The sequence below is a fragment of the Misgurnus anguillicaudatus genome, chromosome 21 (genome assembly GCF_027580225.2).
Source record: "Misgurnus anguillicaudatus chromosome 21, ASM2758022v2, whole genome shotgun sequence".
In the NCBI taxonomy this organism is placed as follows: domain Eukaryota; kingdom Metazoa; phylum Chordata; class Actinopteri; order Cypriniformes; family Cobitidae; genus Misgurnus; species Misgurnus anguillicaudatus.
In genome coordinates, this window is record NC_073357.2 from 18,711,310 (window position 1) to 18,783,398 (window position 72,089).

The 72,089-nt window shown below is 41.5% G+C and overlaps 2 protein-coding genes and 2 long non-coding RNA genes across 4 annotated transcripts; 3 read left to right on the forward strand and 1 right to left on the reverse strand.

Annotated features, from left to right (window-relative positions):
- Positions 1-13,335: 13,335 nt before the first annotated feature.
- On the reverse strand, positions 13,336-21,570 carry LOC141353288 (uncharacterized). The gene is made up of 2 exons (XR_012360310.1): positions 20,831-21,570; positions 13,336-13,912 (listed from the first exon to the last, which is right to left on the reverse strand). It is a non-coding gene; the product is annotated as an uncharacterized lncRNA (long non-coding RNA).
- LOC141353287 (uncharacterized) lies at positions 14,422-15,943 on the forward strand. The gene is made up of 2 exons (XM_073859750.1): positions 14,422-15,472; positions 15,554-15,943. Exons 1-2 carry the CDS (start codon positions 14,810-14,812, stop codon positions 15,830-15,832), a joined length of 942 nt encoding a protein of 313 aa, XP_073715851.1. The 5' UTR covers positions 14,422-14,809; the 3' UTR covers positions 15,833-15,943.
- Positions 21,571-22,023: 453 nt separating the features above from the next.
- LOC129443494 (uncharacterized) lies at positions 22,024-22,846 on the forward strand. Its single transcript, XR_012360309.1, has 3 exons — positions 22,024-22,124; positions 22,217-22,335; positions 22,419-22,846. It is a non-coding gene; the product is annotated as an uncharacterized lncRNA (long non-coding RNA).
- Positions 22,847-27,680: 4,834 nt separating this feature from the next.
- On the forward strand, positions 27,681-28,712 carry LOC141352812 (GTPase IMAP family member 7-like). Its single transcript, XM_073858821.1, has one exon. The coding sequence runs from the start codon at positions 27,756-27,758 to the stop codon at positions 28,710-28,712; it is 957 nt and encodes a 318-aa protein (XP_073714922.1). The 5' UTR covers positions 27,681-27,755.
- The last annotated feature ends 43,377 nt before the right edge of the window (positions 28,713-72,089 follow it).

A 72,089-nucleotide genomic window follows, 5' to 3' on the forward strand; every position in this document is an offset into this window, starting at 1 on the left:
CTTGGCTTGCGGCAGCATCAGCAGCAGCATCTTGGCGTTTCACAGAGGATTTGCTTGATTGCTCTGATGCAGTTTTCAAGATTGAGGAGACAGAACTAACCTCACTTTCTGTACAGCTCCAAAGAGAACCTGCTTCTGGCCAATCATGCTGTTCTTCTTCTGGAACATTTCCACTCAGACAACTTGAGGCTCTGGAAACAATGAAGTTTGAAATCTCTGCACACCGGTCCATTCTCCGGCGTGTGTCTTGATCTGGAGTTGAGACACGACGCAGTTCTTCATACACTCGCTGGATATCTGCAAAGAGGCGTCTGACATCACGAATAACATCATTAAGGAGAGTATCAGATAAAGGCTCTGATGATTGTGATAATGGCTGTTTAGAGCATTTAACTTGTGTTTTCCATTTGCTGTAAATATAATTGAACTTTCGTTGAAGTGCTTTGATTTTGTTGTCTTGCAGTTCTTTACCCTTCTCTGTTAGAGTACGTGTTCGTTCACCACGTCTTGGCTGCTCTACATCCTCTTGCTGGACTTCAGCATTACCCACTTGAGATTCTGAAGGGTCTTGACCTGTATCATCCCTAACACTGTCCCTTACCTGAGTTGTAGACTCACTAGACTCAGCCATACTTGAAAATGTTTCTTAAAGTAGCTGCATAAATGTCAATATAAATGTACTATAAATATAACTTAAACAGAAAATGTATCTAAGCTAATGTCAGCACTAACTGTTACCACCTACTAAATATAAATGATATAAATATAAATGTAAGTGTATATGTTTTGGAAATAAAATTGTTATGGTAAGATGTAACTATCAATGCAATTTTACTGAAGTGTTTTAAAAGAGGCACTTAGAAACTTGAACATCTATAAACAAAATATCAGTTCACTTAAAACACTTCTAGAGAATTCATATGAAAGGGCAAATAACATTCACTTAATATTACCAAAACACACCTTTAACTGGCATATAGCATTGAATGGGAACATAAACTACATGGCAAACATCAGTTAAGTTAAACTTTGGCTAAGCAGAAAAGTTGCAATTACAACACATATCACTATAATTAAATCAACTTTCACTCACATGAACTTTAACAGCAACCTATTATAAAGCACCTTTCTTAGCCCACTCTTATTAGTGTCCAAGGGCCAATCCCATTTCTCTGTCTTACCCCTTCCCCTTACCCCTACCCTTAGTTTTGCACGTTCACGTGAGAGTAAGGGCTATCCCAATTCTCGTTTTGATCAAGGGGTAGGGCTAAGGGCAAGTGGTAGATAACCCTTAAAACCAAGAATTTCCGCAAGCTTACTTGAAACCAAGGGGTACCCAGAATACACTGCACAACCGGCAAAAATGGCGTCCAGAGCGTCCCATAAATGTAAGTATTTTCGGATTAATAATTAATTTAAAAATTACTAACGTCTTGTTTTGTGCTCTACACAGTTGTTCATATATATTTGAATTATGTTCTTAATTTAAATGTTTTAAAATTTCGCTAGTTTGCTACGCTAACGTTACGTTGCTGATTTGCACAACATTCCTGTATTTGCTGATTTGCACAACATTCACGTATTTCTCTAACTAACGTTAGCCATGAATGGACTGCATGCTTGTCTACAGTTTTAACTAAATTCCATTAACGTTAGCAGCGAATTTCGTTTGATATCAGTGCATAACACTACTTGCTTTGGAGACATCGGTACGTGCTTTACGTATACCGTCCTGTATCACACAGGGACGCCAGAAGAAACTCGGCGGCTGATTCACTTTCGCTTACACTTGCACTCGGCATCTTGGAAGTTTGTGATCAACATTTGTCGCGTCTGGTGATGTTGCAGCCAGCAAACGACGATGTATGATGACGTAACCGTAACCAAGCGGTGTCTCATTTCATAGGGGTATGTTTTCACCCCTAGCGCTTAACACTTGGTTTTGAGGGACAAGGGCTAGGGGTAAGACGAAGTGGTAGGGGAAGGGGTAAGGCAGAGAAATGGGATTGGCCCCAAGTCTTTGTGGCTTTGAATTGAAACGTTGCTCTTTCAGTCAATGTGTGTTTAATTTACGTGTTACAAGTGTATGCTTTCTGCTCATCTGCTAGTTCCTTGACGACCATTCCATGCACCGTAGCCACCACGTTAAGCTTAGCTAGTCCTTCAGTTTGCTACATCATCCACTCATGTCGATGAACAGTCCGAGTTTTCACTATATTTCCCTCTCAAGCACAGGCAGACACAAGTGGTTTCCTTTTACTGGTTTTAATGAAATCTTCTCCAAGTCAAACCGTGAAAACTAATAAAACACATAATCCCATGTTAACTTAACATACACAACAGTGAAATAACACAGATAAACAATAAAATACAGACAGAAAAATTACCTCGTTGGCTGCATGCTATGAAAGGAAATTATCTTGATGCCTTCTTATCTTCAACATTTCTTTAACTGTTCACTTTAAATCACTTAAAGCGTGACCTTAAACTCATCAGCAATGCATGCCATGCTTGCATGCTTCTGGCTTGTTCTTTGTTTCACTGGCATTTAGCAGCTTAGCGGAGGTTTCAAAATAAAAGTCTCATCCGGCTTACCAAATATATATCAACATAAATTACAAACAAAAACACAAAAAATAATAAATAACAGTGACAGTTACAAGTAGTCTCTGAAGAGCAAAAACAAATTTGTGAAAAACACCACAGAACCATGCTTGACTATCTATAGCAAAACACAGTGAAGCAGATGATGGCATTTTAGGGAGCCACGGGGTGTTGTAGTTCATACCAGAGTTAATACCAGAATATGCCAGTAGGGTAAAGTAATTTAGGGAATTTAAATGTGAGGACATGGGAAAAAAATCAGACAGATGTTGCTATATTGCCTAGTAAAGGCATACCACACGTTTGTATAATAGAAGGCATTAAAGAGATGAAACTGAGAGCAGACTTGGTTTAAGAAGAGATCACACAACTATTTGAGGAAATACAAAAAACAACTAAAGTAAATGTAATTAAGTGTGCAGCATACAAAAGGAGATTCATTTATTGAAAAAGGAAATGAAAAAGCAGATGAGGAAGCAAAATTAGGTGTGGCAAAACCAGAGTTAGCTGAAAACTATGGCTATGGTGGTGACAAGATCAGGTAAAAAGACTGACAGTGAACAGGTGAGCATTTCCGCAGACGTAAATGTAGATGAAATCAGAGACATGCAAAATACAGTGTAACAAATTGAAAAGATGGAGTGGCAAAGCAGAGGTGTTGTCAATGTAAAAGGTTTGTGGAGAACAGAGCAACAACAATTAGTAATACCATGCAGAATGGAGAAAATGGTAATGATGAATGCGCATGGTAGTGAACATTGCGCGAGGGGGGAGATGATAGATAAGATTTTGCGAAAACAGGGTTTTTGGTTTGTCAATATGCAAAACTTAATTAGCGATTTTTTGTCAAATTGTGACATTTATAGAAATGTCAAACCAGCAGTACACCCAATGCGTCTGTTTCCAAGTGTGGAAGGACCATTTGTGCATCTAGTGATGGATTTTGTAGATATGATCCACCCAATTAAGGAGAAAATGTTTTACATTTTTGAGATGGACAGAAGCTTATCCAAAGTGAACGCAGATTGCGCAAGCAGTGGCTGGAGCACTTAAGAGGGAAGTGGTCGTAAGATTTGTGCTTCCCAAGGTATTACAGTCAGATAATGGACCAGGATTTCAGGCCAACCTGTTGAGAAAAGCACTTGCTAGGGTAGGAATAACCCAAAAATTTGGATCAGTGTATCATCCACAGTCTCAAGGGGCGGTTGAGAGGTGTAACGGTATACTTAAATCAAAAATAGGCAAAATCTGTGCACAGACTAAACTAAATTGGGTTTAGGCCTTACCAATAGCGCTCATGGCCATAAGATCTAGTGCTAACAGGGAAACACGTTTATCTCCTCATCAAATGGTAACCGGGAGACCAATTTTTAAAGCTAACCAAAATTTTATGAATTTGGAGCATGAGGAGGATCTAAAAAATTAATTGAATATATTAATGAATATATTGCTGAACTAATGAGAAAACATAAAGCTATTTTACAGATTGAAAGCAGGCACAAGAGACACCTGGTGACGAGACTACAACACCTTTTCCTGTAGAAACCGGGGTGTACATTAAAGTTTACTAGCGAAAGTAGGATGAACCCAGACGAGAAGGACCATATGAGCCCAATTGCTGTTAAGATAGTGATGTGATGAACCATAGAAACTGGATTTGGAGATCACAATGAATTGGTAATGTATGATTATAGTATTTAAGGATATGGAGGATGAAGATTGCATGAATGTTGTTTATTTGTTTCTAATAATGAAAATGTTTTTCCCACCAAGTACAGGCTTATAAGAGTAATTATACATGTTTTAAGAGAACCTTTGGAAATGAATATGTTAAACATTTTACAGATGGGTGGTGCCAAAGAGAAATTGATGTTACAAAAGATAAAGAGGGATACAAGGCAAACTGGTTTATAGGCCAGACCACAGAAAGGGCAGACGTATGGTGAATGTGTGTTGACATTAAATTAAGGCCAAATTTGAGAGTAAATTAGAAGGGAACCTGTACCCTTGTCAATTAATAATGCATTTTCAAATGTTTTCATTACCTGATTTTGGGAGCATATATGATAAAATAAGTGTTAAGAGTATTAACAGACATAAAAGATATCTGCCTGGTGGATCTTATTATAATAGAGTGTATATAGATGCCATAGGGGTTCCAAGGGGGGTGCCAGATGAATAAAAAGCGAGAAATCAAATTGTTGCAAGTTTTGAGTAAATCATTTTCTGGTGGTCAACCCTCAATAAAAATGTGGATTGGATAAATGAATTGTATTACGTTAAGGGATAACTGCACAATTGGGACTAACGTAACTGATGGCACAACAAAACAGGCTGGCATTAGATATGTGGTTGGCTGAAAAGGGGGGTGTTTTAAAAAATTATAGATGATGGATGCTGAAAATTTATTTTTGATAATACTGCCCCTGATGGGAGCATTACCAGGGCATTAGAAGGTTTGACTGACTTGTCAAATGAATTGGCTGAGAACGCTGGAATAGATGATCCATTTACAAAAATGATGGAAAAGTTGTTTGGGAAGTGGAGTACACTGATAACTTTACTGATGTCAGCTGCTGTAGCTGTTGCTATCATTGCATTGTGTGGTTGTTGTTGCATACCATGTATCAGGGGTTTGATTGAGAAAACTATTGATAAAGGAATGGGTAAGATAATGTACCAACGGGTACAAATTAAAGAGGACGACGAGGGAGATAAATTTGAGGACAATATCCATGTGTGATGGGGATCCAACGAGGCTCTAGTACCCTCCTCCCTCACACGGCCCTCTACGCGTGCAAAGCGCATGGGTTGAAGACCGTCGAAAGCTGGAAGATGCACCCTACACATATACATATAGAATTCATGTTTCTTAGAAAGACTCTGTGTGGACTGCCCACCAGAGCAAAACACTCTCATGTGAGAATCATTATGTTACTGGTGATGTTAAACTGGACATAGGGTGTAACCTATACTAATGCATTTATTATTTTTTATTAACATTTATAATTTTTTGTATTTGTTATCATTTATTAATAAGGTATTATCTTTTGCATTTATTATTTTTATTACAAGTTATAATCTTTTATTAGTAATGCAAGTTGCAAACCTGAAGTGTGTGTAAAATAGGGAAAGGGATGGTTTTAAGCATGTGATGACTGTGACAAGCCTGGTAAGTGACTGATGGTCCAGGAATCTCCTGGGGGTGGAGGTAAAACATCCACCTAGCACGGCTTACCAGAAAGTGAAAATAATTTTTTGAAAAGATAATATGCTTGCTTTTGATCTAAAATTAAATGTTATGTTATATTTTTCATGTTGTTTATCATTACTCTTTTTTACAGGTTGTTAATTATCATTTAAAGGGTAACCCGTGTGAAATGACTGTTGAGACTAGAAAAGTGACTGAGGGTCTGGGCCCGGTTGCATAAAGCACCTTAAGTTTTTCCCTTAACTATGACACTTAAGGGGTAAATTCCCCTTAACTACTGTAAGATAATAATTAAAGAGTTTTGCATATAATCCCTTAAACGGTTCTCTTAGGTAAGGGTAATCGTTAAGTGTTTCATGACAGCAACCCCGGTTTGTTGTTATAAAATACTATCGTTGCCATGGAGACGCAACAGAAAAACTTAAGGGTTTTTCTGCAACACCCTTAAGTTTAAAGGAAACAACTTAAGGGAAAATTACACTTAAGGTGCTTTATGCAACTGGGCCCTGGCCTTAATTGTCAGGGGTATTTTATTCTTTTATATGTTTTCTTCCTTTAAAGTACCTAGCCCGGCTTCTCTGGTATCATCAGTCGTATTTGCAGGGTGGTTATCGAAAACATTTAGTTTCCGAAGGGGGGAATATGGTAGAGAAATTTTGAGTGTTTTGTCTTACAGATTAGTATAAATGTTTTATATGGTATGCTTTTAATGTGTTTCATGGTTAAGGTCTACATGAATTAAGCTTTAAGTTGTCTCTCTGTTGCTTGCATAGGAATGTGTTGTTCCACAGCTGGGCCTGGAGGAGATAAGGGTGTCCATGGTAAGGATAGCAAATAGTTGTATGATGTGTTAGAGAACAAAGACACTGAGTTTTACCACCCATGGAAGGATTTATGTACCAGCTTGGAATGTTATAGAGATAAAGCCACAGCATCACCAAGTTGTCATGAGTTATGAGAAGGAGCTAAGGGGCCTGAAGGTTTTGAGTGCTGGGCATTGGGACAGTACAGAGTGAAAGGCAGGACTACTGGACCACTATATAATATACTGAAAAACTCAGAACGGGGTCATTGTCATCATCATTTTACTAATGCAGGTGTATACACCCTATGACCAGTATTGTGTTTCTAGCTGTCTGACACAATTCTTTAATAAAATACTTTGAAGAGAATTTTGCATCTCAACCGTCTCTGGTTCTCCTGAAAAAATCCACGACAGTCTCTCCACCCTTACTAGGCTGAGAACGTCTCGGTTACATATGTAGCCCTCGTTCCCTGAAAGAAGGGAACGGAGACGTCACGTCGTGACCGACGAATTGGGAACCGCTTCGCGGGTGACCTATCTGCTTCGAGAAACCATTAAAACGCCAATGAACTTGGCATGCAGATAATTGCATCTGCCGACGCCGCCCCGCCGCACAGGTATTTAATAAGCGGCAGGTGCAGTTATCAAATCAGCTATTTTTTTGCTGAGAAAGCTGGACAGAAAGAAAAGTGTCCGGCCGACATCAGCAGTGGAACAGCAAATTGTGGCGACGGGACGTGACGTCTCCGTTCCCTTACTTCAGGGAACGAGGGTTACATATGTAACCGAGACGTTCCCTTTCAGTCGGTCACTACGACGTCACGTCGTGACCGACGAATTGGGAATCCCTACCAAAGCGCCACTGAAGCTGACCCTTCCAGTGCCTGCGTAAACCCTCATTCTCTCCTCTTTAAGGGAACGGAAATGGGGTTGAAGCAGAGGCCGGTCACTACTTGTTCCTTAACCCACGACAGTGACTAGGCGAACTGGGAAGCAAACTCGTCAGGCAGAACTAAGATCGATGTGGAAAGAAAACCCTCTAAGGGTCTACCACTAAGGTGATGGATAAAAAGACACGAGGTCTATAAAAAATACACTCTCTTAGCAACACTAGAGAGGCGCGGAACGAACTCCGCTAAGGGAAACATGGTAAATCATAAACTTTCCACGGAAATACTCACAAAGAAACCACTAGGGGGCGCAATGTGGGCGCTAGCCTCACCCAAATAGTCAAGGATACATCTAGTGAGAGGCTGGCAGCCGATGCTCCACAACATCAGTCACCAAGCGGTGGAAAAGACAAAAAACATTTTTTGCCTTAATGGCCTTCCATAATGGTGCGGTTTCTGCGCAGCCAAAAAGAAAGGCTCCAAGCCGACACAGGAGCCGTTCCTCGATGCTCTCACTGATCTGACGAGAGAACTCGAGAGGATACCGGCTCAACACGAACACTGTAGAATTTAGTGAACGTATTAGGTGTCGCCCAGCCAGCAGCTCTACAAATATCTGAAAGAGAGGAACCACGAGCCAAAGCCCAAGATGAAGCCACGCTTCTGGTTGAATGGGCTCTCAAACCAAAAGGGCAGGGAATGCCCTGTTTCTCATAAGCCAGGGCGATTGTGTCTACAATCCAATGAGACATCCTCTGTTTAGTGACAGCTTTCCCTTTCTGCTGACCACCGTAACAGACAAAGAGCTGTTCTGAGGTCCGAAAGCTTTGAGTGCGATCCACATACACACGTAGTGCACGTACAGGACATAACAAAGCCATAGCTGGGTCTGCCTCTTCCAAAGGCAGCGCTTGTAAGTTCACCACCTGATCTCTAAAGGGAGTGGTGGGAACTTTAGGCACATAGCCCGGCCGGGGTCTCAGTGTAACGCTGGATTCAGCCAGCCCAAACTGAAGGCACGAATCGTTGACCGAAAATGCATGAAGATCCCCTATCCTTTTAATAGAAGCCAATGCGAGGAGCATCAAAGTTTTCATAGTGAGAAACTTGACACTCACCATCTGCAGAGGCTCGAACGGGCAGTCCCGGAGGGCATTCAGCACCATGGACAGGTCCCAAGGAGGAATAGAGGGAGGACGCGAAGGATTCAGCGTCCGCGCACCTCTTAAAAACCTAATGACCAGATCGTGCTGACCCACAGATCTACCGTCTATGGGTACGTGATGCGCGGATATTGCCGCGATATCTACTTTAATAGTAGATGGTGACAGCCTCTTCTCCAAGCGGTGCTGGAGATATGAAAGCACAATACTGATCGAGCATTCTCGGGGGTCCTCTCGTTGAGAAGTACACCAAACAACAAACAGGTTCCATTTCAGCGTATATGCTGCAGCGATGGTGTTAGATACTGCCTGGGGTAAATCACCTACAACCTCCGCGCCCCGTCCAGAGACCACACATGGAGGTTCCACAGATCGGGACGGGGGTGCCATAGGTGCCATAATGTGCCCCCTTCTTGAGACAGAAGGTCCCTCCTCAGGGGAATCCTCCAGGGAGGGGCTGTCGCGAGGAGAGTGAGCTCTGGAAACCAACTCCTGGTGGCCCAATATGGAGGAACTAAAAGAATTTTCTCCTCGTCCTCCCTGACTTTGCACAATGTCTGTGCAATGAGGCGCACTGGGGGAAATGCGTATTTGCGAAGACCTCTCGGCCAGCTGTGCGCCAATGCATCCACGCCGAGTGATCCCTCGTTCAGTGAATAAAATAGGCGACAGTGGGTTGTTTCTGGAGATGCAAACAGATCTATCTGCGCTCTGCCGAAACGTCTCCAAATCAGCTGGACCGACTGAGGGTGGAGTCGCCACTCGCCAGGGCGCACTGCTCGAGAAAGCGCGTCTGCCGCTGCGTTGAGCGACCCCGGGATGTGAATGGCATGAAGAGACCTCAGATAATAGACCTCAGATTCTTCTGACTCCAAAAAAAGGAGATGGCGGGCGAGATGCGACATGTGACGAGAGCGCACTCCACCTTGGCGATTGATATACGCAACAGTCGCAATGTTGTCTGTGGGAACTAATACATCTTTGCCTCTCAACTCGCTGCTGAAGCGGACGAGCGCAAGATATACAGCCCACAGTTCTCGGCAATTTATGTGCCAATGCAGCTGGGGTGATGTCCATACTCCTGAAGCTGCAAGCTCGCCGTACGTGGCTCCCCACCCCGTGTTGGAGGCATCTGTGCATACTATTGCATGTCTGGAGACCTGTCTCAGTGGCACCCCCGCCCTGAGAAACGCTGGGTCTGACCACGGGGTGAAAGTGAGACGGCATTTCGGTGTGATCGTGACACGGTGAAAGCCGGTTAGCCACGCTCTCCCCTGGACTCGGTCGTGAAGCCAATGCTGAACCGGTCTCATATGCAGCAAACCGAGCAGTGTTACAGCCGCGGCTGCAGCCATATGCCCCAGAAAATTTCTGAAATTGTTTCAGAGGGACCGCAGTCTTGCCCGAAAACGTATTCAAGCAAGCCAGAATCGACTAAACGCGCGCCTCCGTGAGACGTGCTGTAAGATTGACCGAATCCAATTCCATGCCGAGAAAAGAGATCTTCTGTGTCGGGCACAGTTAGCTCTTCTCTCGTTTGACCTAAAGACCGAGACGGGCGAGGTGTTTGAGCACCCGATCTAGATGAGTGCAAAGCATTTGACGCGACTGTGCTATAATGAGCCAATCGTCGAGATATGCCAAGATGCGAACACCGCTCTCTCTGAGAGGCTTTAAAGCGCCCTTTGCTACTTTCGTGAAGACGCGGGGAGAAAGAGAGAGCCCGAACGGTAAGACTTTGTACTGATATGCTTGCCCCTCGAACGCAAAGCGGAGAAACGGCCTGTGCCGGGGGAGTATTGAGACATGAAAGTACGCGTCCTTCAGGTCGATGGCTGCAAACCAATCCTGTGGGCGAATGCATTGAAATATGCTTTTCTGCGTAAGCATTTTGAACGGCATCTTGTGAAGTGCTCGATTCAGAACGCGCAGATCCAGGATCGGTCACAACCCGCCGCTTTTCTTGGGTACGATAAAGTAAGGGCTGTAAAACCCTGACCTCATCTCGGCTGGAGGAACCGGCTCGATCGCGTCTTTCGCAAACAAGACAGCAATCTCTGCACGTAGTATGTGCGCATCGGGGGGTTTCACTATAGTGAAACGAATGCTTGTAAATTTGGGAGGTCGCCGGGCAAATTGTATCGCATAGCCAAGACGGATCGTGCGTAAAAGCCAGCGCGATGGACTGGGAAGTTGCTGCCAAGCTTCCAGATACCGGGCGAGGGGAATTAACGGCACAATCATAGTACCCGCGGAGAGCGGAACGCCGATGCTCGATGACGCGCTCTCTTGGGCTGCGTTGACATGTGTATTGTGAGAATGAGCACTCACCTGACTCCGCTGATGGATGGCTGCGTGGGGAAGACTCTGATGAAGATGTCTCAGTGCACTCAACACATCCACTGGCGAGAGAGGAGAGGGAGGACGTAGGGTTATGAGCCCATCCGTCACACCCGACTGCCTCTGATGACCTGGAGGAGGAAGAGGAATTCGCTCTTTTTGTGGTTTTGTGGGTGCCGGCTGAAAGCCGGCGGAAAGGAAATTAACGAAAACCAAAGATTCCCCACCCAGTCCTCCTCCGGGGGGGGGGGGGGGAGTGGTGCGTTCACCATCTCCCGAAGAGCAATCCCCTCCACCTCCAGGTTGTCCATCTCAGGGCCGCTTAGATTTATGTTTTCCACCAGGCTTAGCAGGCTGAGCGGGCGGGGCGGGCTGCTGACGGCCGGTTCCTCGCTTCCTAGGACGGCCCCGATGAGAAACGGAGGCGGCCGCCGCTGCAGGACGCCCTTGGCGAGGGGCCGACGTCGACGGGGCAGGTGTTCGTCTCTTCTGACGCGGCATGATGTTGGCAAGAGCCTCAGTCTGCTTCTGGGTGGCAGAGACCTGTTGTGCGAAGTCTTCCACCGCCTCGCCGAACAGGCCGGCCTGGGACACCGGGGCGTTTAGAAGCCGGGATTTGTCGGCATCCCGCATGTCCGCAAGGCACAGCCAGAGATGGCGCTCCTGGACCACCAAGGTGGACATGGCACGACCGACGGCCAGTGCGGTAGTCTTGGTCGCACGTAGCGCCAGATCTGTAGCCGCACACAGGTCTTTAAAGACCGTCGAATTGTGACCTCCCTCGTGCAGGTCCTTCAGAGCCTTAGCCTGATGAACCTGCAACAAAGCCATGGCATGTAAAGCTGAGGCCGCCTCCCCACAAGCCCGGTATGCAGACTCCGTCAGAGCTGATGAATGTCTGCAGGCCTGTGAGGGAAGAGTAGGACGGTCCTTCTAGTAGGAAACGCTGGCAGGAAACAGCTGCATCGCTACCGAACGCTCCACTGTCGGGATACCGGCATACCCTTTAGTGGCCCCGCCATCGAGAGAGGTGAGGGGTGATGGCTGATGCGGACGGTTCCGGGAGGAAAACTGGGTTTTCCACGTCCGGGTCAGCTCATCATGCACCTCGGGAAAGAAAAGCACCGGTGGGGAAGACTGTGAAGCCCGTGCAGCCCCGAAGTACCCATCATTTAGGCGGGACGGTACTCCAAACCGACCGCCTCCGCAGCCTGAGCGAGCATGGCCGTCATCTCCGGGTCGAGATCGAGAACCGCCACCCTTCCCGAACACTGCATGAAAAGTGGAATTTTCGTCAGAATGTGGCACTGTAGATTTCTGTGAAACTCCAAGTATACGACTGCGCATGACAATTTGCAGCCAACACCGAAAACTGCCGTAAGTTGTCAGAATTGACGTGGGTCTTGCTCTGAAGTTGTCCCCCCTTCCCCTAATTCTAGGGGAGGCTTTAACATGTAAATGAACATGCTGTGAGCTATACAAATGCAAATGAGGGTAGCAGCTGGGGGAGTTTTACTCAGGTGAGATTCTGAGAGGTTTTAAACTTTGATTTTAATAAAATCTCTGGTATCAGTATAGCCAAATTACAAACTCTTAAATTGTAGCTTGAATTGATTTATTTTCAAAGTATGCTACACTGTTAAGCCAGATATTGTCTTAATGATGTAAAAATTACTTAATATTTTGAGTTTTGGACATATACTTAAAAATATATTATACCCATAATCCTTTGTCCCTGAATATTATGATTATTTAAGCTTTTTAACAGAATTAAGAACTAATAAGAACTTTACTTAAATATTTGTTAAAATGTCATAGAGGTTTATGCTCTAATATTATTCATGTTGTTTAGTTTTAAATGATAAATGACCATTTTTGTTAATGAAAGTCACTGTTCAGGTGATCAGTGTTTATTGACATAAACAGCACATTGTATTGTATTTTTCGCAGTTTTTTGTGTTTCAGTGGAGAATCAAGTTTATTCAATGACTGATTTAGTCATGAGTTTCGTGTTATAATACCATTTATAACAATTAGAGAATTATAATTATAAATGAATTAAAAATAGAAAATCTTTCAACTCCGTTAACTAAGTGGAGATGTTGGAAAGAGTAATTCAAAATCATCTTTAAGTTTAATGACAATCATTTATCAAAATATTTTCTTCATTATTTATCACAATACTTTCAAAATATTTTTTCCTAAATTTTTTTAAACTATCCCTTTAAGTAGATTCAGTTTGTCCAGGCTAACAGTATATATGAATATCTCTGTATGTCATTAGCAATAACCAATGTTAGGTAAAAAAGATACACAAAACAATTTATTTCAACAATTTTAATTGTTTTAACAGAGTTTTAATCAGGCTCAATTTGTGCATTCTATGCAAACAACATCAAACAACATGTCAAACAACAAAATGTCTGTCCGGATGGGAATGAAGCAAGGAAACTTGTGCAAAACCATCACAGCTCAAATACTGTGCATAGTGGCATGACTACAGTTTATTGAATTCACATACTGGTAATCCTGCCATACTTGTCCATCATATACATCTCCTAACACACCCTTTGGCATTTCCTTTGGCAGACCTCTGCTGTGGGTAATTGTAGAATGGGATGTGACCACAAGTCCTGCAAACCTTTGTACCATCCTGTCTGAGCTTATAGGTTTCAGTAAGCATGTACACTGTCATACATTTTGGACAAACCACATACTGTAAGAAGTCGTAACGGAGGATACCAGTCAATTTCATCATGGCCAAAAGGTTCATCAACAAGTGTTCTGGTTTTTCACTTCTGGCCTGATCACTTCCATGCTCCTCCCCATCTGGTATGTGAGGAAAGGCTTCACTCTGCTCCTCAGCAAGGATTTCCCCCTCTTCATCCACATAGTCATCCTATGGAAATTTAAAGGACATATTTAAAACACATGCAATGCACATACTCAGCACCACCATTAGACTATTAGAGATTGAAAAGCCCATCGATAAAATGGTCATTTGAGATTGAAAAGTCCATCATGAATATGGCCATTTGAGATTGAAAAGCCCATTGTTAATATGGTCATTTGAGATTTAAAAAGAACATAATTAATATGTTCATTTCTCATCAATGTGGCCATTTGAGTATGAAAAGATTTGAAAACTGTAGTTGAGAAAGATCATGTGCATCTCAAACAGCTAGCTTTAGTGCAATGAACCAGTTAAGTACTTTGTGGGAACTTCATCCACTTCAACTTCATTTTAGGATTTTTTTTTATAGTTTATAAAGTGTGTTTATACTTTAGTTGCTTTCATTAGTTAACGAACAGAAATCTGAGAATGGAAAACAATCATGTGGGTGAAACATGTTAGGTTTTCCCATTTCAGCTCTGGATTAGCATGTATTGAACTTTATACTAGTATTGTCACAGTGTCAAACTGTGTTCTTTGTTTGTAATTATGTATTTGTGTTGTTCCCCGAGTAGCCACCAGATGTCTCTTGTCCTCACTGTCACATGTGCCATGAACTGCATCTCCCATAATCCCTTCTGTCATCATTGATCATTGTACTCAGCTGTTCCCACTCACCTTGTTAGTGTTTGTGTATTTAAGCCCTGTCTGTTTAGTCATTGTTGTGGATTCCTTGTTGTAAGTCACATCGCCTTCTGTGTCTGCGTTTTGGATTATTGTTCTGGAATGTGTTTATGGATATTGACCTTTTGCTTGTACGGATTATGATTTTGGATCACCCCTATTAAACTTCTTTTGGATCTTACTATTTGTGTGTGTGAGTCGTGACAGAAGGAATCCACCATGAATACATCCAGCGGATTGGGGATCCGGATCAGTCCACCCGCTACTGTTCTGGAAAGAAGGAAGCGGATTGACAACATAAGGGCCCTACAGCAGCATGGTCAAACGGTGGGTTGTCTGGCCCAAAAGTTTTGGACCTTGTCTTGCGGCCTAGGCTATAATGATGCAGCACTGAAGGACCTGTTTAATACCTGCCTGGATGACCCTTTACCTCGGTGGGAAATGAACGGACTGGAGATTTTGGATTTCTGGGGGTTCACCCGTTACTTAGAGCATCGTAGCCAGTGGGATGACACTGCCACACCTGCGATGCCCGACAAGATGGCCGCTACTAAGCCAGCGGCTGTCCCTAAGGTGGCTGTCTGCAAGGCAGCACCTATTTTTGAGACCGCCATTATTATACCCGCCCCTGTTCGTCAGAGGGTCACGATTGTAGAGGGGACTGTTTTCGACAAGGCTGTGTCTATGCCGGCACCCGTTCTCAAAATGGCCGCCACTAAGCCAGCAGCTGTTTCCAAGATGGCCGTCACATTGCCTACACCTACTTTTGAGACCGTCACGGTTATACCGGCCCTTACGTTCCAGGTGGCCAACGCCTCACAGTCACCTGCTCTCAGGAGAGCTATCATCACACCTGCACCTGTGCTCAGAGAGGCACCAGAGGTATGTTCTTTTAACTCAGTGCTTCCCATGTTTGCCATGGCTCTGTGGTGCGGGTGGTCTGTCTTCTGCTCTTTTGTTCAGCACAACCCTGAGCCGAGTGAGTCATCTGAGCCGAGTGAGTCATCTGAGCCGAGTGAGTCATCTGAGCCGAGTGAGTCATCTGAGCCGAGTGAGTCATCTGAGCCGAGTGAGTCATCTGAGCCGAGTGAGTCATCTGAGCCGAGTGAGTCATCTGAGCCGAGTGAGTCATCTGAGCCGAGTGAGTCATCTGAGCCGAGTGCTGAACTCTCTGCCGGTTTCAAGACCGGCGATTCCCATGCTCCCTGCCCTCACTGCCTGGTCCAAGAAGGCCAGGGTTGAACTCTCATTCCTATTTAACCTAGTCCAGAGGGCCTCTTTCTATTGTCTCCCTCTACCCAGGTTCCTGACACCACCAGCACCACCCTGGATTCCTGTCCAGCCAGCTCCGCCCTGGCTTCCTGCCCTGCTGTGGTCCCTGTCTCCGCCCGCGGCTCCGCCCTGGCTCCAGCCTCCGCCCGCGGCTCCAGCCTCCGCCCGCGGCTCCGCCCTGGCTCCAGCCTCCGCCCGCGGCTCCAGCCTCCGCCCGCGGCTCCAGCCTCCGCCCGCGGCTCCAGCCTCCGCCCGCGGCTCCAGCCTCCGCCCGCGGCCCCAGCCTCCGCCCGCGGCTCCGCCCGCGGCTCCAGCCTCCGCCCGCGGCTCCGCCCTGGCTCCAGGCTCCGCCCTGGCTCCAGCCTCCGCCCGCAGCCCCGCCCTGGCCTCCTGCTCTGCCGGCCCCGCCCTGGCCTCCTGCTCTGCCGGCCCCGCCCTGGCCTCCTGCTCTGCCGGCCCCGCCCTGGCCTCCTGCTCTGCCGGACCCGCCCTGGCCTCCTGCTCTGCCGGACCCGCCCTGGCCTCCTGCTCTGCCGGACCCGCCCTGGCCTCCTGCTCTGCCGGACCCGCCCTGGCCTCCTGCTCTGCCGGACCCGCCCTGGGTTCTAGACCCTCCATCCCTCCCCCAGGTCCATCTCCGTTCTTCCACCCACCTGAACTTTTGTGTTTTGTCGTTTGGAGTGTCTGGAAGCCACTCCTTTAGAAGGGGGGTACTGTCACAGTGTCAAACTGTGTTCTGTGTTTGTAATTATGTATTTGTGTTGTTCCCCGAGTAGCCACCAGATGTCTCTTGTCCTCACTGTCACATGTGCCATGAACTGCATCTCCCATAATCCCTTCTGTTATCATTGATCATTGTACTCAGCTGCTCCCACTCACCTTGTTAGTGTTTGTGTATTTAAGCCCTATCTGTTCAGTCTTTGTTGTGGATTCCTTGTTGTAAGTCACATCGCCTTCTGTGTTTTTGATTATTGTTCTGGACTGTGTTTATGGATATTGACCTTTTGCTTGTACGGATTATGATTTTGGATCACCCCTATTCAGAGATGGGCATAAATACATGGAAATGTATTTCAAATACAAATACAAAATACTGTGAGGAAAAATGAATTTAAATACAAATATAAAATACTGTGAGGAAAAATGTATTTAAATACAAATACAGTATTTTGTATTTTGAAAATACACAAAATACACGTAAAATTGGTGATTCAGTGCAAGTATACCTATTAGGCTGAAATCTATCTGGGTCTATTTCTGAATGCCAAAAAGCATTTAGATGTGTGCAACTGCTTAGAAAGGTTTGTTTTATTTTACATCTCTTGTAGAAGGGGTGTGCATAAGACTGACAAGACACCTTCATAATTAAGACATGACAGGTGTCATGAACATGAAGAAGATTTTATGCACATTTATGACAACTGCCATTAAGTGTCATTTACTCAATTATGTTATTTTTAATGCAAAGATGACATTGTTTGAGATATCTTTGTTATGACAACTTGACACATAAACCAATACAACACAACTTGTTATAAATCATAAACAATAATTATCAAACTACCTAGCTTTGTGGGTTAACATTACATTAAACTGTGATTTAAATGTCATTAAGTGTTAATACTAAGTCAAATATTATTAATACTCAGTCAAATAAACATTATGAACTGAAGAATATTCATGATGCTGTTATAAAAACTATTTAACAGAGTATTAACACTTAATGACATTTTAATGACAAATTCAATTTGTATCACTGGTAAAAAGTGGTCAGTTATGTTGTCTTGGTTAATGTCAAGTTGTCATGACACAGCAGGATGTATGGGTTAATGTCAAGTTGTCATAACAAAGACATCTCAAACAATGTCATCTTTGCAATAAAATGACATAATTCAATACGTATATGTACATGTGTGTGTACGTATGTGTATGTGTATGTATATGTGTATGTGTATATATATGTATGTATATATATATATATATATGTGTATGTGTATATATATATATATATATATATATATATGTGTGTGTATGTGTATGTATATGTGTGTGTATATATGTGTATTAGGGCTGTCACTTTTGTGAAAAAATCATTTTCGATTTTTAATATATAAGTGTTCATTGAATCGATTGTAAAATCGATTTTCCATGTCTAAAAAAGACGTTTCCATTTAACGCCAAATAACAGACAAATGTAAAGAGAGCGCCTGAAACGCACACGTCAGCAATATTTCTTGTTCATTGTCATTAAGTTTCGTGCAGAATAAAAAACAGCAACAGTAGTTCAACATTCTCTAAAAAAATATGCAGAGTGGATGCCATAAATGAAAAACATTACTGCAGGTTCAACCGGCTGCTTTTATGATTTAGGCAATTCAAAAATTATTTTAAATAATGATTCGATCCATTTCAAACAACTGTTCAAAAATGAAACTTTAAATAGACTTACTTGAAGTTGAGAACATGCTGTGTATTTTTTTTATTAAACGTAACCGACACTTAGGCGGCACTAAGCAGGCATAATGAAATGCGCAAAAAGACTAGGGCCATTACAAATTATTGGTCAGGAAAACAAGTCGATCAACATTTTGGGGGTCAAGAGCAGAGCGCTTTTCATTCATTATATATATCCATCTGTTGAGAAGACGCACTCCAACCGCACTGATGTCCCAGGGAAACTCGGGTACTTCGCTGCCAGCTGCGTATTTCGTACTGCCAATCTTCCATCTCAAAAGCGGGTCGCTGTCAGCTCGCAAGGATGGCTCCTTGTCATAACTCATCATCTCCTGTAAGCTCACAATTTCGACGTTGTCTCGTGTTGCACAGGTTTATTGAAGTTGTCCTCCATTTTCTTTGCAAAACACTAGATGCAGCGATTGAAAGCGTGAAACTATAGGTGCGTAAAATTGCTGGGTATTTTCTGTCTAGCTTTCGCACACCTACTGCACTTTCGTAATTCTTTTTTTTCTTTTTCTGCTTGTTTGTGAGTTTTGTTACATTTATATTTTAACTGTTTAATTCTTTTAAAATTAATAAGTGTACATATTTGGTTAAAATCGATTGCCTATTTTCGTTTTCGAAACGTTTTTTGGTTGGTCCGATCGATTGTGCAATCGATTTTCGAACGAAAAGTGACAGCCCTAATGTGTATATATGTATATATAGATATGTGTGGATATATATAGATATATATGGATATATGTTTGTGTATATGTACATGTGTATACATATGAATGGCCCCTACGCTAATAGGGTTTTGTTTTTCTTTCTTTATGTCTCGTCCTTCTCTCCGAGGACAATGAGACAAACAGACCCAGTTCCGGTAAATGTGAAAGTCGGCACACCTCTGACCCACCGGCAGACCTTCAACGTGATGCCCAGCTGATGCATGACCAACGACCACCGGCAGAACCCGCTTAACCTCCGCCTAATCTCCTTAATCGTTTCAATGTATATATAAATTTACCTCCCAAGGGTTTTTCCCTCCTATGACTTTTTTTTACTTCCCCGGCTGAGCCTGGGTTTTTTTTCTCCTAGGGGGTTTTTCAACCCGGGGAGGCAGCCCTCTTCTCTTGGGCTTAACTTAGCACCCTCTTCTTTACGTTACATTAGCAATACGCACGCTTATAATGTTGATTCATAGCCGCATCAAATTTAGCTGCTTGTGCTATCGTGTATTATGTTGTGCTATCTGTCGTTTTTCTGTGCTTTCCACTGCTTCTATTAATGTAAAGCTGCTTTGAAACAATCACCAATTGTGAAAAGCGCTATATAAATAAAATTGAATTGAATTGAATAATTGAACAAATGACACTTAATGACAGTTGTCATAAACGTTCATAAAATCTCCTTCATATTCATGACACATGTCATGTCAGCCTTATGAACACCCATTCAAGTAAAGTGATGTTTTATAAAAACATCATAAAAACTTTTTTATGTGTCGTCAACCCACAACCTAAACAGTTTATATGAAGAAATCCACATATTTACTTCTCACGAGACGAGTGTTTGACAAATAATTCAGCAAACTACTTTCTCTCATCGCTGCTTTTTGATGGTTTTGAGAACAATTACTCAAGAGTCGCCCTATGTCATACAGAATTATACAACGGAGAGCACGTCAAGCATAAAAGTCTTGTAGGTTTACTGAGAAGCCTGCAGGTTAAGCAGGTTCACGCCGTAGAGTAGAGCCATGCCAATTGCAAAAGTGTAAACAAGGCTTCAACTACAAAAAGCTAAAAAGAAATCAGCAACTGTGTGCTGATTCCACCACTTGCCGCGTCACGTGTGAAAGGGCCTTTAAAGGAAAACACCACAGTTTTTCAATATTTTACTATGTTCTTACCTCAACTTAGATGAATGAATACATACCTATCTTTTTTTCAATATGTGCACTTCATCTTTGCACAGTGTGTCATGAATGTGTTAGCTTTTAGCCTAGTCCCATTTATTCCTTAGGATCTAAACAGGGAAGAATTTAGAAGCCACCAAACACTTCCATGTTTTCCCCATTCAAAGACTGTTACACGAGTAAGTATGGTGGCACAAAATAAAACGATTTTTAAGTGAATAAAAAAGGAGAACTATATTGTATGGCGGAAGAGCACTTTGTCTGCAGCACTTCAACCTCTGGCGCAGTAACATCATCACTCCTGTCGAAGTGCTGCAAACTAAGTGCTCTTCCTCCATGCATTGAAAATAGATAGTTATGTATTAATTTGTCTAAGTTGAGTTAAGAACATAGTAATGTATTAAAAAAGTGGTTTTCCTTTAAGTCAAAAGTGTAGGCCTATTTGTCAGCGTTCCACACTCTGTCTCAGCCTACTATTTTGTATTTCAAATACGTATTTTAAATACATGTATTTGAAATACTGCCCATCCCTGTCCCTATTAAACTGCTTTTGGATCTTACTATTTGTGTGTGTGAGTCGTGACAAGTATATCCAAATGTAATTTCATGCTTACCACACAACAGGAGATGTCCAGGAAAAGATGAATGCTTTGGTCATCTGCTGTTTCGTCTGAAAAACAACAAACAGAAGATACCGTTATGCATTATAACGCGATATTCCTATTCAATTAGAAATTACTATTAAAATAACAACAGCAGTGATAATTAACCACATTTAACTCCAACCTTTTTGTGAGCAAGGGCTGCCACAATGGATAAAACATGCTGGAGGGCTACTTTTTGATATAGTATACTCAAAACGTTTTTATTTAGCTTGTTGATTTTATTTTACTTGTTGATATGTTTTAGTATTGTTTAAAATGTTAACATACGTAAAGCAAGCCAAGCTTATATAAAAAATATGTAATTATGCTCAGCGTTGTCTGAACTGCAATTCGCTGGGTGCATTTCTTCAAATTCTTCAATAACTTATTTTTCTGGGTCCTCGGGTTGCATTTCACTTTCACCAATCTCTCTAACTCCAGTAAAGTTATCCTCCGGGTCTTTACACATGACGGGACATCACTCACAGCGGGTTCATGACTGGATAGCAGCAGGCTCTGTACGTTATCTGACGTAGCCCTTTTGGATTTTTTCTCCCGAACTCCATTTTTGAAATAGCGCGTTCTGTGGTCAAAATACTGTGTATGACACAGTTCAGTTTTGCAATGTTTACAGAAGCGCCGAGGTTATTTCTTCAGTCTTGGGACTTCCATCTTTCAACTGACAGCACACTGTGTTGATATCACACAGAGCTTCATACGCATGCGCGCACGTCTCACAAGATTGTCCTTATATCAATATCCTCACATGTGATTGGAGGAGCCCGACAGGCTTCTCGCCTTCGTCCAATCACGTGCGAGGTCATGGCCACGGCTCACACAGCAGTGTAAGACGAGCGTAACAGACGTTTGGTTTGGTGTTTGTAACTCTCCAAGAAGAGAAGACGGGTGCACAATCCCAAGATTGCGGTAAGAATAATTTTATGTATAAGCATATTTTTTGAAGTAGCCCAAGCTGTGTGTTTTATAACTAAGAGGTGTTTTTGTCTTGTAATTTTTAGGAGGCTGCACGGCGTCTCTGAGGCCCACTGCAGGCGCTATGAACCAGAGCAAGGTTAACGTTTCGATTTAAATAATATGTTTTTATTCTCGTAAAAGGAAATAAATACGTTAATAGATCCGAGCTTAAACCCGGACATTTTGTTTTCACATACTAACGTCGCCTCATAACAAAGCCGTGACCTCCGATTTGATTGGGGCTATTTCAGCAAGTCCAGATTTACTGCTGAGAATGACGACATTGTTTGTAAGTATAACTTCTAATGTTTTTCCTTATTTCTTGTTTAATTGTACCGTGACTCTGTTTATTAATACCAGTCTCATTTAATTGTTTTCCAGCTGCCCGTAAGACGTATTATGAGTCGGTACGCCGGAGTTTCAGATACAAACAACCTGAACTCGCATCGCAGGCAGAAAATGCGAAAAGTTTAGCTCGGAGTAGATCCAGAAGAAAAAGGGTAAGATTTATTATATTAGATCAGTTTTTTGTCAATGTGAGTATTTTTCAGGTCACTTATTGTCTTTATTGATTGTATTACAGTTGCTGGAAGTGAGACGAAGTGTGCTGGCTGAGGATGAGATGGACATTTGGAAGTGCGCCACCATAGATCTCATATCTGATGAGGAAGACGGCATTGTTGGCGGGGTGTCTGGATGGATTGTGCGGCCACCGCCCTCTCGCAGTCTGGAACTCTCCGAGCGCTGTGCCACGCTGAAATCCAGATTAGAGGCGATACCAAAGTACAGGGCAACTCACCATATACGCCTGAAAAAGTGACTTTTTTACAACGTTTTTGATTTTTTTTCAACACTTTGAAAAAGATTTTTAGGGATCTTTCCCGAATGTCTTAGGCACTTTTTGACGTGTTTGGAGGACCACATAAGAGACATTATGCTGCTTTGTACGTAGTTGTGTGTTTATAAATAAAGCTCTTTCTTTGAATAAACAGCTGTGTGTTTATAAATAAACCTCTTTGTTTTCTCTTATATTCCTTGATGGTGTGAATAATGTAGTACATAGCACAATGACATTAGTATATAAAAAAAATGATTATAACATAAATTATATATTTATTATAATTATTATTATTGGGGTTTTCATTTATAATGAGCCAGTGTGCCCAATAACCCCCCTCTTTAGAGTAACGGCCCGACTTGAATCTACTCACTCGGCACTGGCCGAAGCCACCACCCCCAAACAAGAAAAATCCCTTGTGATTGGTTTGAAGTGATCTGCCAACCATTCACGGGGGATTTTACTTGTTTAAAAGTTGTGGCTTCAGCCAATACTGAGTGATTACATTCAAGTGGGCAGTTACTCTAGTTTCTCTGCTATTCACATTCTAATTAGGCCAGAGACGCTCTACCTGGTCGGCAGAGGTTTCGCTGCTATTCATATGCTAATTAAAGGCATCGGACCCGCGCAGGGCTCTCCACCTACGTCATGGTTCGTTTACGACAATTTGTGACACAGACAAACGTGACGCTTGCTGCCTGTAAATTGAGGAAGGCTGCCGAAAATTAGGGAGATTTTCGGGAGCCTACAGGCGCTTACGGGGACAAAAATCCCACTTTTCATGCAGTGGAAGGAGGGAGAGGATCTGGATCAACGTCCGAAAAAGACGCCCCCCCCTCCGATGTTACGACCGTTACCGAATCCTTGGGAGGCCCGACAGAGGTAGAAAGCGACGCAGAACGCGCGCTCTCCGTCTCCATCGGAACCTCGGATGGTTGAGGATCCGGTGGCTGAGAGCCGCTGGACGAACCAGCTTGCCGATTCAGCACCGTGAGGTGGAGGTCGTCTCTCCGTAGCTTCACAGCCGCCTTCTTAGGGGCGATCAGCAACGGAGGGCGGCGTTCCCGGAGAAACGCCACACGACCCCGCAGATCCGCAAGAGTCAGGCTCTCGCAAGCGGAGCATGTCCCTCCCACGAAAGCCGCCTCAGCGTGCTGGAGACCCAGACACGAGAGACAGCGATCGTGTCCATCACGAGGACCCATGTATTTGCCGCATCCAGGAGTCGAACACGGACAAAAAGACATCTTTAAAAAGACGCTTTAACGCCCGTGAGCAGTGAACAGCTGTCTTTACAAAGACGCGGGTTCAACTGCAGCTCTTTTAGGGGAAAACACTCTTTTAGCTGTGTAGTTGATGAAGCACACAGGGAGGAGAACGCACACACTCAAATAAAAGAGAGTGGAAGAAAAGGTGATCAAGAGGTGGAAACACTCGCGAGCCTCGCTGTGGTGTCTTCGTCCAACCAACTGACACGCAGAGATCTATTCCAGAGGGAAGAGCAGCTTCTCGTGAGCAGTGTTAGTCTGCCAGCTTTCGAAGCTAAAAAGCTGATTTGATAACTGTACCTGCCGCTTATTAAATACCTCTGCGGCGGGGCGGCGCCGGCAGATGCAATTATCTGCATGCCAAGTTCATTGGCGTTTTAAAGGTTTCTCGACGCAGATAGGTCACCCGCGAAGCGGTTCCCAATTCGTCGTCACGACGTGACGTCGTAGTGACCGACTGAAAGGGAAACAGAGCTCTGAAAATAAGTCTTTTTCATAAATTTTCAAAAAGACAATATCTCGACGTAGGAATGTCATAGAGACTTGTGGGCGGTGTCGTTGGAAAGGTCCCTCGGCCACCTTCAAAACGTCCCCACCCTCGAGTCTCTAGGACCTCCTCTTCCGGAGATATGAAAAATGAGCTTTTATATTCAAATGCCTGTAGCTCCGCCCCAGAGAGAGACACTCTCTCAACCTTGGGCTCGTTGGAAAGGTCTGGAACAAGTCTCGAACTTTGTTGGCCGTGTAAACGAGCCTAGAATATGAGCCATTTTCACACACAAAAGATATTGAGGCAAAAGTCAAAAAGAGCCTTTTTTGAACATTTCCCCCCCCCAAAAAACATCTCTGCCAAAAAATGTCGTAAAGACTTGGGGGTGGTGTCATTTGACAGGTCTCACCACCCCCTTCAAAATGCCCCACCCCCAAGTCTCTATGACTCCTCCCCTTCCAGAGAAACCATTTCTTAAAACACATTTAAAATGCCCGTAGCTTCACCCCCGAGAGAGCCACGCCCTGTTCCAGGCCTTTCCAACGAACCCACACACGTCACTCCGACCTTTCCCGGCCGAGATACAGAGCTCTGAATACAAGCATTTTTCACCAATTTTCAAACACGAAAAAACACCTAAGTCCAAGACATTTTTTACCCATATTCAAACACCCGTAGCTCCGCACCCGAGAGTGCCACGCCCTCGACTCTTCGTAAAGTACTCTTCCGGGCCTTTCCAACGAACCCACATACAAGTCACTACTATATTCACCGGCAGAGAAATCGAGCTAGAAGTCTCGGCCTAGAAATGTCGTAGAGACTTGGGGTTGGTGGCATTTGAAAGCTCTCTACGGCCCCTTCAAAACACCACCTCATGTCTCTAGGACCTTCCCTTCCGGAGATATAAAAAATGAGCTTTTATATTCAATTTCCCTTAGCTCCGCCCTCGAGAGGGCCACGACCTCGACCTTGGGTTCGTTGGAAAGGTCTCGTCAGGGGCTCTACGACATCCCCGGGCTGAGAAAAAGAGCCCTAAACTTTAGCCTTTTTCACACATTTTCTGTTTTGAATGCCCGTGGCTCCGCCCCCAAATGGGTCACGCCCTCCACTTTGGGTTTGATCAATTCCAGACCTTTCCAACGAACTCTCGTTCAAGTCTCTACGACCTCCCACGGCCGAGAAATAGAGCCACGAATATGGCTTTTTCACCCAATTTTACACAAAACACACTAAAGTCCAAACTCAAAAACACAGAAATTTTACCAGGTGAATCGGCGAGCCGCGGGTCCGAAATCGCTCACGGCGGCTATCCGAGGCCCCCTGAACGACATATCCGCGAGGCGAGCGTATGGCTCCGTTTTAAGACGTAGTTGTCTGAATGCTTTCAAAATCACTCTTCAGGATCCTCTTGGTGTCCCAGACCACCAGACCATGTTAAATGCTGTTTGAGCTCTGTTTCGCCAACTTTTTTTCTGAACGTCTCAGAAGTCCGCACTTCGGGGGTTCGTCTAGCGGGACCCCCAAATGCGCGCGTGCCGAATTTCGACCTAATACAACAGCGTAAACGAACCCGCACTGTTTAGAGGGAAGCTGTCAGGATTCCCGCGGCGCCTGGGAAAGGCCGAAGCGCACCAAATTCGACGTGCGGCAAAAACCGCAAGGCGCTCAGCGCGCATAAACATAGCTTAAACAGCGCGCAAATGCTCCCTGTCCATAGAATATCATTCAAAGAAGGCGCCTGCAACTTCCATAAACGCTTTTGGTGTGATTGGCCCCTCTTATAATGCCTATTTTGCCGTCTGTTTCCCAATGCTAATGGAGCATCATATACAGTTAACTTATGTGCGATCTACCGGCATTGCCTGATCTACGTATTGGACACCCCTGATCTAAACCTTTGTCTCATGTCCTGTTTATGCTTTCCTCTAGCAACGATTGATCAACCTTTTAACTGACAGATGCCTGTTAAACAAGTGAACTTATATTTTCTGAAATGATCTGGCGTCCGGGCTGGATCGTTTTTTTTGTCTGTGGTGTGGAGACCTGATCCAACACATGTTATCCACTTTTCCTTTACAGTAAAAAAACAGGAATGTTTTCTTGTATTGACTAAAACTAAACTGTCAAGGAACATGAGGGTGTGAATGATCTGAAGTAGATGCAGAAATAGGAACAGAAAACTTGTATTTCCAGTAATTCTTGTAATTCATATAGTGTAAACTGACTCATTTTAAGGGTGTGAGTTGTGTAGTGAAACATCTGTCATTGGAAGATGATTAATTGATATTGTACAGTGGACTACTACAAGATAAAACAAGAATAATGGGAGGTAAGAAATAAGCATATTTAAAAATGAATAATACAACAGAAAATCAGTGTTTATTGTGGCTATAGTTATGTTGCAGTTTTTGAGTATATGAAAAGCTTCTAGAGAAAATTTTTAATTTTAAAGTTTTAATTTTCTTAAATACAGTTGAGGTCACAAGTTACATTTGTGTCTGAATTTGGAAAATGCTGACAATTTGGGAAATTAAGGTTTGCCCTTTAATTATTATTAGGTTATTGACATGAGAAATGTTTACAGAAAGTTCTTACAAATATTCTGTGATGCTCAAGAAGGCAGCACGATTCATGAAAAGTCAGAGATGTGTGTGTGTGTGTGTGTGTGTGTGTGTGTGTGTGTGTGTGTGTGTGTGTGTGTGTGTGTGTGTGTAAACCACTAAAATTATATTTGTTGTAAATATTATTTTTTTGTTGTTATTATTTTGTCTTGTGGGAAATATATATATTTTGATAGCTTCTAAAACACATTACTTAATATAAATGAGGATATTTAAATAAAATAATGTCAATTGACACCAATTATCATTTTCAGTGGTTTACAAGCACACACAACTGAATTTTCATGACTTCTTGAATTCGCGTAAAAATAGTGTATGAAAATTGTTGAATTGGGTTATTTTTTTAAATTCTTTTATTAATCTGTGATATGGACTTTCTGTAAACAGTTTCTCTTGTGAAATAACTTGTTCAGGGAGTACTAAATTAAAATCAAACCTTATTTTTTTTAATTTCTCATCTTTTCCAAAAACTTTGACCCTTTAACTGTATATGGTCAGAGATTTTGTACAAAATCACATTACTGTTGTTATGCATTTAAGGCAAAACTTTAAACTATCTTTTATTTTTAAAGATATTTCGTTTAATAACAATATTTTTCAAATAGCCGCAGACTCTCAACCAAACATCAGGATTGTACTTCTTGGGAAAACAGGAGATGGGAAAAGCAGCGCTGGGAATACCATTCTTAAACAGAAACTATTCATGAGTAAAGCTTCATCTAAATCTGTGACAAATGAATGTATAAGTGGAGACCGTAATGTTAATGGGAAAAAGATCACAGTTATTGACACACCTGGACTTATGGACACAAGTACTAATGAGGAGGATATCAAAAGGATGATTATTACATCTGTAATTGAATGTGCTCCAGGTCCTGATGTCTTTACCATTGTTTTAAAGGTTGGAAGGTACACAGAGCATGAAATGGAGATTGTGGATAAAATTTTTGAATATTGTGGCGAGGATACATTTAAACATTCAGTGGTTTTATTCACTCATGGTGAACAACTTGAGGGTCAAACTATAGAGGAATTTGTGAAACGGAGTTCAAAATTACAGGAGCTTGTTGATAAATGTGGAGGTCGCTGTCATGTCATTGACAGTAAATACTGGAACAAACGCTACATGGGATACAAGAGCAATAAGGTCCAGGTGAAAAATCTTCTGTTAACCGTAGAGCAGAAGTTAAAAGACAATGAGAGCACCTGCAACAACAATGAGCTATTACAAATAGTAGAGGAAGAAATTCAAGAGGAGATAAAGGACATCAAAGAGGAAAACATGTCTCCAGAAGAAAAACGAGAAGAAGCAAAAAAGATTGTTAAAGATAAATTCTTGATTAAACTTGCAGGAGTGACAACAGGGACACTGACTGGTGCATTCTTTGGCATTGGTGTTTCAATAGCATCCGTTGTGGCTTTACTTAAAACAGGCAAGAATAAAGAAGCAGTTGCTGGAGCCACAGGTGTAGCAGCAGGAACAGTAGTGGCAAAGGCAGCAGGTGTAGCAGCAGGTATTGGAGCAGCAGTTCCAGGAGTCGCTGTAGGTACCATTCTGGGAGCTGCAGCTGTTGTGGAAGCAATTGGAGGAGGAGTCATTGGCCATAAAGCAGCTGAAGACGTTGATTCCGTTTCAGATGCAATAAAGAATGCTGTATAACTTAACTATGACAATGCAAAAGGCATTGTCAAAAAAGCAGAGAATCTCAAATCCAACGTTTTTAAAAATGAGTAAAACAAATTGTATTATATGTTCATATGAAGAGTTTGGTTCCAAAACGCAATAAATCCATTTAGACTAATAAAAACATGCCATAGCAAGAAAGTGGCAAGATGAAAACCACTATTTTCTGTTACAAACGTTCACATAGCATCTTTAGGTTAAAAACCTAAAAAAAATCAAATTCATAACTTGATTTTCAAAGATTTTTTATAAAAACAATTTTTCCACAAAATGCAACAAATTTATGACAAGTTTTTTTCTAAATGCTATAAATCTATTAAATCAATATATAAATGTGCATTAATCTTTGCCATGTTATATTTATTTAGTTGACTAGTGGTATACATCGATTAAAAAAAAACATTAATGGCATTAACCAAAACACTTTCTTTGTCATATTAAGAACACTGTCATTGCTGCGGTTATACTTGGGACGTCGCTTAACATTTTTCACAGTGATCAGCTGTAAAATGTTTGGACCTGCTTGATTTTCGTTGTATTTGAGTAAAATTATGGAAAGTTTTTCATAAGATCCCCTGGAGAATGTGTTAGTATGACAGAAGCTTGATGCTGTCAGGAGAACAAGCAACCGGCTCCCGCGTGCCTCTTGCGTAAATTATTAGATGTTGATGGCTTACGTTTCTTTCCCGTCACAGAAAACCACCACAGGTTTTCTTTCCCGTCACAGAAAACCACCACAGGTTTATCAATGCCATCAAAGTATTATTTTGTTTTTGTTTGTTGGTTGATTCTGATTTGGGCAGTAACTATTTTTTTAATGGTGTTTATCGCGTTTTGGAACCTCTTCATATATAATAAAATATAATCACTGTATGTTCATTGTATGGTCACGCTATATAATTTATAATTAAGTATATTACATTCAGGGGAAAAAAAACAAGATGGGACGTTCCTTATGCAGTCCTACTAGGTACCCGTTCAGCAATAAAATTCAACAGTAAAGATGCTAGGTAAGCCTAGATGGACACATATTAGCCACTGCAAATTAGCAGCTTACACTCCCATACCTTAACCAAACAAGTGAAATACTTTAGGATGCAAACATGGGTGTCCAACGCATTCTCCGGTTAGAAAGAGCTACCAGCATGACTGTGCTTAGCACTGTTTGTGTGGTTGGTATGCTCTTTATTATTTTAGCTTGTTGTGTTTGGAGCTAACTTGGGTGGGAGAGCAATCTCCCAATTGGTACACTCTGAAGACTAGATGGCATTAGTTAGATCGATGGATAGGTAGGTAGGTCCGGGGTGCATTGGATTATCTTACCCATACATTGTCTTGCCCGTATGTCAACGTTTGAGTTAAATCAATTTATGGATCAAACTCTCAAGGTTTCTATGATAATTAAAACAAGTTGTTTTCCAGAAATAGGAAGTCAAAACAAGATATTTCCTATCAAAATTGTTTAAACAAAGTTGTTTTTTGGCCATGGATCTCTCTTGTTTTTCTCTTTTTTGTTTTTATGTTTTCGCAGAGATATATGATGGTGGCTTTCAAGAAATTCGCTGAAAAAATAATTCAATTCAATTCAAATTTATTTATATAGCGCTTTCACAATTGTTAATTGTTTCAAAGCAGCTTTACATGAATAGATGTAGGGAAAACACAGAAAAGAATACGAAAAAAGAAGTGTTTTATCGTGAATAAAGCACACCTATTGACCAATCAGAATCAAGGATTGGAACTAACCGTTCTATAATTATATATATAAACACGGTAGGGATATGAAACACGTAAGTGGATTAAACTGGTTCAGCCACTGGTCATTGGTCAGGCATCGGCTGGGCATCACGGTGAAGGACAGCCAGTAGATCAGTGGTGTGATGTCCTTCACGGCATCAGGAGGGTGCTAGGCCATGTAAGGCTTTGTAGGTGATTAGTAATATTTTAAATTGTATGCAATATTTAACTTGTAGCCAGTGTAAAACTGCCAAAATTGAACTTATGTGGTCATACTTTTTAGATTGAGTAAGTTCTCTTGCAGCAGTGTTTTGAACTAGCTGAAGTTTGTTTGCCTGATTTGCGTGACATCCCCTGAGTAACGAGTTACAATAGTCTTTTCTACAGGTCATAAAAGCGTGGATAAGCTTCTCTGCGTTAGATGTAGACAGCATATGGCGTATTTTTGAGATATTTCTAAGATGGAAGAATGCTGTGCGGCAGATGTTGGAGATATGAGTTGCAAGTGTTGTCTTCATGACATGACACAGAATCAGATATGTATTAGCTGTGTGTTTCACATCTGTTCAGAATGATTCATGGATTCACTCTAACTGTATAGACTCAGAATTTGTTTTTGCCATTAATTAACATATATACAGGGGTTTGTTTTAAAATTTAAGACACATGGCTGTTTATCCAGATTAAAACCAGGCCAATTGGTCATTTTTAATTTTTACACTGAAGGGTATAAGCCAAATTAACACAATGTTATTTGCTGTGTTGATTTCTATTCTGATTCACAATTAAGATCCATTATTCCATCTATGGTTAGAACATCACATTAATCTTAATTCGGCAGTAACTCTGGCTCATACATACGCTAAGATGCTTAATATTTACAATTGTTGGGTATGTCTATCTTTTCTTCAAACATCTACATCTGCATGTACGTCCATTACCCCTGATTTAATCTCCATCATTAAACCAAGTAACATTGGTAACATTTGTAAAAAGAGTGTTGATTGCCATAAGAGTGATGATTTGTGTTTTTAGACACTTGACTGCCAGAGGCCCATCAAGGCCATTATTCAGTATAAGACACACTCCCTCAACCGACGCTGGTACGAAGAATAAGAGAAATGACCTGTTCTTTTAAGAGCATGTAGAAAGTAAAAGTAAGGACTGGCAATCCAAGCTTTTTAAAGATGTATTTTGATACAGATTAAGAAAGTTAGCTTGCTATAATCATTTAATTTTGTCTTATATGATTAAGAGGGGGGAGTGATGGACCCTACCTTAGATCCTCATGTGCAGAATGTTTTTATTATTGTGTTTTAGTTTTATTCCTAATCATTTATTTACATAATCATCATAATAATTTTATAATCATTAGTTATCAATATAATTGTTTATTTGATTATTCAATATTATTTTGTATTATTATCCATTTCATTATTAATGTTTATCCTTACATTATTATTCATTTATCCATTCATTTATTCATTCATTATATTAATATCATTTGTCTTATTGATATTATTGTTGTTCAGTCTTATAGTTGTCTCACATTTGTGAAGTTTCACAAGCTGTCCTGTCTCTGTGTAAACAGATATAGATAAAGAGAATGTTTATGGAAGCTCAAGGTTTGTGGGATATTGCTATTAAGCATTTTGGTATAACAGTGCATGCTGAATTCATGCTGGTTAGACGAGGGTTGAACGAGGTTTGAACATTGAGACATGTCCATAAATAAAACTCAGTTCTATTTTATCATCTAAACCTTCGTCTCATTTCCTTTGCTTGTGCTCTTCTCTAGCAATGTAACCTATTATCTGACAGAAGCCTGTTAAACAAGTAAATTTATATTTTCTGACGTGATCTGGCGTCCGCCATGTTGATTGTTCAGCAAAGTCCTTAAAGTGCACAGAATGATGAACTAGTGCATATGTGTGCATTAGTTTTAGCTCAAAATACCCTATAAATAATGTATAACAGTATATTAAATTGTAGGGTGTGAGGAAAAATATGCAATTTTTGGGTGTGTCTTTTGAAATGCACATGAGCTGATGAAATGCAAACACTGATCACAGGGACGTAAGACGTAACACAGTACAACACCTGCCTCCTCAGGTTGTATAAGCAAGTCACCACTACACTAAAAACAACCAGGTCAGCATAACCTAGTTTTGAACACAAAAGTCACAGTATACTGCTAACTACCAGCATGTCATGTGCACAGTCAGTTGAAGTGATAAAATTGTTACAAATACTCACACATACCCACTCAGATACTCAAAAACTACAATACAGTCCCATAAAATAGAGATTGTGTGTGTGTGTGTGTGTGTGTGTGTGTGTGTGTGTGTGTGTGTGTGTGTGTGTGTGTGTGTGTGTGTGTGTGTGTGTGTGTGTGTTTGTGTATGGAAGTAAATCTGTGCTGTTGGATTTTGAATTCTAATTCTTAGCACTGAATTTTTTTACATCGAATTTTTAACACTGAATTTTATTTTGCATCTAAAGGTCTTTACACACTGGGACGTTTTTTGTGCGCGTTTATCGTCGACGTTTAACGTGACGTTTTTCTGCTTTCACACCCAAACGATTTTTACTGGCGCTGAGCCGAGTGAGGTGCAAATTCACTCTCTGGACATTAGATGGCGCCTAATACTACATAGATATATCCAGTGATGCCGGTAACTCTAATTTTACCACTTTTTTTAGTAACGAGTAATCTAACGCGTTAATATTTCCAAACCAGTAATCAGATTAAAGTTACTTATCCAAGTCACTGTGCGTTACTATTTCTGAAATTTTCCTTAGTAAAATATATATTTTCTTGTATATTTCTTCTTGCGTCTCGGGAAGTGAAGTCAGGTGTGCGACAAGTCACGTTTTCAGCACGAGGACAATTCAGGTCACGTGTAAGCGACACAAACGTAAACAACGTACAATGGAGAGAGAAGAGAGATGCAGCTACAAAAACACTATGTCAAATTTTAAAAAAAAAAAACATTTGGAGTCGCGGCACGGCGCAGACAGTCAAACTAAGAGCAAGTCCCACCCGGTGATGCGAAGCAGTGAGCAGGAGTTCATCCACTACCCAAACAACAAAAGCTGGACTTCAGTGCAAAACCAGTGAGTGTGTGAGAGTTGAAGAACAAAAGTAACAAAGCGATTTTCTCCGAGCCCTGAAAACATCTAAATCTCACTATGACAGCATATTACCACATAACCTCTGAAAGAGTTGACAAATGTCGCGTTATTTACTCACCGATTTCCACGTGTAGATCCAGAACTGTGTTTTCAACCATGATAAGTACATTCCAAAAGCGGTCTTTTTTCTTACAACGCGTTGTGTTTCTCGATTCATGTGTTACAATACTGATAAATCTACAAGGTATATAACATCCTGAAGACTTCTCAGTTTTTCAAAATAAAAGTAAGTCGAGTTTATAGAGTAAGTAGATCCTGTCGGGTCAAAAGTAACACTTGTTAGTTTTGTCCCGCTGCTAATACTGTGTATAATATGGTAAAAAATTTATATTATTCTAATTTGATTTAATTTTATTTTCATAGTGTTCAAACTATTGATTTTTTTTTTAGTCTCAGCAATTTAAGTTTGTACTGTTGGTTGCTTTTGAAACATTTGATAAAACCGAAATTTAAAATAAAAATGTAATTTAATTATTTTTTACAAAGACAAATGACAAAATAAGTTTGCAGTTACATATTAAAGAGGTCATAGTAATATATATTTAATAAAAACAAGTGTAACACAAAAATCTATCATGTTTTGTTGTGTTACTTTTGACCCACCTGTGTGTTACTTTCGTCCCTGCTGTCAAGGCCAAATGTAACAATTCACTACTCTTGTTTAAAGTGAAATTATACAGAAGTCGTTTTACATTTGTTCAAAATTCCAGCTGGTTTTGATAGACCACACTTGTGAGTTATTGACCACAACAAAAATATATCTCTGTCTAAAACATTAACTTTTAAAATTAAGTTTTTCTGAAAATGGCCCCTGCTCACCCCTATTTATGTTAAGTGAAGTCAAGAAAGACTCATATATATATATATTTTAGTTTTTTAAAACACAACAGTTCAACTTAAAATGTCAGGAGATACATTGTTGACGTTACTGTTAAAAATGCACTTCCAATAAAGTGAGTGTTAGCAAAACCGGTTGTCATTTTTAATGTTGAGGCAGTGGGGGTGTTGGCAGCTACTGGAATGTAACTAACAATGTAACTTGTAATCTAACTTAGTTACTTTTAAAATCAAGTAATCTGTAAAGTAACTTAGTTACTTTTTAAAGGAGTAATCAGTAATGTTAAAAAAAACAGAAAAAACTGCAGCCTTACAAAGGATATGTCCGTTTGCCCTCACTCACACACACGCATTACACACTCACAGCACCAAGACCCCCAGTGAATGATCAAGCACAGCACACGTCGTGAACACCACCACCAAAGATAGGGGGAAATGACTTCCTAAGTACAAAAGGCCACAGCTCCTGAAAAGCACACTCACCACACACACACACCACACAGAGAAGAAAAGGTTGATACAGGGTTATATAAGCTAGCAGGTGGATGGCAAATACTCACCCACCTGTAGGCCTTGATGTTCAACCTTAAGGCCCAATCCAACAACACAAAAAAACAAAATCGATAATCTTTTAACCAAAATCAATCAGACAAAATAGAATGTAAATTTCTCACATAAATCCACACTTAAACTAGATAAACAGTATAGCAAAAAAATAATCAATTTACAAACACAATATTTGTCAAGAAAACCAAATCACAACATAAAAATTAAACAAAGAAAGAAAACTGAAAATGTAACTCATTCTGCAAAACAAAATATAAAGAAAACAAAAGAAGGTAATTTTAAAGTCTTATAGAATGGACCTAATCTCCAATGAGGGATTACGTATACACAGACAATATGCAGGAGGAGATGAAGCACAGCAGTGTCACAACATTATGTCAGTAGTATCAAACTGGCCTATAACAAAACAGCGATGACACTACACGAACTGTAGTTCTCCTAAAATTCACAAAATCAATTTAAAAAAGATCTCCACATACACTTATACGTTTAAATCACAGAAATTAGATGTGACCTACCGTAACTGCGGGGCCAGGCACTCAAAAGGACACCCCCCTCAATAGTTTAATGCAGTCGTCATTCACGCACCAACAAATGAACTAACAAAACAAATGCAGGAGAGTTGCCACCTAACCAATTACTACACTTCAATAAAGGCGACAATGATAGATTAAAATCAGTCATACCCGTACCTAAAGTCCACAGAAGCCGCACAACAGCCATCTGAATAAGCCAAAACCACGTTGGTAGGAAACGCAAATAGAAAGTTGTCATCCATTTAAACCGGTCACAGCCGTGTGCAGCAAACCATAAGGCAAGAGTTCACAACAAACACCCTAATAGCGGTTACAGCAGCGTGCAGCATTAAGCAGACAGGCGAGAGTTCCCAAAAAAAGGCACGCTGGAAACGGTAACAACAGCGTGCAGCATAAAGCAAACAGACGAGCGTTCCCGAAGACGCACACGTTGAGCCTAAATGCAAGCGCAGGTGAATGACGTCACCTAACTCAGAATGTGGACCAATGAGCATTCAGGTCATTATGCTACACTTTTAACAAAACATGGATATTACTAGTAACATCTCGATTTCTAACAGCAGCAACTGTACAAAGACTACTTCAACTCACCCTCAGGAGAAGCTACTTGACAGTATGATCATGTGAACCACGATCTTTTTAGATAAAAGCAAACTGGATTAGTGTTATAGTCATTATAATTACCATTTTGAAAACGGTTTGTTTATAATATAGAAAGAGCTTTAATTTTAATATAACGTGTTCCCTTTCAGTCGGTCACTACGACGTCACGTCGTGACCGACGAATTGGGAACTCGCTTAGAGAGACCAATCTGCTTCGTATACTACTAAAACGCCAATGAACTTGGCATTGAGATATTTGCATAATGCTGGCGCCGCCCCGCCAGGTGCGTATATAAGGCGCACGTGCAAATAGGGAAATCAGCTTTTTCGCTTCGAAAGCCGGCTTTATCTGACTGAGAAGCTACTATCTGCTCTTCTGGGAACGGTTGCTGAAGTTGATTGACAAGCAGTACTAACACAGCGGACGCTCGCAGTATTCCACTGCTCTGCATATTTTTTGTTTTGAGTTTAGTGTGTGCGTTGCCTTTCCCTGTGCGCATCATCAGCTGAGCACCTAGAGAGTGATTTCCCTAAAAGAGTGATACGTGAGAGCTCTGTGTCTTTTTAAAGACAGCCACTCTCTCGTATATTCGGAGATCAGCGTCCTTTTCAGGATTGCTTTTCGTCCGTGCGATCTTGGATGTGAGAGGTATAAGGGTTCCAGTTACGGTCACGAGCGCTGTCTTCATGCTTGGGCATCAAGCACTCTGAGGCTGCGCTCGTGGAGAGTTTTTGTTCTCTCTGTGAGAGCATAACCCTCTTGGATTGCGGAGACGACTGACGTTTCTACGGGAATGCTGTCCGCGTCTTTGCAGTGCTGACACCGCCATGGTGCGGCTGTCAAGCGCTCGCATGACGCTCTTCGCATCACTACGCTGAGGAGGACGGAGGATGCGTCCTCCACCTACCGGCCTTTCATCCTCAGCCGGTTGAGGTTCCGGTGGAGACGGCAGAGTCGTGTTCTACGATGTCTGCCGAATCCATTGGACCTCCTTCTGGTCCCGTTCACTTCTGCAGCATCAGAGGGGTGTCCAATTTTCCTCCGAAGTGGAGTCGTTCCGGAGATGGCGGCCGTGCCCGCTCGAGCGGCGGTAACGGTAGAGTTGGAGGGGTTAACCCCTCTCCGCCCGAACCGTACCGCCCACGTGATTGGTATTTCGGAGCTGCTCGGGCCTCTCGGTCCTCTGCTCCTGTGCCTTTCTTCCCGACGGCACGAAGAGCTGACGTGGTTTGCGGCCATCCGGCCGTTCAGCTTCAGCTTTCACCCCTCACCTCCCTCACCAATGGAGCTGCTAAGGGCAGGGACCCTCCAGTGGAGCGGGGGGTTGCGATGCAGCTGCGTTCCTGGAGGGACCACCCAACCCTTCCCTCCCGTGTTTGTAGATAGTCGTCCGGTTACGGGCGCTGTCCGTCAGGCATGCGGAGAGGCGGCTTCCGCCCTGCACGCAATAACGTTGCTACGGGTTCACCAAGGATTTACGAGGGAGGCCGCGACCTTCAGTCGTGCGATGTTCACGACAGTGGTTCAAGATCGCCACCTTTGGCTGTGTCTGGCTGACGGACGCAGGCGAGAACAACTTCTTGAATGCTCCTGTCTCACAGACCGGCCTCTTCGGCGAGGCCGTGGAGTCGTACAGCTCCGCTGCGCAGACTGAGGCGATCTCTGTGGTCATGCCCCGGCGAAGGAGAGCTGCCCTTGGTAAAAACCACCACGCCGGTTCCTCAGTCTGCCTCTCGCCGTCGGCGTCCTGCGGCGACCACCTCCGTTCCCCTCTTCGGACCCCATCTCGGCAGCGCGGGGGAACCGGTCGTCAGCAGCTCGCCCCGCCCGCTTAGCCGCTTCCCGTGAGATCGGGAGTTTAAGTGGCCAGTAAGCGGGCGACCTGGATTGGCAGAGGATCACTCTTCAGGAGACGGTGATTCGCTCCTTCCCCCGATAGAGGGTCGGGTGGAAAATTCTTGGTTTGCATATGTTCCACCGGCTGTTTAGCCGGTGCCCACTAACCACACACAGAGTGCATTCCTCTTCCCTCTCCAGGTCTCCAGAGGATCGAGAGAGCCGTGAGCGGGCACACACCAGCTCACCCTACCTCTCCTCTATCGCCAGCGGGTGTTCTGAGGAGTCCGAGCCCTCCACTCAGGAGACCGGACCACCAGCAACCCCTTCGGAGTCTGCGTCCTCAGCTGAGGAGACCGGACGACCGTTTCCCTCAGCGGGCTCAGGTCAGTGTCACACACACATACTGTAGATGCTTATGCTGTCACGGCAGACGCACCGGCAGTCCCGCCTGTCCCGCCTCGCTGCCCCGCCGCGGGTACACCGGTAGTGACGTTATTTCTCCTCGTACGGTGCCTGGGTGCTTGGCTTCAGTTCCCAGCCCGTTTCGTTGGGTTTTACGCACGATCCGCCTCGGTTACGAAATACAATTACCGGCACAACCCCGAAATTCTCGGGCTTTCGTTTCACTATAGTGAAAGTATCCGATGCACATGTACTGCGTGCATAAGTCGATGTCCTGCTGGCGAAGGATTATCGAGCCGGTCCCTCTTACCGAGATGATGATATGATGATAGGGTTTTTCCAGCCTTTATCTCATAGTACCCGAAAGACGCGGTGGGTTACGATCGATTTGATTTACGCCCGGCTCTACGGAGGTGGTCTTTTTTGGATGATAACGCCGAGGCTCGTATTTCAATATTCAGATCGGTTGCAGCTTTAGACCTGTAAGACGTGTACTTTTGTGTCCATCTCCCCTCGCCTTAGACCGTTTTTTCGCTCTGCGTCGTGGGGTGGGCATATTAATATTAAGTACACCATTCGAGCTGTCTCTCTCTCTCCGTGTCTCCATGAAAGTGTTAGTCACGGCATTAAAATATCAGAGAGAGAGCGTTGTTCGCATTCTGCTTTATTTACGTTGACTTATAATACCCCGTTCTTGGCAGACGTGCGCGAACACAGAGAGTTAATGCTTCGGCATCTCGCTCGTTTAAGTCATCAGGTCGACTGGGAAAGAGCAACTTTGCCCGTGCAGAGGATCCTTTTTCTCAGTATGGAATTAGACTCGATCAACTAATTGGCGTGTTTTACAAGAGCGCGCAACTAGTCAGTTCTGACTTGCCTCGGTTTAATTCGAGGGAGGTACGCGGTCCCTCTGATACAATTTCAGAAGCTCCTGGACATATGACAGCATGCTGCAGCCGTGACACTGTTCGAGCTGCGTCATATGAGACCGCTTCAGCGTTGGCTTTACGATCGAGTCTCGAGGAGAGCGTGGCGCACCGGCATACATTGTGTAAACACTACACCTGCGTGTCATTTAAATTTCCCCGTAGTAGACCCAGCATTTCTGATAGCAAGATATGCCTCTGAGGGGTCTCCTGGCATTCTGTAGCATGCGATGCCCTAAGCACGGGATGTTCAGCCACGTATGACGGGCCTGCAGTCTGGGGTGTGCATAGCACCCCAACTGCCGCGAGCGGTGCGCTGTATATCTGGGACTTGTACGCTCCGCTATGGAGATGCGAGGGAAGGATGTATTTGTCGACACCGATAACTTTGCGACTGTTGCGTTATTTACCGTTAAGGCGGTTTTGCGCTCTCGTCACCTGTCGCATCTCGCTCGTCATCTCCTCCTTTGGAGTCAGAAGCATCTGAGGTCCCTTCGTGCCATTTACATCCCGGGATCGCTCAATACAGCGGCAGACGCGCTTTCCCGAGCAGCGCGCCCCGGCGAATGGCGACTCCACCCCCAGACGGTCCAGCTAATTTGGAAGAAGTTCGGTTGTGCGTAGATAGATCTGTTTGCGTCGCCGGACGATACCCACTGTCGCCTATTTTATTCACTAACCGAGGGCAGCCTCGGCGTGGATGCGTTGGCACACAGCTGACCGCGGGGGGTGCGTAAATACGCATTCCTTCCAGTGAGCTTTATTGCGCAGACACTGTGCAAAGTCAGGCAGGACGAGGAGAGCCTTTTATTAATCGTCCATACTGGACGACCAAGAATTGGTTTTCATAGTTAATGCTCCTCGCGACCGCCCTCCCTGGCGGATTCCCCTGAGGAAGGACTTTCTTTCTTAGGAAGGGGCACATTTGGCACTCGCGCCCCGACCTGTGGATATCCATGTACGGTCGTTGAGCGCGCGCAAGGTTTAGGTGATTTATCGCAAGCGGTATCTAACACCATCGACGCGGTTCGAGCACCGTCCACAGGACGGGCTTACGCGCTTAATGAAACCTTTTCGTCACCCGGTGCTCTTCGCAACGCGAGGACCCAGAGAATGCCCTTTAACATTATGCTTTTATATCTTTAACATGGGTTAGATGGTAGGCTGTCCCTCCGCCATTAAAATTGATATCGCCGCTATTTCTGCTCATCACTCACTTATCTACGGCAGATCAGTTGGCCAGCATGATTTAATTATTACATTTTAAAGAGGCGCTCGCAGGCTAAACCCCTCGCGCCCTCCCTCTTTTTTCCTGAGACCTGTCCATGGTGCTGAAGCCTTCAGGTCTCCGATTTAGCCTTTGCAGTTTGCGAGTCTGAAGTTTTTATCAATGAAAACTCTGACCCTGCTAGCATTGGCCTCCATGAAGAGAGTAGGAGATTTACATGCATTCTCTGTTGACGATTCGTGCCTTTAGTTTGGTCCTGCTGTCTCACTGAAGACCCAGACCAGGCTACGTGCCCAAAGTTCCCACCACTCCCTTCAGAGATAAGGTGGTGAGCTTGCAAGCGTTGCCTTTGGAGCAGGCAAACCCAACCGAGGCTTTGTTGTGCCCCGTACGCGCACTGCGATTCTACGTGGTCCGCACGCAAAGCTTCAGGACCTCAGACCAGCTCTTTGTTTGTTATGGTGGCCAGCAGAAAGGGAAAGCTGTCACTAAGCAGAGGATGTCTCATTGGATAGTTGATACTATCGCCCTGGTTTATAATTTGCAGGGCATTCCTTGTCCCTTAATTTGAGAGCGCACTCCACTCGGAGTGTTGCCTCATCTTGGGCATTAGCTCGTGGTTCCTCGCTAACAGACATCTGTAGAGCTGCTGGTTGGGCGACACCTAATACGTTCATTAGATTTACAATGTTCGTATCGAGCCTGTATCCTCTCGTGTTCTGTCCTCACCAGGGAGGACACGGAGGGCAGACTCGCAAGTCGGCTTGCAGCCTCCGATTGAGGCTCCAAATTGAGTTTCAGTATGGAAGGCTAACAGAGCAAAAATGCGTAATGGTTTGATTTGCTCTCTCCACTGCCTTGACAGCCTTTGTTGCGGAGCATTGGCTGTCAGCCTTTCACTAGCTGTATTCTTACGAACCTACGTGTTTGGCCAGGGCCCCACATTGTGTCCCAACGGGTTCCTTTGTGAGTTTTATTCCGTGGGGTTAATCCTACCAGCCCATGTTTCCCTTAGCAGAGCACTGCTTTGCTTACACAGCCACGGCTGTCATTTATACCTCAACTACGGTTGACTTCGCCCACCAATAGCCCTTAACGGGGCGGTGGCTTCCGCAGCGTCCCTATACCGCTCAGATAGGGCGCTTCCCAGTCGCTGGCACTACTGTGGGTTAAAGGAACATCTAGTGCCCGGCCTTCTGCCTTAAAACCTAATTCTCCTTATCCTTAAGTGGAACCGGAGGGCTTTACGCAGACACTGGAAGAGGTCAGCCCCTAGTGGCGTTTTGGTAGGGATTCCCAATTCGTCGGTCACGACGTGACGTCGTAGTGACCGACTGAAAGGGAACGTCTCGGTTACGGATGTAACCCTCGTTCCCTGAAGGAGGGAACGGAAACGTCACGTCCCGTCGCCACAGGTGCTGCCACCTGCTGTTTAGGCCGGTCACCTTCCGGCTTTCTCAGCGAACAGAAGCTGATTTCCCTATTTGCACGTGCGCCTTATATACGCACCTGGCGGGGCGGCGCCAGCATTATGCAAATATGTCAATGCCAAGTTCATTGGCGTTTTAGTAGTATACGAAGCAGATTGGTCTCTCTAAGCGAGTTCCCAATTCGTCGGTCACGACGTGACGTCTCCGTTCCCTCCTTCAGGGAACGAGGGTTACATCCGTAACCGAGACGTTCTATCAAAAAAAAGTTATTTTTATGTGGAGAGTAACTAATGATAAAAGAATTGAATCAAATAGATTTTATTTAAAACATGTATTCAAGTTCACAGAGATATTGTTTGTGCAAAGAATATATAAATATATAGTCTTTTACAATAATAATTATTTTATACCCTTTTACAAAATATAAGGTAAGGGGTGATCCGATGTGTGTATTTTTAACAAATCTTTTAGAAGCACTTTCTCTGTTAACAATTTTCTCAAATTTCCTGCCAAATGTATTGTATTTTGTTATTTGGGTAAAGATTTAAGTTCTCATTTTAACCAATATACTCGTTTTATAGATGGTGGGTGGGTAGAACAAGGAACCACCATTTTTGTTGTGCCCAAAAATGTTAATACTCCTGCAAATTGATAAGTGTTGCCTATAAATATAATGATGCAATAATTAGGTATGTAGTTATTACAATAAGAGGTCAACAATACTGATGTACAAATATATGCATAGTGCCAAAATGTCACGTTATTTACAATTCGATTTTTTAATCAAACATTTATTTTTGTGAATGAACTGCAGTTTGCAATAACAATCAGAGACATGACGGTAAAATCAAATAAAACAGGATTCAGAAATGTTGGTCCAGAAAAGTCACAATGACTGTAGCAGTGCTTTAAGTGGGCCGGAACGCCCCGGTACTCAGTACCGCCACTTCTAAAAATAGCTCTTGAGCGTACCACCACCTCTACGTGCGCCCAGAACGTGATTTTAGCGTACCGGAACGCTCATCTGTTTAAAAATCAGAGGTTTAATTAAATCATTTGGCTGCGCTGCCGCTTTTCAGAGCGCCCTTAATGTACGCTTCCTATTTCGTTCCACCGAGAGCAGAGACTACATTACCCATACACCCCCTTGCGTTTACAAGTTAAAAGCGCATGCGTCGGTCAGTCATTGTTAACGTGCTCTGGACTGGAGAGATGTGTGTTTGTGTGTGAAACGCTCAACCATAGCTGCTCGGTTAAAATGAAAATACAATGAACACGTAATATGCCCTCCTTGTTTTAGACTCTGAGTAGTAAAAGAACAAGGTCAGAATCAGAGGACTCGCTGACATCCCACCAAGCCAGAATGATAGCTGCAGGTCAGACGCAAGCCTTGTAGGTACGTGATAATCTCTGCTGTCGCGGCTTTCAGTTTGGTTCCCCTCGACGCAACTTCGGATTTCCTCAGGCGATGTGCAGAAAACTTTCTTGAAATTGTAATATACATTTAGTTTAATTGCTAAACTAATAGTAAACGAAATTTCAATGAATTTGAACGACGTTCACAGTCAGTGGCGGTTCTAGACAAATTTCACTAGGGGGGCCAAGTAGGGGCCAGTGTTTTACCAGAGGGGCACATAAAAAAATGGCAAGAAATTATATTTAAAGATTATAGTGGTAATTACAGGAATTAGTTTAAGACAGGACTAGGCCTTAGTTTAATTAGGAAACATAACTAGTTTTAACAAACATGCCTTACTAAATACATTACTTGTGTGCATTTTGAAGCAAAACAAAGGGCACTGATGTATTTTAAGATATGGCAAGTTGTTTTCAGTTTGGACAGCTCTTACTTTTATTTTAGTCTAGGACTAGTCTAATCCCTTTTCGGGGGAAACTTCCCCGTAAATTTTATTTTACTTTACAATCATATACATATTTATTTAATACAAGAGTGAGTGCAGGTGGAAAAAGGGAGCTGGGCTCTTTTCTAAAGCCCCCCAACAGAAAATCATGCAAGCCTACTCAATAAACTTTATGAAATGCAAACTTTTATAAAGACAAACGTTTGTTTTAGTTTACATATAAATACAGACAGTTAGGGACCACAATCTAGTATTTAAAATAATATTTATTTTAAATTGTAAACATTTTTACATGTAACATTTCATTATATTCCTCCAATTTTATGCACGTATATGTAAGAGCATAATTACAGCGCTTTTTAAAATGTATAAACTTTAAAAAGTTAGCGAGATGTTGGTTTTGCCGGTTGTTGATGAGTAACAGCTGTGAATGATCACCGCGCTTAAGCAGCCACGTCACAGGAGAACAAGTGAACAGTGTCCCAATGTCAAGTCAGCTAGAGTCCTTACCAGTGCCCAAACCTGCATACACATTCTCAACATCGAGAGATTGGGAACGAATTGAGACACTCGCCGAGCAGCACCCGGAGGCGGCTACAGTGGTTGGGTGCGCCGCTCTAATTTGCCCGTGTAGAACGTTGCGTCGCATTAGTTTTTGGCGCTCGCGTGTTAAATCAAAATAAATTTATACACCTTTTATTTGGTCAGCACGGGGTGGCCACAGGGGTGGCCAGGGACATGTCTACAGAGGCACGGGCCACCCTTGGCCTCCGTGTAGAACCGCCACTGTTCACAGTAGTTTTACCACCCGCAAAATGGAAAACAATGGGACAAAATAAATGACTTTAGAGTTTCAAATGGCCAGTATTTTGTTATTCTTGACCCCACAGACATGGTCTTGGTGTCATTTTAATGTTTTTTTTTCAAGCTTTTTCTATCTGAACCACTAGTTTTAGCATCTAACCATGCTGAAAATTTTACTCACATCTACCTTTTGCACATTTTATTTATGTTCAAAAACTCTTTCTACAGTAGCTCTTTCTAATGGTATTTTTTCAAAATCCTTTTGCACATTTTATTTATGTTCAGTAGCTATTTCTAGCTCAAGCAAATCCACAAATTTATAAAAGGATTAATTATTTTTTACAAGGTCGTCTGTTGACTGCTAAATATAAAACCCCTTCAATATAGGAGTCGGGTCAGAAAAAAAAATAGAGTACCGGCACCTCTTTTGGCCCACTTAAAGCACTGGACTGTAGTGCAACTGAATGGTAGTGCAAATCAACATTTAGAAATTAGACATTTTCAAATGTATTTCTTAAATGTATAAACACTTAAAATACATAAGTAAAATGGTATATAATAAACATTAATTTGTGTGAACAAGAACTGGCAGAGCTGTAGAACAAATAAGTCACAATGATAGAAGTTTAAGTGAACTGTAGTGCAAATAAACATATCTATGAAATGTACATGTTCAACTGTATTTCTTGAATGTATAAACATAAAAAAATACCCAAATAAAATGGTATATAATCAACTGGCAGAGCGCTCCTTCTGTGCTCCTCTTTCTCTCTTCTGTGCTTCGCTTTCAATGTTTTCCCTTCAGCATCTTTTGATAAGAGGTACATCTCCAGAGGTTCGTCTCGGACTGTTTTCTTTTGTTTAGATTGAACCTTGTCACGGCTGGTGCTGGATGATCCTGAAGACGTGCTTGCTGGGGCCTCCTCACTTTTGCTCACATCATTTTTAGCAGAAATATTGCTGTGAACACTGTAAAGATAAATTTAGTTTTCATCAGAAACAATCTTTCACACTCAGGGCCATGCCACGATATCCATGAGGTCAATATTTGATTACAAATATAATTTAGATTCATGGTATTTTATCTGGCTAAACAAATTCAGCAGATGTTACCTATACACAGAACACAATTAACCTCCTAAAACCCGACCTTTGGTTTGGCTTGGATTTTAGATTTCTTCCAGCTATTTGTGGTTCGGAAGAAGCAATGAATAAAATAATCAAATATTTTTCTTTGAACATGAAGCAGTGTAATGGTACACGTTTGTGTACAACAGGTTCCAGTTACACACAATGAAGTATTATGGTGCAAACAACAAAACATGTGATATCACACAGTGTACAGGGAACATGCCATGGTATGAAATTAATCACTGTTCAATGTCAGTGCATTACATATCGTAATGTAATGCACCAATAATCATTTTTTATTACATGCACAGTTTTTTTTTTTTAAAAGCAATGTAGATTTGTACTACTGGTCTGTTCAATACACTACTGGACTGTCTATTTCATACTCCCTGTTCATTTGCACTGCTGGACTACTTGAATTGCATTGTTTGCACCCCGTGTACTGAATATTAGAATAACTATTCACAATAACTTAAGCCATTGCACTCTTAACTGACTACAATCCAAATTCATTCATGCACTACTTAAATATTAATTTCACTACTGTTCTGTATAGTTTAATTTATTATGTACATATCCATTTGTAAATTTCTGTATGTTAATAATTATGTTCATAGTACCACCCACAGTAAATTTTTACATCGTATTACATAATCCTGCACCTATGCAAATACTGATATCCTGCTAATGACAATAAAGTTTAATCTAATCTAATCATATAGGCCACACAGCTATGTATTGTAATGTTCTAATATATATCACGTTACCTTTGAAATACAGTCGACAGAGACACTCCCACTGGCAAGAGAGAGACGCAAGAGAGAGACGCAAGAGAGAGACGCAAGAGTGGCAACACTGCTATCGGAGCTCCGCCGAGTTCATCATCTAAATCTTACTTTCTTACTATCTTGTTCCTATCTATATAATATAACTTACTAGTTCATCTTAGGAATACCTTACCGTGACAATTATTCAACAGTTTCAATAAGTGAAACGATTTAAACACCCAGTATTAGCATATAGCCCGGTAGCATTAGCAAACGAGGAAACGCTGCTCCGTGCATTGGAGCTCCGTCGAGTTCATAATCTAAATCCTATTTTCTTACTATCTTTTCTTACGTTCCTATCTATATAATATAACGTACTAGTTTATCTTAGGAATACTTTACCGTGACGATTTTTGAACAGTATTAATAAGTAAAACGATCTATCACTAGTAAACACCTAGTGCTAGCATATAGCCCACTAGCATAAACAAACGTGCCGGTTGAAGTTAGCACTTGCTCACTGTCTGTTTACTGTAAATCTGCCTTTTTCGATCTAATGGCGGACTCATCCGATGTATGTTTTTCAGACCTTTCCTCACCAGAGCGGGAAGCTGTGGAGGAGTTGTGTCCCGGCATTAGCACCAGGCGGTACAGCATGCCTCACATCACCCTGGCTCCAGGCACCCGGAGACGACCGAGGCACGCAACGAGCGAGCACCCATCTCGATGCAGCTTCACGGACCGCTGTCTGGCGAACGGAGACGCCATCGCCCAGCATGAAAACGGTAAGACTCCGCTTGTCATTGTAACCTGCACTACTTGCCACATGTACATTTTAGCTTCGTCCGTCAGCATAGAGGGGTTTACATGTGCTAAGTGTATTGAAGTAGTAAGGCTGACGGAGAAGGTTGCAGAACTAGAAGCGCGCATCCGAACGCTAGTTGAGGACAGTAAGACCGCTAATGTTAATGTTACAAACACTGTTTCGGGTGCGCCTAGTGTTAAGCGTAATACACATGGCTCGGTTCCGCCAGTCGGAGATCACACACCTCTATTAAAGAGGTGTGTGAAATTGCAAAAACAATGTCAGACAATGTAATTTGCTCTGGTCCCCTCCCCGCCTACCGGGGGGATGAAATTTACAGTAGATTAGTGTCTCTTCATGGCTGGATGTCAAAGTGGTGCCCTCAGCATAACGTAGGGTTTATAGACAATTGGAAGCATTTCCGGGGAAGACCTGACCTGCTAAAGAGAGATGGCCTCCATCCGTCTCCGGAAGGAAGTGCTATACTCTCTAGAAATCTGACCAATAGTCTTACTTTTGAGATTGTCTGACTATCCAGGGCCCAGGTCAGGAAACAGACAGATCGGCTTACCCATCAGTCTGTTAGCTGCCTTGACATGTCAAGATCACATATATCCCAGCACATAGAGCCTTTTTTAACAGAGTACCAACACATCTCGACTGTGTCTGTTCCTCGAACAAATAAATAAAGAGCACCGTTTACCTCGTCTCGCACAAATCTTATTACCATAAAACTAGAACATAATACATTAACAGATGAAACTCAAATGTTAAAATTCGGCCTTCTTAACTACCATATATAGGCCTCCAGGCCACCACACAGATTTTCTTAAAGAAATAGCAGACTTCCTATCTGAGCTTACAGTCACTGTAGATAAAGCTCTTATCGTTGGTGATTATAATATCCATGTGGATAATCCAAATGATGCATTAGGACGTGCGTTTATGGATTTTCTAAATTCTCTCGGCATTAAACAAAACGTGTCAGGGCCCACGCATACTCGTAATTACACACTAGACTTAATTCTGTCACTCGGACCCAATATTAATGACATCGAAATATCACCCCAGAGCGATGCCGTTTCAGACCATTGCCTTGTGTCATGCACAATACTTCTAGATAGGACCGCTCAGTCTACAACATGCTACAGATTAGCCAGAACAATAATTTCCACCACTAAAGATAGCTTTATTAGCACTCTTCCAGACCTGTCCCAAATGAAACATGTAGCAGATAATTGTGAAGATCTAGATATTATAATAGAAAACCTGAACAACGTCTGCTCTAGCACGTTGGATGCCGTTGCTCCCATTCGAAAAAAGAGAATCAAAGAAAAACCGCCAGCTCCATGGTATGACCATCATACTGCAGCCCTTAAAAAAGTAGCTAGAAAAATGGAAAGAAACTAAAGCTAGAAGCACAAAGTTAGAGGTATGGCGTTCAGCATGGAAAGAGAGTGTTCAACACTACAGACAGGCTATTAAAACTGCCAGATCTACCTATCTCAGTACGCTTATTAAAGAAAATCATAACAACCCTCGTTTTCTATTTAGCACAGTTGCGAAACTGACTAGAAACAAAGAACAAACAGAAACCAATAGTAAACTCCAACACAATAGTGACGACTTCATGAACTTCTTTACTAACAAAATTATGTTTATTAGGGAAAACATAGAAACTATGCAAGCAGCCATCACTCTACCCAATAGTACATTTTCCACTAGATTACCAAACGAACATCTTGAGTCATTTAATCCTACTACAATAGAAGAGCTCTCTAAACTAGTAACGTCATCCAAATCATCGTCCTGTATACTAGACCCCGTTCCCACAAAATTACTAAAAGAGGTATTTCATGTAGTGGCAGACACTGTACTTAATATCTTTAACTCATCTCTAGAATTAGGATACGTTCCAACAGCTTTCAAACTAGCAGTTATTAGACCGCTCATTAAAAAGCAAAACCTTGACCAGGGAGATCTTAATAACTTTAGACCAATCTCAAATCTACCTTTTCTTTCTAAAATATTAGAAAAAGTAGTGGCAAGCCAGCTACGCACATTCGTAGAAAATAATAATACATTTGAAAAGTTCCAATCAGGATTCAGGCCCCACCATAGCACAGAGACAGCGCTGCTTAGAGTTACAAATGACCTCCTATTAACATCCGATCGTGGTGAAATCTCAATCCTTATATTACTAGACCTTAGTGCAGCCTTTGACACAATAGATCACACAATCTTACTCAATAGACTAGAAAACTATGTTGGCATCAGTGGTCAGGCGTTAGCCTGGTTCAGATCGTATCTAACCAATCGATATCACTTTGTTTATGTAAATGAGGAAGAGTCATATCACTCCCCCGTTAAATACGGCATACCTCAGGGATCAGTTCTAGGCCCTATCCTATTCTCGTTATATATGTTACCTCTAGGAGACATTATCAGGAAACATAACATAAGTTTTCACTGCTATGCGGATGATACCCAGCTTTACATCTCGTCGCATCCTAGCGAAACCCACCAGTTTTCTAAGCTAACAGACTGCATTAGTGATATTAGGGACTGGATGGCACAAAACTTTCTTATGCTAAACTCCAATAAAACAGAGATACTTATTATTGAACCGAATCGCTACAAACATAATATGTCAGATTACAAGTTGCCCATAGATGGCTGCACGGTGGTGCCATCTTCCACGGTTAAGAATTTAGGCGTAATGTTCGACAGCAATCTATCTTTTGATAGTCATATCGCCAACATCTGCCGCACAGCATTCTTCCATCTTAGAAATATCTCAAAAATACGCCATATGCTGTCTGCATCAGACGCAGAAAAGCTTATACATGCTTTTATGACCTCTAGAATAGACTATTGTAACTCGTTACTCGGGGGATGCCATGCAAATCAGGTAAACAAGCTACAGCTGGTTCAAAACGCCGCCGCAAGAGTGCTTACTCGATCTAAAAAGTATGACCACATCAGTCCAATTCTGGCATCTTTACACTGGCTACCAGTTAAATATCGTATACAATTTAAAATATTACTAATCACCTACAAAGCCTTAAATGGCCTAGCGCCTTCGTATATTAAAGAACTACTATCAGAATACAATCCATCACGTAAACTGCGCTCACAAAATTCTGGTCACTTAATTATCCCTAGAATATCAAAAGTGTCTAAAGGTGGTAGATCCTTTTCTTACTTAGCCCCTAAGCTCTGGAATGATTTACCAAACAATGTTCGAGTATCAGACACAGTCGATCAATTTAAATCTAAACTTAAGACATTCTTCTTTAACAAAGCATTCACATAAAATGTCCAGTAAATGTACATTTCCCGCAGTAGTTTGTCCAGAACAAAGCACTCACATACCTCATATGGGTAATATACTTATGCCGCAATAGTTAGCCTGTCTGGAACCGAGCCGACTTGAACCACTATAATGTTTGACACTTGCATTGCATGCGAACGGCCCCTACGCTAATAGAATTCTGTTTTTCTCTCCCTGTCTCGTCCTCAACCACGAGGACCATGAGACAAACAGACCCAGTTCCGGTTGCTGTGAAGATCATTGCATCACTGATCCACTGGCTGTCCTTCAACGTGATGACCAGCCGATGCCCGACCAACGACCACCGGCTAAACCAGTTTAATTCGCTTACCCGCCTCCTATCCCTACCGTTTCTATATATATATATATAAATATATATTAATTCCTCCCAAGGGTTTTTGTCCTTCTAGGACTTTTTCCCATTGGGTTTTTTTTTCCTAGAGGGTTTTTAATCCCAGGGAGAGTCAGCCAACTTTGGCTTAACTTAGCACTTTACAGTATACGTTACTTTATTAATATGCTCGCTTGTACGGTTTAACCGCTTTCTCTACTTCTTTTATTATCTATTGATTTTCTGTGTTCTCCTCTACATCTTCTCATGTTAAGCTGCTTTGCAACAATTAACACTTGTGAAAAGCGCTATATAAATAAAATTGAATTGAATTGAATTGATGTTGTGAGGAACTCCGACACCTTCATAAACCTCCACAGCCTCGATGCATCTTTGTGTGTTTACCTGTTCCACGTGCTCTGCAAGACCATTTTGTGCTTGAGCGCCACCAAGTTGTGTTTTACTGGAACTTCAGCAGCTCGAGGCACATGAACAAAAGCGCCAATCTCATTGGTCGGCCAACTTTTAACGCGTCGTGTCAAACCAAAAAACGTGTCCGAGGCGTTTTTCTGAAAATAACGCTTTTGCGCCTCGCGCTTTATGCGTGGGTGTGCGCACTCACATTGGCGCTCGTTCTTGAGTCACGAGACGTTAAACGTCGACGATAAACGCCCAAGAAAAACGTCCCGGTGTGTAAAGACCTTAAATCAGACTTCGAATTTTAAAAGCCATCAAATTTCTAGCACTGTTTTTTTTTTTGCCTATGACATTTTTTCCAATGTTTTTAAAAAATTCAGTGTAAAAAAATTGTCAATGTCTAAAAAAATTCAGTGTAAAAAATTAAATGTCTCAAAACGATTCAGTTTAGAAACATTCAATGTTTCAAAAGATTCGGCGTAAAAAAATCAATGTCTCAAAAAATTCAGTGCAAAATAATTCAATGTCTCAAAAAAGTCAGTGTAAAAATATTCAGAGTCAACATCCAGGAACCAAGGAGAAGCAATTGATCCCTGTATCAAATCATTCAACATCCAGTCAATCATTTACACTCCATTGGTCATGTGACACCAAAACGGGAAGGCAGTGAAGTTCAGGCAAAGGGTTTATTTGCATTAACATACGAAATCTCACATTTTTCACATCTGGCAGATCATATCATTAGTATATCAGGACACAGTCCGTTTACGTTTATCAACATCAAAGTGGCTTCTGTATCTGGATGTGTGATCGGTCCCATGCAGGGAGACGTGCTAGATGAATAGCTGTCAATCACAAATGGCTACAACTGGCTTTAACCATATGATTTAGGGTTGTCGCGGTAACCGCACTCCCGTATTGTACAGTTCTACTGAGAAGCAAACAGCAGAGAATAACTAGCAACTCCAACAACCGTGATTCACATTTTAAGCTTTATATTTTTAGCTGTAAAGGTTTTATCTTTTTTTATCTGCAGAATCTGTAATTTACAAACACATTTAAGGATAAGTAACTTACTTTGCATAAAACCAACACTGAACAAATGTATTTGGTCAATGTTATTATGGTACGTTTTTAACCTAAAATATGTTAAATGAAATAGAAACTGCTGACTGACCAGAAAGAAGTGCAACATTGATATGTCGCTATGGAAACTCAAACATTAAAACAATCCATTAAATTTGGTGTGTGTGTCCTTAATAAAGCTTTGATTGATATGCCTACCCTGCTGAAAAAACAGCATCAAACCAGCATGGGAATTATGCTGGTCTATGCTGGTATGCTGCTTTTTCCAGCAGGGTAATATAATTGCCTAATCACTGTTTTTGTATTGGTTCCATTCTCCTCCTCCTCTTGCTCTGCTTTCCTTTCTCCTCATCAATATGACTGCATGGGCAATGGAAGTATGGCAAGAATTAGCAGTGAGGTAACACAAAAGTATTTAAAAAAGTTGACTTTATCAACTTTTCGAACACAGCTACCAGATCAGTGTACTATAGTGGAGTGGATAGATACGGTGGCTCAATGCTGCCACATACAATTTTTTTTCACTCAGTTATGTCGTTATAACGACATCTTTTCTCGATAAAATGACATCTTTTCTCGTTATAACGAGATATTATGTCATTAAAACAACATCTTTTCTCATTATAACGAGATATTATGTAGGTAAAACGACATCTTTTCTCGTTATAACGAGATATTATGTCATTAAAACAACATCTTTTCTCGTTATAACGAGATATTATGTAGTTAAAACGACATCTTTTCTCATTATAACGAGATATTATGTCATTAAAACGAAATGTTTTCTCATTATAACGAGATATTATGTCATTAAAACGAAATGTTTTTCTCTTTAAATTTACATATTTTCCGTATTAGGAGATATTAAATCATTTAAATTGCACATATTCTCACGCGTGCTATTTCATTAATCGACCCTTCAATGCAGAACTGCTTTTTGCAAGACATTTTGGACATTTAACTCACCTAATTCATTCTTACTTTATTCTTTTCATTTTTACTTTTTTATTAATTTATTATGATTAGGCAATGTTGACAGGATGCAGCAGACTGTACGTTGGAACTTCACTTTCACAAGAATCAAACGGAGCAATTGGAAATGGCATTATTCTTTGGATGAACTTGGCCGTTATGGGAAGCTATTCATAGATATAAATGGCAACATCTGAAATCTATTCAGGCTGGATTTTTTTGTCAAAGTGTAAATCGACCCCAGATAGCAATAGACTCTGTGGCGGATCTGCTCCGAAGTAGCGTACTCTGTGTTTTTATATCTATCTAAAATATGTAAGACACTTGTCCATATAATACGGAGGAATAAAACAATATATTTAACTAAAATCTATAATAATTAAATTATTTTATTATATAATTGTCTATTGAAATATTATATGAATGTATTACAGGTTATTTTAAATAAAAATACTTAAACAATTTGTACATCGCACATGGTATTTATATAACATTGTATTTTATCTGTCAAGTTTTTTGGAACACAAGACACGAACCCAAATGCAGACGTTGACGAAAAGGGATTTATTAACAAAACAGGGTAAAACAGAAAAACAAAACCCACGAGGAGGCAAAACAAGACAGGGAAAACACGACACTAAACTGACACTAAACTTAACAAACCTAACAATTAACTTATCCAAAACATGAAACAGACTAAGACTAAGAAATTACTAAATACTCACAATCAAACCAACAGGATATGTGACGAGACGAACGTGCACAGAACAGCAAACACAAGGACAATAAATAGGGACAAAGTAAATTACATACACCTGGAAATAATCACAAATAAGGGATCGGGGAAAAAGTGACGAGACCCGGGAAATGCGTGGTCAGAATAAACCAATACTAAAACCATGCATCTCCCACATAGAACATATGTACTGTCAGAGCCCTGCCATGCTAAACTAGATCTAAATACAAACAAGGATCTGGCAGGATTCTGAGGATGTTTATATTATATCAATATTTTAAAACACAGCGTTATAAGCTATAAAAAATTATATATTATAAGGTTATCCCCAGTTTTGCATTTGGGCAAACCGCAGGCAGGCAGGTATAATAAGGGAGACGCTCAGCTAATGCCCAGTCCAGGAGCGAAGTCGGTCGTAATCACATTCCAATGTCACAGTCAGCTTTATACAGCCGGAATAATAAATGCCAGCGAGATGCGCAGTTCCTTGGCCGCTAAAATCTCAATGGTTTATTCACAAAGCCGCAGAGTCTTTCCATTCCTCACTCGATTAATATCGGTCGCGGTGAAAAGAATCAGGAGCTCTCCTACCAACAAACAATATCCCTCACTAACTAGTACATTTTACCGTTAAATAGCTTAACATTTCCATTCATGATATCAACAAGACAAATCAAAACTTACCTGTAACTGTCCAAGTCGCGTTTCTGCCGCTGCGCCAACTACTTGAAGTAAACTTTGGCTTATAGAGATGTTCCTTGGGTTGCTTTAAATGCCCTTATTTATTTATATTCATAAAACGCATCAACAAAACATACTTTAAAATTAAGAAACAAATTGTATGAAACAAAATTCGTATTAAAGAAGTAAACAAAACTTATTAAGTGGTCAAAGATTATGTCTAACCCTTGATCATATTAACCTTCAATCCATTACAACGCCCCATATGACGTTTAAAATTACTTTCTGTCTTTCTTAATAAGCAAATTTAAGTAAAACAAATCATAAAAAACATTACAACAATATTCAAACACAACAATACTCAAACATAAATATAAAACAAACATAATTTCTTTCAGAATCCATGTTTAAAACAAGCTAGTATAGCGTTTATAATCTGTGACAATAGTTGGTGGCACTTTTTTACTATTTTTGAGCAAAACCTCCGTTGCAACCATCCATTTAACGGAACTGGTGCCCTCAATTTCATGACAAGCTCAATGATAGTGGGCGAGTCCTGCCATTTGAGATGTACACAAAACATAATTTCTTATATAATTTGTAAAATATTAGTAAACTATTATTAGTAAAATCTTTTGGTTGCATATGAATGATGATAATAGAGCACACACGCCACATACACAACATATGGTAAATAAGATTCACAGTCACACCACTTGGTGTTTATAGAATAATTAGTGAGGGCATGATTTATTATTGTTTGCTAAACCCCAACGCAACATTTGCACCCTAAATTTGAAGTGGATATTGTAAAGTTACCTAATTGAAATAAGATTGTGCCTTAAAATCCCTTAATGTCTTATAAGGCAGTCAAAATTTTTATCCTTTGCATAGTTGTTTTGGCAAACATCTGTCACAGCAGGGGCAGAGTGGGACCAAGAAATCTACCGGGAAATTTCGTATACCACCGGCCCTCCGTGGTAAAAAAAAAAGGTCTTGTATTTGTAGTAAAACTAGGGTATACAAATCATAATCAATCTGCAAAAAAAAAAAAAAAAAAAAAACATTTTCATAATAATAATAAAATCATTAAATCATAGATAATTTTCCTAAATGAGTAACTATACAAAATGATACCTGTTTGAAAGACGGAGATGCACACCTGTCGATCAGCTATTAGGCTACATAACAGAGCGAGGCCAGAGATGAACGTGCTCATAAACGGGAGTAATATGGAATACTTTCTTTACATCTTTGAAAAACTGTAAGAATTTTTCCTTTAAATATAATTTTTGCCATATAAAGTTTTGATAGATAATAATGTTTTTTTTCCACTGTTATTGCTCATTTATTTGGTGCATTTACTTCAGAGTTTATTTCAGTTATTTAGCTGTTTTTCCGGTAATAATAATACAATTTACATGCCAATCCTGCTTTCTTGTCTTTTTACTAATTTCATTATGCTGTTATTTTAAGTTGATGTGGATATTAATTGCCGTTCAATGCCGTTATATACTCTCGACTAATATTCAAATCATATGCGGAATAACGTGTGCATCTTTGGATAACTGTAAGAATACAGTTCCTTTGAAAATAATTGAGAAATAATAATGTTGTGAGTATATTTATTACCAAATTGCAGTTGAATACTCTCATTTTTAATATGAAAATCACATAGTAGGGAATATATATGTGATACTGCAAAGTTACCCTTCTTAATTTTAATTATTATATAGCCATATGGAGACAAACCTTTGCAAATGTGCTGATTTGATCCATTCATGTACTGACCACCAAGCTAGAGATTTTAAACATCCTTAATCCACACTTACTATCAAATAGTCCATCTGCTTGATGGATCAATCCGACCGCATATGTACTGCAATAAACAAGCATTCTGCGGGGCGGCTTTTTACATCAAAGGCCGACAGGCTATGCCATTTGTGGAGGGGCTCTTCAATGATCCCCCTATATTTTAAAAAATCCTAAACATGGTTGGACGTGCCGAACAGGTTGAGCACTTTTAGGTTAAGCAAAGAAGCTACACAGTTTGATCAGCGGGTAGCGGGTAGCGGCCGCACATCACGCCGCCAGACGGGGTTGCTATAAAACTTATCAGACCGACCCTTGCAGCCTCAAAACACTACCGGCCCACCGGGAAATGTCCCGACTCTCCAGATGGCCACTCCGCCACTGTGTCACAGTCATAGCCTTGTTTTACGCAGGCACGCACGAGAGGCGCGCGCATTTATGGTTAATGAACTCAAATGCGTTAACGTATCAATGCTGACAGCCCTAACTAAAGGTAAAAAATACATGAATATAATGCTGGTTATGCGCTCTCAGTGGGTTTGTAACCAGAATTAGCTGATTCTTGAGGGTCAAGCGCTCTAACCACAGGACCAGTTGCCACTAAATATGCCCCCCATGTAATTTTTATCATATTAGTTATCAACCTTTAAATGTGGGTTTCATTAAAGAAATCGTTTTTGTTACTGCATTAGGACATACATAAAATCACTAAGCAATATTTAAAATGCATTTTAAAGTCTAGAAGTCTTTTTTACCAAAGTGACTACTCAAGGAGTGAAGAAGCACGGAGTCTAAAAAGCATGTAACCTCCAAATATAGACAAGAAATGTTGTTATATCTTTATATTTCCAACTGTAGGCCTATATATCTTGAATTGTATCTACACGCTCAAAGAAAACATTTAACACAATGCCATCTACAGGCTGTTTTATAAATAGCAGGCAGAATGCACTAACGCGTGCACACGAGAAAGGTTTCTCGTGAGCACGAGAAAGGTTTCTCGTGAGCACGCAAAAATCTTATTATTTTTTATTTTTTGCAAATGTCCCCTGAGAAGCTCCGTAGAAATGCCACTCTTGATTTTTATAAAAAATATAATAATAATAAAAAAATTCCCTTTACTCAATGCTAAGCAGTTTTTTTTTCTTTAAATATTACATCCTTGGATATGTCAATGGTTTGTCAGTGCAGAACGTGCAGACCTTCCTTTTTTTTGGTGTTTAGGTCTCCCTGCTGTTGATCCTACATCGTGGTGGACGTAAATGGTGTGCGGGGGATGCGCTGTTTTTGTGAAATTTGCGGCATCACAAGTGCTTTCCCCTGTTCCTCCAAAAACAGTCTCCATCTAAATGTTTTGCCCTGGTTCCAGGAGGGATCCACGGCTGACCACAGTACAAAGGAGTTAAAGGAAGACACATCTACAAGGTTGTAGAAGAGAACCACTGGCCACCGACATGTTCGTTTCCTACAGATGTAGGTGCCAACAACCTGCAAAAGAAGAAATAAACTAAATATTCTTCTCATCATTCACAAAAATATAATATTGTGTATAGAAATGCAAGAAATACTAAATTATGAAGGAACTATGCAGTAAGAATAAAAATAAACAAAATATTCTTCTCCCCTTTCACAAAACTACAACACTGAATATATTGATACAAAAAATACTGAATAATAAAAGCATTATGCAGTAAGAATAAATGTTTGTATAACTGAAGCATAATGAGACATACTTTGTCCAGGTTGTCGACACCTCCTTTGCAGCGGTTGTAGTCTTGTGATTTCCAGTACAATATACATTTTTTTTCATTCAAACTGTTCACACACACACACACACACACACACACACACACACACACACACACACACACACACACACACACACACACACACACACACACACACACACACATTCTGGTTTCCATGTTTTGTGGGGACATTCCATAGATGTAATGCATTTTATACCATACAAACTGTATATTCTATTTCCCTTACCCGCCCCATTCCCTAACCCCAACCATCACAGAAACCCTTCTACTACTTCACATTTTCAAGAAACATCATTCTGCTTGATTTATAAGCTTGTTTTCTCATGGGGACCTCAAAATGTCCCCAAAAGGTCACAAAAGTACTGGTATTCCGGGAAAATTGGTCCCCACAACGTGATAATTGGCGGGTACACACACACACACACACACAGATAAAATTTTCAGTACACATACAAACAACACTCTGGGCCCTATTTTAACGATCTAAGCGCATTGTCTAAAACCCGTTTTCTTTTAGTCATGGAAGTAAAAAAGGAGACTTGTAATTGCTTTAAATGTATGGCTATCCAATATTATCAAAAAATAATTTACAAGTATGTAAGATAAGGTTTGTACTCTAAAAATACTTTATTTGTAACAAACAGGAAATAAAGAATTTACAAACGGCTCTCCACACATTTCAGCACTTGGACAGCATTTTTTTTAAGCATTACTTAAAAATGTTTCTCATCTCACCATATCCGCAGGTACAGAGTCATCATATACAATAAATTCGTGAGGTAGCATAAAAAAAACATTTAAAAACAGATGCATTTGTTTAAAGCAAAGCATTTATTTACTTACCAGGCTACAGGTGAAGCAGCTCTTTACGCCTTCTAACGTCTCATAATAAGTCCTCATTTATGTCCAAGAGACTCAATAATAATTTTTTACATTCAATCCTTTAATCTTTCATATTTAAAAGCATTTTTGTGCTGCTGCGCATTTATGTACTTTGTGATAAGCAAACCCGCGTTGTCCTCACGTTTATAGGCGCATTTTACTAATGCGCTCTTTAAATAACATAAAACATATTGCGCCAAAATAGCAACGCGCCAACAATGCGCCTGAACACACCTCGTTTTTAGACCAGACACCCATGGGCGCAAAAGGGGGCCCAAATGCATTTGCTATTTAAATAACACGGTCTCACACCCATGGCGTCAATATTTGACGACACTTGACCATGCGTCAATATGTTGACGCGGAGGGTATACCTTTCGCGTCATTTTTTGACGAACTGGGGACTTCAATACTATAAGGTACGCGAAATTAAACAGTTGTCGCCTGGCATTGGGGTTAGGGAAAGGTTTGGGTAGGGATGTCATTATGTAAATCTAACCCTAAACCGACGCGAAAATGGTAGAAAATGGTAAGAAAATAGGAAAGAGAATGCAACGGACTTGGTGGTGTTGAGGTCCCCAGTTCGTCAAAAAATGACGCGAAAGGTATACCCCCCGCGCCAACACACCGACGCATGGTCAAGTGCCGCCAAACATCGACGCCATGGGGAGAGACTGGGTTGATTTAAACAATGCGGCGCTAAACGTGAAAATTAGTGTGGAAACTAGCGAAAGACACTTGCGTCGCGCATTGCGCAGGGTGTAAGATAGAGCCCTCTGACATCCATACCAACACACCCACACAATTACAGCTTTGTAATATATCTAATCGGCTCTATAATATGCATAAGCCGAAAACAGCAGAAAACAACAATAAAGTGATAATTTGCTTTATATGCCAAACCTGAAAAAAATGGCACCATCTGGTAAAAAATAGTAAAAATTTAAATTTTGAAGCCTTGCCAACAGAATGAAAGCCTGTTAACAAAGATTGCATCATTTTATAGTTCAATGGCACCGGGATTAAAAATTGCAGTTTTAATGGGTTTCAATGGGGACATTTTAGTCCAAAAGGTCCTGAGAGGAAGTATTTTGTGTACCTAGTAGAAAATAGATTTTTTTAAAGGAAATGAAGGTGAAATATTAAAAGTCCAATAAAAATACACACCTCTAGCAAATTTTATGCAGTTAGCATTAACACAGGCAAAGTTATCAAAACAAAACAAAACAAAACTGAAGAAGCCAAAAATGTCCTCAAGGATGCACAAAGGTTAAACTAAACAATTTGGCACTCACACTAAACTACAAATTCCTGGAACTATATTGATATTTGAAAATATTCAACAACTTGGGGAATTTGTCATAGCGGTCTACCAGTCTGCTATTGCCGGCAGTTGACAATCCTAAAACAGGACAACACAGCTGTCAAACAGAAGAAAAGAAGAAAAAATGCCTTCTCTTGGATCTCAATCCACCTGCTGCTCAAACTGCCACAGACTTTTACAAAAGATTGCAGTTCTCAAAACAAAGTTACTTGTGGTGCTGCCGACCCTGCCAGAACAAGTAGCAGAGCATTATCATGGTCTTTCTCAACATAAAGCTGGTGAGTCCTGTGAATCTAATGCTTTTAACCAGGTCACAGTGAGCTCTGAGAAATTTTAAGTATTTGAGGACACAAACCGATGGCATAAACAGGGTGCGAGACCCAAAAGTGCTCAAGACATTAGACTAGCTGTCACGAGTGTCACAAATTGCTGCATTAGCATCATCTATCCCAGATATGGGTACAACTCGCGTAGCCAATATTGGTATTCTACCACCCACTGTACAGCTTGAAAATAGTTTTGAAGCACTAATGAGTTTGTGTGAAGAATCCCCAAATGTTATTTGACACAGATCACATCAGCCAGTAGCTTACAGAGCTAACAGACGCTCAATATCATACAGGCAGCGGCACTCCGCTCAGACAGCAGCCGAGCCAAGCACCATGATTGTGGGTGACTTTATTATCAGAAAAATTGAAATCAGGGCTACCTGTACATACTGTTTTCCTTGGGCAACAGTTTCTGATGTAACATACGCAGGCACGTGCACACATAGACATCAAAGGGGGCTTGAGCACCTGCCCTTTTTATTCCTGGAGAGAAAGTGCCCCTTTTCTCTGGGGTGCTTTAAAAAAAAAAATAATATGATCTTTATTCATATAACAACTGATGTCTGTCTGTTTATTGTGTTTTTTACTTGTTGCTTATTTAATTTAACATTAATTTATTCAGGAATCATTTAAATGAGATTTAAACTCTTATATAAAGAAAAATAGCGCTATTTGTGGCACACAAACGGTTAACAGATGAGTCCCGCCTCCAAAATTCACATCGCTAATATGATTGGCTTTACCTTTCCTTAGTCCCGCCTCTCTAACTTATTTCGCTTTATGATTGGCTTGTCTACACTCGTGCTGCATCATTCGCGCTTCAAGCGCCAAAGCTGAGCCTGAACGAGGCGCGATGTCCTTGATTTGCAGGCAGCTACAGGTAAGTGTGTGAGGAAGAAAGCATTCTTATATTAACAGTTTTATGCACAAAATATGGGACACGTTGTTACACATAACGATTCAGGGACATTGGTTTCCATGGCAATCCCATATTAACCTGAAGAGTTGCAAACGTGTAACAGTGTAGTGTATGTAGTTTAAACAGACTACTCATAAAATAATAAAGCACAAACAATAAAATAATTGCTAACTTTTTGTTAAGCTTTTTTGTTTGCGTTTTTTGTAATGGCTGTTAAATAAGTATAATGTGTTACACTGGAGTGCTGGAGTAGATTGGGAAGAAATCTGATGGTTCAGTATTTTACTTGCCCAGTCAGAATTTTCACTGACATCACAAAAAAGTAAAATGTAAAATACAAATAAAATAGGCCTAATCTATATTTGTTGTTTCTGACATGTGTAACCCTAATAAATATGAAACCTAAGATTAAAGGTGCCATAGGATGTGTTGTCATAATATGTTAAATTGTTCTTTGACAATTACATAGAAGGTATGTTGCTTTATTAAGTGCAAAAATTATCCAGAAACGTTTTTACATGTTTATTTACAACCCTAGAATTTGTCATTTTAATTAAATGGTCTATTTTTGCCCTATTTGAAAGGGTCATGAATAATAATGTTGAGCTCTGCTCTGATTGCTCTTCTCTGAGGCTCATGCCAGAAGCTCACATTAGTAAACAGACCTTATATTTTGAGCCCTTATCAGACAAAAATACATTTTGAGTAACAACTAACAACTAATCAGCTAAACGCTAGCATATGATATAGCATTTATTGGCATGTAGCGCTAACTCAGCAGTTACAACTCTGTTATTAGCATTTTAACAAATTTGTAATTAATATGTAATTTAATGTTTTCAAAACATGCACATGGTGTAATGGCTTCCTTTGCTGCTCTATAAACCTAGACTACTAAGGAGACCATGGTGTCTGTGTGAACTGATTATTTCGTAGACATCTTTTGAAAATTAAACAATTGCGTGAGTTTGAGGAAGATAAAATTAATTAACTTTTTTAAATAATTTTTTTAAAAAGGAACTCAGAATTGTGTTAATATATATACTTTTTGTTTTTAAAAAAAGAAAAAAAATACATAATTATGAAAGGTGCCCTTTATTTCACTTGAGCCCCTGCCCCTTAAAATGTCTGTGCACGTCCCTGAACATACGTCTATCACTCAGATTGTCATACATGTGGGAAATAATTATATTTTCGGAAAGAGCAGTCTGAGCTCCTTAAGGGGGATTTCAATTAACATTTTGAAACATTTGCAAGACTAAATCATTCATCAGTGGACCTGTCCCTTCTCCCAGAGGAACAAATATGTTTTCTCGGCTACTAAGTTTAAATTCATGGCTGCAAAAAACCTGCACCATGAGAGGACTGAATTACATTGACAATTTCAATAACTTCTGGAGTCATAGGCAACTTTTTAACACAGATGGTATCCACCCAAACAAACTAGGTGCTAGGTTGCTTAAAGACAATATATTTTACTTCATGCATCATCCATTAGCTGTGACAGTCCAATACTGAACAGCCAAAATGACCACAGGATTTTACACTAGCACCTGGATGGACATTCAGATGACAAAGATAAAACTCTGCAGTCACAACAACTACTGTTCACAAACACAGCTCAGGCTGAGCCCTGCCCACAGACCTCGCTACAGCTGGATTGTGAATCAACACCCAAGGACGTTTCTGTGGATAATGACCAGGGAAGTCATGATAACACTGGCCAGCCTTCAGGAACACCAGAATCACAGCTGATGTCGTCACACTCTCTCTCCCTCTCTCCAACATCACCACTTCTGTGCTTTTCCAAGAAAATGGAGAAACTGGTATTTGTTGGAACAAAGCTCTCCCACTCTATTGCTGCGAGTCCCCAAATATCAACCAAGAAATGGCGGGCTCCTCAACCACCAAAGCTTTTGGGCCCAGCCTGCCCTTCCCTATTCTGAAACACCCGGATCCTGAGAAACAGTTTATCGTGGAGGTTGACGCTTCTGACACGGGTAAAGGGGCTGTTCTATCCCAGCATTATGAACCATCCAACAAAGTTTATCCCTGTGGATACTTTTCCAGAAAACTCACCCCCTGCTGAACAAAACTACGATGTCAGAAATAAAGAGCTTCTGTCCATCAAAGCAGCCTTAGAAGAATGGAGACTCTGGCTCGAAGGGGCTAAACATCACTTCGTCATCCTCACAGACCACAAGAACCTGGAGAATGTCAAGGGAGCCAAACGACTCAACGCACAACAGGCAAGATGGTCTCTGTTTTTCACCCGATTTAACTTCTCCATTACTTACAGGTCCGGAAATAAGAATAGCAAGGCAGACGCTTTATCCCGCTACCACGATCCCACACCTTCTGACAGTACCCCTGCATACATCATAATACCATCTCTCAACATAGCCCCCATCTCGTGGGATATTATGCAGGAGATTCAACAGGAGTACCAACGAGATCCCATACTGCCAGAATGTCCCCCTGAGAAAACCTACGTTCCTCTGCCTCTCCGTCCCCGCATCCTGCAATGGGTTCATGGGTAGCTCTGGACATCCAGGTATTTCACGCACCATTTCACTTATGAGAACGTCCTTTTGGTGGCCCACCATGAATAATGATGTCACGAATTTCGTTAAGTCCTGCCGCATCTGTGCCCAGTCTAAAACTCCCAAGGAACTACCCTCTGGTCTGCTAAAACCCCTGGTCACACCTCAGCATTGACTTCTAACAACTACACTGCCATTCTCGTAATCATTGATCGATTCTCAAAGGCCTGCTGTCTACTCCCTCTCAGAGGATTACCTACTGCCATGGAAACTGCAGATGCTATGTTTCACCACGTGTTCAGAAATTATGGAATCCCAGAGGACATCGTATTTGACCGTGACACCCAGTTCACTTCTCAGGTTTGGAAAGCTTTTTGTAACCAGCTTGATATAAATGTAAGCTTGAATAACCTCTGGTTAAGGTCTGGCTCTCTACAAGGGATCTCAAGCTCCAACTACCATCCAAGAAACTAAGTTCGAGGTTCGTAGGACCTTTTAGAATAGTCAGACAAATCAATGATGTTACTTACGAGTTGGAACTCCCTGTTAACTATAGAATTTCTCCTTCCTTTCATGTTTCCTTGCCGAAACCTTATCATGCTGAGTAGGACCCCAACGCGGAACCTCGAGAGCCACCTCCTCCTCTGGACGTTGCCAGGGAGCCGGCATATGCTGTCAGGAAGTGGTTAGACCCGAGGCGACACGGGGGTCGACTTCAGGACCTAGTTGATTGGGAGGGCTACGGCCCTGAGGAAAGGTCTTGAGTAGCCTCGGACGACATTCTTGACCCCAACCTCATTGAGGACTTCCATCAAGCCAGACCCGAACCACCTGCACCACGTTCTCGAGGAAGGCCCCGTAGAATGCCAGGATGCGCTCCTGGGTGGGGGATTCTGTAACGTCCATACCGCCGCGCCACCAGAGGGACCCCTCTCCGGAGTACTGACATGGCGCCGCCCTCTGCTTCTCTGTTTATTTCCTGTGTAGCCTTACTTAAGCTTCAAGCTGGCCTAGGCCAGGGGTGAAGTATTGCCAGTTTACATTGCATACTGAGCGTTTATTCTGAGTGTTATTCTGACTGCTGTATATGACCTTCTGCCTGTTAACCTGTTTATTGTCTTTGGATATTGTCTTACCCTTTGTCTCTGTTTGCCTGGATTGGACTGCCTAATGTTATTGACCTGCCTGCCTGTCTCAGTTTACCCGCTTGCCTTACTTTTTGGATTTGTTTGCTAGATTGGTTTGTTTTAATAAACATCCGCTAAATGGATCCCGTACGGTGTCCATATTAGGACATCCTCAGACCTCAGCGTCAGTAGTCAGGCATCAGATGAAACGGCATCATGCCTCAGACTTAAAAGCATCAGTTCTTAGAAAAACATCAGTGGTGTAGTCTAGATTTTTGTAGTGAGTATACTGTGATTTTTCCCTCTCACCCTTATGCTCACTCATCCCAGCGTGACACCCCATAAGCACCATCACACTTACAGATGCATACAGTATGGTTCTTCACGTAATCGAGAGCATTCTGAAAGTGTACTCATAAACACATAAACTGAATTTGTTATCAACATGTCAGTTTATTATAAGAAAAAAAGACTTTAACAGTCAATGGGTTTACAGCTGGGGAAACTGGATGGATTTTTAGACTGGTTTAGTGTTAATCAACATCTAACTCAGGGCCAAAACTTACTCAACTGTTAATTACTTAAATAAACTCTTTCCAATCTTCAATCCGTGGCTAACACATGCATTGAAGGAGAAAAAATATCCACTCTTTCAATAGCTATTATATGACACCTAGTGATAACATTACCATGTGTAATTTAATGGTGTAAATGTTTTTAATGAATACACATATAAGATGACCATGAATTAACTCTAATTTGCATACTCATTTAAATAAAAGCTTATTTTATACATATAATACAAGCAGTGTCTAAAAATGAAAATAGGCTTTTACTTAATTATTATTACAAGACCATCATGTAGCCTAATATTAGACACCCAAACCAAAGTGAAGAAAATGACCTTTAATTTGCAAGTCTGAACGGAACATGAACGCAGACATGATTTTCCTCACAAACGTTTAAGACCATATACATCTTGAACGTGGATATATAAATTAACACAGAGAAGGAAAGTTTAACACAAGCAAACATGCTGAAAGCTAAAACCATCAGGATATAATTACGGGCTTATTTTATTGCATTTGGAGCCTTACCTCCAGATAAAGTAATAAACTGGACTGATGTTTTAAATGTTGTTTACTCACATGTGCGTTGTTAACTCTCCGGATTTTATATTGCAGCACTCGTTCACTTCACATGGATTGTTTGTTTACAGTGTCGCGTGAGCAGCTACACTGCAGGTTCGACTTCATTTGGCGCTAAGCAGACCCTTTGGTGATGTCAAAGTACCGCGAGAGCGATTCAAAGCAGATTTCTCCATGTGATAAATGCAATTGCTCTCGCGGTACTTTGCTGTCACTCCTGTGGGTTCTTCTGGTGCCACACCAGTCTGCTCCCCAGTCACTTTCGCGCCGCTATGGTAATTTGATTTCATACGCGAATCGGATCGCGCAGTTCGGCAGGAATTCAAACACACCAAATATATAGCCTAATATATATATGCAGTTCAACCCGCTAAAATAGCAAGTGTAGCATGCTACTGGTCAGTGCTTTACATCTGAATCTGTCAGGATTAGCAGAACAGATGAACCCAATTGCAGACGATGTCGGGGAAAACAGAAAACACCTTTATTCGACACAAAACAAGAACCCACGAGGGGGTATGAAACATGAAACATGAAACACTACAACTTGACTTGGTATCTTGACTAGCAAGGAAACATGAACACGAGGAACAGAACACAGCACAATGATCCTGCACAGAACTAAAGAAACACTGACATTAAATAGAGCAAACCAAACAAGATAACGAGCGGGGAACAGGTGATGGGAATAAGTAATAATTAACAATAAGCAGGAGGAGGAGGTGCGGGGACAAATGACAAGACACCGGAGGTACATGCCCAAACACAAAAACAAGGCATGAACCTCCACACAAGGCCAGGGACTGCCAGAACTCTGCCACCATGACAAAATACAAATTTAACAAGACTTCAAGGCAGAGTCCTGACAGTAGCCCTCTCTCAAAGGACGCCACCTGGCGTCCAAAAAGGGAACACACAAGACAAGAACATGACAAATAATAAACATGACAAGACTATGAACACATCAGACTATAAAATAACAAAAGGTGCAAAACAAAACTTAAACACACTGAAGTCCACAAGACAGCTGAAGTCCACAACACTAAAACAGGACAGTCCACGGGGGTTTGGGGCGAGGACGCAGCTGGGACTGCGCGGGCTGAATCGCCCGCGCGGGATGCGCGGGACGGGTCGGCGACACGGGCTCTGTCGCCGGCACCGGCAGTGGCTGCGCGGAATGCGCGGGCTCAGTCTGTGACTGGGCGGGCTCCGGCTGCGCGGGATGCGCGGGCTCCGGCTCTGGCTGCGCGGGATGCGCGGGCTCCGGCTCTGGCTGCGCGGGATGCGCGGGCTCCGGCTCTGGCTGCGCGGGATGCGCGGGCTCCGGCTCTGGCTGCGCGGGATGCGCGGGCTCCGGCTCTGGCTGCGCGGGATGCGCGGGCTCCGGCTCTGGCTGCGCGGGATGCGCGGGCTCCGGCTCTGGCTGCGCGGGATGCGCGGGCTCCGGCTCTGGCTGCGCGGGATGCGCGGGCTCCGGCTCTGGCTGCGCGGGCTCCGGCTCTGGCTGCGCGGGCTGCGCGGGCTCCGGCTCTGGCTGCGCGGGATGCGCGGGCTCCGGCTCTGGCTGCGCGGGCTCCGGCTCTGGCTGCGCGGGATGCGCGGGCTCCGGCCTGGCGATGGCTCTCCAAAAGGCACTGAGGAGTGCTGCGCGTTCGCCCTCCGTCAACCAGCAAGAGGCTGGGCGAACTGCAGTGGGCTGCAGAACCTTGACTGGAGGCGACGTGACGGACCCCGACACCGTCGCTGGGTTCAGTGTTGGCAGGATCATTCTGTCAGGATTAGCAGAACAGATGAACCCAATTGCAGACGATGTCGGGGAAAACAGAAAACACCTTTATTCGACACAAAACAAGAACCCACGAGGGGGTATGAAACATGAAACATGAAACACTACAACTTGACTTGGTATCTTGACTAGCAAGGAAACATGAACACGAGGAACAGAACACAGCACAATGATCCTGCACAGAACTAAAGAAACACTGACATTAAATAGAGCAAACCAAACAAGATAACGAGCGGGGAACAGGTGATGGGAATAATTAATAATTAACAATAAGCAGGAGGAGGAGGTGCGGGGACAAATGACAAGACACCGGAGGTACATGCCCAAACACAAAAACAAGGCATGAACCTCCACACAAGTCCAGGGACTGCCAGAACTCTGCCACCATGACAAAATACAAATTTAACAAGACTTCAAGGCAGAGTCCTGACAGAATTATGACTAAAAGTTTGAAATGTCAGAAAACCATGCTGTTACGCATCGTCAAGCTATTTTTAGTGGGTATACGGAAATCCTTGACAATTTCTAGTGGGTATACGGCGTATACCTGCGTATCACGTAGACTACACCACTGAAAAACATGGTCTCGCACATCAGACATCGGGCAAAACGGCCTCGGACAAAAAGTCATAAGGTAAACCGGCATCAGGTCTCGCACATCAGACATCAGGCAAAACGGCCTCGGACTAAAAATTATTAGGTGAAACGGCATCAGGTCTCGCACATCAGACATCGGACAAAACGGCCTCGGACTAAAAGTCATCAGGTGAAACAGCATCATGTCTCGCACAACAAGGCATCGGACAAAACGGCATCAGATGATTTTTTTTTGTGGCATCAGATGATTTTACACGCGGCCCCGCCCCTTGACATCACTATCGCAAACTTACCAGAGATCAATAAAGACTTATGAGGGCACTTTGGTTTGTTCAACTGTGTATTTAATTGTAGCCTCGACATATTGTTGTTGTTCTTTTTCTCACTCGCCTCTGTATAACAATGATTTATTTAAACACGATTTTAAACATGATCACGCTTTTTCACGTGACGTCACTATAAAGCTACTGATATCTTTTTTACTGTCTTTATTAATCCCTACAGTTTCTTAACTATATAACGTGTTTCATGACGATACATCATCACATACGTAAATGATGCTGTTTAACTCTCTCTGTCTCTCTCTCTCTCGTTCTCTCTCAAAATTAATGTTTTAAGCTGGCTAAAACATTATTAAAACTACATATTGTCGTTTGTATATAGCTAATTGTTTTCGTTTAACTACTGTAGCTATGGTTTTCTGTTGTAAAGCGTGCTTATAATTTAAGCCCATTATAATAATGTATGATATATTATGTATGATGTAAGCTGTATAAGTTTGACCGAATTCTGTATACTATAGCCTAATAAAAAACGTTTATGAAAGATGGAGACAGGTAAATATGAAATAAGCCCTTGATAATATTATTATTATTATAAATTATTCTTTTTGCTTAAGCCCAGGGCCCCGGACTGGGAGTGTTTTCTGATAAAGTGACCACAAGTGCTTTTCAAGTAATGAACAATGACGAATCAGTGCGTATTTATCTTTTTAAGTTAAAATGAAAGGCAACGTGTATAAACATTAACTAAATGATTCTTTGTAATACTTAAAAGCCATGGTGTACAGAACAGCACACAAAGATAATACACAAAGCATTTTTGATAACTAAACCTAAAAAATAACAAATGTGATCCTGTCTGGGCAAGTTCAGTGATCTTAATTCATTTTGAGATTTAGCGCATAAAAGTATTGAATGACGAAAATAACATATAATTTGTTACTGTAAATGATAAAAACGTTTCCAGCATAAACAATTTCTGAAATGTTGATTTATAACAACAACAAAAATGCTAAAAGTAATAGTTTGCTTTCACTTTCACTTTGATCATCTCTGCATTCACTTTAAACACCTTATGTTTTCTATATCAATTGTTTTAGAAATATTTTTTTTTATCATCTGAAACACCTAATATTAAATAAAAGACAATCGTGTCAGGTTCAGTGCAGATATTTTTGGTGTCATCATCAAAATTTAAAAAACGGCTTTCCTGTTTTGTTGCTCAACTTTGGACAAGATAACCATACTGATAAACACTTAAATATGATCACGAAGAGCACCTAGCATGTTCGGCTAAATTGAATGTGACAGCACGCAACAGCATAACATCGACACAACCATGAGCAATTAAAAATTTACAGGCTTAAATTAGATCAGAATTTTTATAATAAATAAAAAATAAAAACAAAATTATGTCAGAATCTACAGAGCCCGTCTCATGACATGGTAAAACTTTTTTTTTAAATCGTGGCCTCCTTTTAGTAATTCGTTCCCTCGTTTAAGAAATCGTGCCCACATTTTATCTTATTAGTTAGTGCCCAGAATTTCTTTAAACCATCGGGACATTAACACAATTAAAAGATCAAGTTCACTATGGACATAATTAATGACGCATACTAAATGCAGTTTTATAAATTCCTGCCAAGAATTTCATTAAAATCATCCGAATAGTGACGCTTATCGCAGCTAAGTGCATTAATACATTGCTATTAAGGATAAAATTCATACACCTTATGGGTCGTATATATATATACAGTTTTATTAACTCCTTCCCAGAATTTCATAAAAAACATTGGGACATAACGCATTGATACAGTGCTATATTAGGATTAAATTCATACATCTTAAACCGTTTTATTAATTCCTGCCCAGAATAATAAAAAAACATCGGGACATTAACGCTTAAAGCATCAACACAGTGCTATTTAAAGATCAAGTTTGCTATATACCTTATTAATGAGTCATACTTCATATACAGTTTTATTAATTCCTGTGCAGAATAAAAAAAAAACGTAATACAACCTTAGGGACATTAACATGACGCTTAATGCATGTTAATGCATTAAATACAGTGCTATCAAGATCAAAATCACTATATACCTTATTAATAAGTCATATACATATTCCGTTTTATTTATTCTTGCCCAGAATTAAAAAACATATTGGGACATTAACGCGACACAGTAATTAATTAAACTAAATAATTCAGTGGCTAAAATAACACTAAAATAAAATCTCCTAAATCTCAAAATGAATTAAGATCGAGAGAGAGAGAGAGAGAGAGAGAGAGAGAGAGAGAGAGAGAAAGTTAAACAGCATCATTTACGTATTGTTAGGACGTCAGTTTGATTGGTTGCTTTGTTTCTGTGTTTTCATTGTCTGTGTTTATGTTTTACAGCTCTGCTCATGCGCGTCTGTCGTTTGGGTTCTTCATCAGCGTGATTTCCTACACCTGCGTCACCACACCTGTTAATTATTTACCCCTCGTTTGGTTTGCTATATTAGTGCCCTTAGTCTTTTGTTCCCCGCGAGTTCGTCATTGTATGTGCCTTGCCAATTCTCCTGTCCTGTCTTGTCTAGTCGGTCTAGTACACAGTATTATATAACTC

Coding starts and splice junctions, on each gene's coding strand:
- LOC141353287 (XM_073859750.1), top strand. CDS start 14,810: ATGAATACATCCAGCGGATTGGGGATCCGGATCAGTCCACCCGCTACT. Junction 15,473..15,553: donor TGCTCAGAGAGGCACCAGAG/GTATGTTCTTTT, acceptor TCTTTTGTTCAG/CACAACCCTGAGCCGAGTGA.
- LOC141352812 (XM_073858821.1), top strand. CDS start 27,756: ATGAGTAAAGCTTCATCTAAATCTGTGACAAATGAATGTATAAGTGGA.